The following is a 72,089-nucleotide window of genomic DNA, read 5'->3' as shown; positions in this document are numbered from 1 at the left end:
ATCAATACAAGTGGTTCTGCATAATCCTGTCATGCAATCAAATGTCTTATAATGTTTATTATAACATTATAGTAACATTAGGGTTAGATCTCCCACAAGATATGAATATGGGTAGTTTACACTTTCTCCAGAAAACAGAAGGTTAAGGCTTCATACTAGCCAGGACATCCATGACCGGCCTGATATACCAGATAGAAAGGGTACAAGAAATGTGAAGAAGTTGGAAAAGGCAAAACCAGAGACACAGGGGAAGGCAGTGTTTACACTCGAGGAGTGGGAAAAGAACCATTTCACTGTGATAAAGGTGGGAGCAAATGCAAATGAATTGAGGTGAAAATGGCAGGAATTTGAGTCACATCGAAGTAAAGGCATACATTTTCCATGTATAGTCTGCAGAAACAAAAAGGGTATATTCTTGGGAAAAGGACTTGAAAAAATCAATAAAGACTGAAATAGATGTGAGGAATAAGAGAAAATTTTAAGAGAGCCATCAGAAAGTATTGTGTGTGTGTGTGTGTGTGTTTAAATCTTGGTGAAAGTGGAACTATGAGTTTAGAGGCCGTTTCAGACACCATGGGATTTTCTCCACATGAATGTAGGATTCTGGGTTGGTGTTTCACCAATAAGTGTAGAAGAACCGGTCATGGTGGAGGTTGTCAGGACTAAGGAATTTGAAGGATTGCAGGAAAAAGTAAAAGACGGTGTAGCATCACCTGAATAGAGAGGAATGTGAGCCCTGTCTGAGACAGGCGATGGGTGACATTGGATGAATGATAGAATCAGGGCAAGAGGAACAGATCTCTGTGCTCAGAGAGCAGGATGATGATATTTGAGGTTTGTGTCGTGAAAGCAGGGTTCTCTTCTCCATGATGTTCTCAACAAAGAATGTTCTCTCCTTCACTCACTTTTTTCTGCCAATATTCATATTGTAAAGAGAGAGGATGCACTGAACCCCCTTATCTGTCATGAAGTACTTCATTCTCAAAATCTGAGCCGATGATAAAATGTTCACGGTCCCTTTATACAGAAGGACTAAAGATCACCATGGTAGCAGCATCTCCGAGCTCTGGATTATGAACAGTAATGAGAGTCATGTTGTTGGTTTTGGCTTAGTAGATACACCACTGCTAAAAGTAAATAAAATAGAGCAGAAAATGTATAGAGTTTCTTAAAATAAATCAACAACCCCGTTGACAAAGAGCCAAATGTGGTCGAGTGACAGAAGCAGCTGCCATGGTGGCTTTTCGTCTGGGGACCTGCTGACCCCTGGCGAGCTGTCCTTGCAGAGCACAGGGTCAGAAAGCGGGCAACGCCCAGGACTTGCCTAAAGTTGGGGACACAAGAGGAGACCCCCCTCACCTGAACCTCCTTCGCGGGTGGGCTAAACCGGAAATCAACTTGACCTCCACCCAAAAGATTGTAAGAGAAATTGCTCTCCAGCCTTTGCCCCAGAATTCGATGAAGGAGAGAAAGAAAATCTCTCTGGAGAATTTGTCCCAAGATGGCAATCACATGTGTTGACAGCTAAATTGTATGTTACCCGAGATGTTTCAAGCTGATAATTTAGTTGAAAATGGTCTCAGGTTGTGGTACTCCTGGGAACATAGTCACAGCTTTTCTCAGGAAAGCCACAGTCACTGTGAGCTTCAAAGAAGCCCCAAAGATGCAATTCCAAGAACTTAAAGGGGCCTGTAGCACACAAGGAAACAAGCTCCCATTAGACAGCCAACAGAAACAACATACTGCTGAATTTTTAGAAAATGAATAAAAACATTAATTACACATTTTGTTCTTTTCAGTTCTATAACAAGATTATCCTCATCGTCAACCTTGACAAGAGCTTCTTTGGACATTATGATCTGGGTGACACATGTCAGCAGCTGTGAAATGTTTCTGGTCACACACCATATTCAGGCACTATGTGTACTGGGCCCTGAGCATGCAAAGAGGCTGATTTATAGGTACTTTGTTGAGAAACCTATGCCCCAGGGAGCTAGCCCATAGTTGGGAAGAAAAATACACACGCTAAAATCAAAGTGAATTGAGTTTTTTAAACAAACATAAGCTATTCAATTAGAAAAAAATATGTAAACATACCATGTCTTCTAGGCTTACTCATAAAAATTAGGCCTCTTACTCCATCCTTCTTACATCTCTCTCCATAAATAAGGAGGGTAGAATTCCAGTTCTTTGGGGTATTTTAAGGGACTATATTATTTGTCCGGTCCCCACCTTGCATTTCTGGTATCTGTTCTTCAACGTGACACCACTTGATCAATGAGGCATGCTCAACCCCGATGGGTTTTGTTCTTTTTCTTTATCTCTTCCTCAAATCTGGTGCTAACCACCATCTAATACAAACTGCCACCTCTCACCATCACCATGCTTTTGCCTGAAAAATGACAAGCTCCTTTACCCAGCATTCTTGAAAGCAGTGGGAGCATCTTTGATCATCATTTACTATTACAGTTTAGGTTTCCAGGAGCTAGACTTCCCGAGAGATACTTTTCATGGCATTGGACTAACTGAGTGGCACTGCAATATGACAATCCAACACAAGATTCCAGTACTCATTACCCAACTACACCCCCAAATTAGGGTAGTGTGCACAGGAAAATGTGCAGCAGGTCAGAATGCCCTTGATGGTGGTGAAGCTCAGAGCACAGTAAGAGAACAGTTCTCTAAATCTCAGAAGAAGAGAAGCTTCGCCTTAGGTCATACATGGGGCACGTGGACTGTTTACTCAGGAATTCCTTAAATAGACTCATTTTCACTAGCAACATGAGGTTGAAAGGATTGCCTTTATTTTGTCAATTTTGGTCCATGTGAGGAAAGTAACTTGGGCACCAGATGGCTCTGTGGCAGGGTAAGATTGCTCTGTCAAAACTCCAGGATCAGGTCTTTCCTTGCTTCTAAGGGTGGTATGTGCATACGGCCATCTGAGGGCCAGAGCTAGAACACAAATTTTCAATGTCCACAGCAGCTAGCCTTGGTGGGCTTTTAGAGTGAATAAAAGCTCAAAGCCAAGCCCTAGTTTCTGTTAGTCAACAATATACTCTGTCACTTCCTAGCTGGCATCACTTTCTGATTTTGGTTTGTGAGCCATGGTCCCGAAGCTGAAATTTAGCCCATTGTCGCTATCAAGGGGCAAGCACAGCCTCATGGTCATGACTTATAAAAGCCAGCTCAGTGTCTACTGATTAACAAATGCAATAGTATGACCTAGTAGAAAGCTCATTTCTTTAATATCACCCTCCTTCTGCCTGGCAGTACCATTCCCTTAATTATTAAGCTCTCAGGATAGTGAGGTTCTAGTCATGTCAATAACCATGGGATCAAAGCCTTGTGTCTGTTGGCCCCAGAGACAGTGTTGGTGAAACTAAAACTAACATCTCGTCCTTACATGGTTTCAGTTCTAGGTCCCAGAAAAGCTGCAAAACTTGACATTAGGACGGGCCGGCCGCAATGATCAGCTACCCCCTACCCTGGTACTGAACAGTCAGCAGCGACCACGACCCTGACCATGACCCAAATTCCCTTAGTCACTATAATTAATAGTTTTCTTTTATAGATCCCATCCCTTGGAAGGCATTGGGGAGCCAGGACTTTGAGCACTAGCTCACCTGTCTCCAGTCATGGGCTATTTTCTAAAAATAAACCCTTACGTTCTCTGTTGCAATCTCCTGTTCCTGTCTTATTAGGCTTCGACACACGCAGGCAAGTGGACCCCTTTGCTTTGGTAACTAGAGCCTGCTAAAATGGATTTCAAGCAGAAAGTGAGTGGTAGTGAATCCTTGGGGAGAGATTTCTTGTATCTGAATGGCAACAAGTAACCTTTACTAACAGGAAGGACAAAGTTGACTGTGTGAAAGTGAGTATAACACAAGAGATGCCATCCTGGGCATCAGTAGGTTTTGGAATATTGCACACAGCCCTAAAATAATTAAAAGATGTCTCAGGAATGGCTACAAAGACTAAATAGCCATAAAAGAGGTGAAATCCCCACCCTCTCCATCCCACACATCCCTCTTCAGCCCTGTCTTCCTGTCAGCTTCATCTGTGCAAGGTTTGTTTGAATAAAAGATCTCATCGATTACTAGAAAAAAAAATTGAAAACCACTGTTGTATTTAATCAACTAAAGTGATCTCTTATTATAAATTATTTGGATAATCACTGGTGTGCAGACCTCATTTTATGCATAAATGATGAGTTTGGAAAGGTTTGTTTGAAACCATAACAACAAAACACAATAGCATTGTTGTTCTCGTTCCTGAGTTGCCAAAGACAACAGACTGTGCCTGGTGGGAACATGCTGTATGCATATGTGCGAACGCCTCATACTACATGACTACGATAATGGAGTCTGTACATGAAATAATGCATAATAGCAAATTATGCACTGTTTCTAAATGTGTCAGCAATTCCGGTAGGGTTTGATGGAGCTACCCAGTTGTGTCTTCTGGGATGTATGATGGAGATCAGTGATACACTTAGATTTTGTAATTTTCACCTCTTAGTTCTATCAAAGACAGGGATAAATTTTTAGGTAGCCTCAGAGTGAGTTTAACATATGAGCACAATCTCTTGCAATTGAGAATGAGGCATACCACATGAGAAGTTTTCTGAATCCTTCCCAAGCTGTTGTCCAGATTTTGTGGGTTCTGGGAAGACATGCGCTCCAAAATCAATTTGATGTTCTTGATTGCTAATGTTTGCTTTACAGTCTTAACACTAAACATGTGTATACACACGTGGCCACTTAGCAGCCTAATGTCTCTGCATGTGTGCAGAGTGTCGAACATCCCTTCATTCACCTAAGGCAATCTCTTCTGGGAGATGGCTCTTTCATCTTCCCAAATCAGAGATGAAGGCATTTGAATGAATAGGCTGTAGGACTGGACATAAGACACCCCTTTTCAAAGTTCCCCATGTTGAAGATCTTTTGAGGACAGGAGGAATACAATCTTCAGCTTGCAGTAACACATGGTAATGAAGAAAGTCTGTCAAAGGCTGCAAGGCATCTCTCACATCTGATTAGTTTCATTGGTTAATTACTACAATAAGATTTGAGCAACAATGGTACACCTATGTGCAATACCCCAGAGCAAATATTTTATATTAAAATGGCATTATTCTATAAACTGTTTCCCATTTGAAAGGAAGATTGAATTTTTAGAAACTTTAATTGAAAACAGTTCAAGTGCACTGACACATCTCTCTTTTTTTTAATTTATTTATTAAATTTAATGCAGTGACATTGATAAATCAGGGTACATATGTTGAGAGAAAACATCTCTAGATTATTTTGACATTTGATTGTGCTGTATACCCCTCCCCCAAAGTTAAATTGTCTTCTGTCATCTTCTATCTGGTTTTCTTTGTGCCCTTCCCCTCCCCCAACCCCTCTCTCCTTCTTCACCCCATTCCCCCTCCCCCCACCCCTGTTGCCATCACGAATTCTTGTTCATGTCTCTGAGTCTCATTTTTATGTCCCTTCTATGTATGGATTCATGTAGTTCTTAGTTTTTTTTCTGATTTACTTATTTCACTGGTATAATGTTATCAAGGTCCTTCCATGTTATTGTAAAGGATCCGATGTCATCATTTCTTATGGCTGAGTAGTATTCCATAGTATATATATATACCAAAGCTTTTTAATCCACTCGTCCTCTGATGGACACTTGGGTTGTTTCCAGATTTTCGCTATTGTGAACAATGCTGCCACAAACATGGGGGTGCATTTCTCCTTTTGGAGCCGTTCTATGGTGTCCTTGGGGTATATTCCTAAAAGTGGGATAGCTGGGTCAAAAGGCAGTTAGATTTTCAGTTTTTTGAGGAATTTCCATACTGTTTTCCACAGAGGCTGCACCAGTCTGCATTCCCACCCTCTGCAAGAGGGTTCCCTTTTCTCAACATCCTCCCCAGCACTTATTCTGTGTTGTTTTGTTGATGAGCGCCATTCTGACTGGTGTGAGGTGATACCTCATTGTGGTTTTAATTTGCATTTCTCTAATGATTAGTGATGTTGAGCATTTTATCATATGCCTGTTGGCCATCTGTATGTCCTCTTTGAGGAAGTGTTTATTCATCTCTTTTGCCCATTTTTGGATTGGATTGTTTGTCTTACTGGTGTTGAGATTTACGAATTCTTTATAAATTTTGGTTATTAACCCCTTATTAGATGTATTGTCAAATATGTTCTCCCATTGTGTAGTTTGTCTTTTTATTCTGTTCTTGTTGTCTTTAGCTGTGCAAAAGCTTTTTAGTTTGATATAGTCCCATTTGTTTATCCTGTCTTTTATTTCACTTCCCCATGAAGATAAATCATCAAATATATTGCTCCGAGAGATGTCGGAGAGCTTACTGCCTATGTTTTCTTCTAAGATGCTTATGGTTTCACGGCCTACATTTAAGTCTTTTATCCATTTTGAGTTTATTTTTGTGAGTGGTGTAAGCTGGTGATCTAGTTTCATTTTTTTGCAGGTAGCTGTCCAATTTTCCCAACACCATTTGTTAAAGAGGCTGTCTTTACTCCATTGTATTTCCTTGCCTCCTTTGTCAAATATCAGTTGTCCATAGAACTGTGGGTCTATTTCTGGGTTCTCTGTTCTGTTCCATTGATCTATATGCCTGTTCTTATGCCAGGACCAGGCTGTTTTGAGTACAACGGCCTTGTAGTATAGCTTGATATCAGGAAGTGTGATACCTCCCACTTTATTCTTCTTTTTTAAGATTGCTGAGGCTATTCGTGTTCTCTTTTGGTTCCATATAAATTTTTGGAATATGTGTTCTATATCTTTGAAGTATGTCATTGGTATTTTCATTGGTATTGCACTGAATTTATAGATTGCTTTGGGTAATATAGACATTTTAATGATGTTTATTCTTCCTAACCATGAGCACGGTATATGCTTCCACTTGTTTGTATCTTCCTTGATTTCTTTTATCAATGCTTTGTAATTTTCCGAGTACAAGTCTTTAGTGTCCTTGGTTATGTTTATTCCTAGGTACTTTATTTTTTTGGTTGTAATTGTGAAGGGGATTGTTTCCTTAATTTCTCTTTCTGACTGTTCATTGTTGGTGTATAAAAATGCCTCTGATTTCTGAGTATTGATTTTATATCCTGCCACTTTGCTGAATTCATTTATCAGGTCCAGTAGCTTTTTGACTGAGACTTTAGGGTTTTCTATATACAATATCATATCATCTGCGAATAATGATAGTTTTACCTCTTCTTTTCCCACTTGAATTCTTTTTATTTCTTCTTCTTGTCTGATAGCTGTGGCTAGGACTTCCAGGACCATGTTAAATAAGAGTGGTGAAAGGGGGCACTCCTGCCTTGTTCCTGATCTTAACGGTATTGCTTTTAATTTTTGCCCATTGAGTATGATGTTGGCTGTGGGTTTCTCATAGATGGCTTTTATCATGTTGAGGTATGTTCCCTGTATTCCCACTTTGCTGAGAGTTTTGATCATGAATGGGTGCTGGATTTTATCAAATGCTTTTTCTGCATCTATTGAAATTATCATATGGTTTTTCTCCTTCTTTTTGTTTATGTGATGAATCACATTGATTGATTTACAAATATTGTACCATCCTTGCCTCCTCAGAATAAATCCCACTTGATCATGGTGTATGATTTTTTCCATATATTGTTGGATCCGGTTTGCTAATATTTTGTTGAGGATTTTAGCATCTATATTCATCAGCGATATTGGCCTATAATTTTCTTTCTTTGTGTTGTCTTTGCCTGGTTTTGGAATCAGAATTATGCTCGCCTCATAAAAGGAGCTTGGAAGTCTTCCTTCCTCTTGAATTTTTTGAAATAGTTTGAGAAGGATAGGAGTTAGTTCTTCTTTGAATTTTGGTAGAATTCTGTTGTGAAGCCATCGGGCCCTGGACTTTTCTTTGTTGGGAGTTTTTTGATAACTGTTTCGATCTCCTTTGTTGTAATTGGTCTGTTTAGGTTTTCTGATTCTTCCAGATTGATTTTTGGAAGATTGTATGTTTCAAGGAATTTGTCCATTTCATCTAGGTTGTCTAGTTTTTTGGCATACAGTTCTTCATAGTATTTTCTTATAATATTTTGTATTTCTGTTATGTCAGTTGTTATTTCTCCTCTATCATTTCTAATTTTATTTTATTTATTTATTTTTTTAATAATTTGATTTTTTTAATGGGGTGACATAAATAAATCAGGATACATATATTCAAAGATAACAAGTCCAGGTTATCTTGTCGTTCAATTATGTTGCATACCCACCACCCAAAGTCAGATTGTTCTCTGTCACCTTCTATCTTGTTTTCTTTGTGCCCCTTCCCACCCCCTTTCCCTCTCCCATTCCCCCCTCCCCCCGTAACCACCACACTCTTATCAATGTCTCTTAGTTTCACTATTACGTCCCACCTACATATGGAATAATACAGTTCCTGGTTTTTTCTGATTTACTTATTTCGCTTTGTATCATGTTATCTAGATCCCACCATTTTGCTGTAAATGTTCCAATGTCATCATTTCTTATGGCTGAGTAGTATTCCATAGTGTATATGTGCCACATCTTCTTTATCCAGTCATCTATTGATGGGCTTTTTGGTTGTTTCCATGTCCTGGCCACTGTGAACAATGCTGCAATAAACATGGGGTTGCATGTGTCTTTACTTATCAATGTTTCTGAGTTTTGGGGGGTATATACCCAGTAGAGGGATTGTTGGGTCATAAGGTTGTTCTATTTTCAGTGTTTTGAAAAACCACCATACTTTCTTCCATAATGGTTGTACTACTTTACATTCCCACCAACAGTGTATGAGGGTTCCTTTTTCTCCACAGCCTCTCCAACATTTGCTATTACCTGTCTTGCTAATAAGAGCTAATCGAACAGGTGTGAGGTGGTATCTCATTGCAGTTTTGATTTGCATTTCTCTAATAGCTAAAGAAGATGAGCATCTTTTCATATATCTGTTGGCCATTTGTATTTCTTCCTGGGAGAAGTGTCTATTCATATCCTCTTCCCATTTTTTTATTGGATTGTTTGTTTGTTTGTTGTTGAGTTTTATGAGTTCTTTGTATATTTTGGATATTAGGCCCTTATCTGAGCTGTTGTTTGAAAATATCATTTCCCATTTAGTTGGCTTTCTGTTTATTTTGTTATCAGTTTCTCTTGCTGAGCAAAAACTTCTTAGTCTGATGTAGTCCCATTCATTAATTTTTGCCTTCACTTCTCTTGCCTGTGTAGTCAAATTCATAAAATGCTCTTTAAAACCCAGGTCTATGAGTTGAGTACCTATGTCTTCTTCTATGTACTTAATTGTTTCAGGTCTTATGTTTAGATCTTTGATCCATTTTGAGTTAATTTTTCTATAGGGGGAGAGACTGTAGTCCAGTTTCATTCTTTTGCATGTGGCTTTCCAGTTTTCCCAGCACCATTTATTGAAGAGGCTTTCTTTTCTCCATTGTGTGTTGTTGGCCCCTTTATCAAAAATTATTTGACTATATATATGTAGTTTTATTTCTGGACTTTCTATTCTGTTCCATTGGTCTGAGTGTCTACTTTTCTGCCAATACCATGCTGTTTTGATTGTCATGGCCCTATAATATAGTTTGAAGGCAGGTATTGTAATGCCCCCAGCTTCATTCTTTTTCTTTAGGATTGCTTTGGCTATTCAGGGTTTTTTATACTTCCATATAAATCTGATGATTTTTTGCTCTATTTCTTTAAAAAACGTCATTGGAAGTTTGATGGGAATTGCATTAAATTTGTATATTGCTTTGGGTAATATAGCCATCTTGATTATATTTATTCTTCCTAGCCAAGAACAAGGTATATTCTTCCATCTCATTATATCTTTTTCAATTTCCCTTAACAATGGTTTATAGTTTTCATTATATAAGTCCTTTAAATTCTTTGTTATGTTTATTCCTAAGTATTTTATTTTTTTTGTTGCAATCGTGAAGGGGATTATTCTTTTGAGTTCATTCTCTGTTCTTTCATTGTTGGCATATAGAAAAGCTATTGACTTCTGTATGTTAATTTTGTATCCTGCGACCTTACTGTATTGGCTTATTGTTTCTAGTAGTCTTTTTGTGGATTCTTTGGGGTTTTCGATGTATAGGATCATATCATCTGCAAAAAGTGCTACCTTTAATTCTTCTTTTCCAATATGGATGCCTTTTATTTCTTTGTCTTGTCTGATTGCTCTGGCTAGAACCTCTAGTACCACATTAAATAAGAGTGGAGAGAGTAGACAACCCTGTCTTGTTCCTGATTTAAGGGGGAAAGCCTTCAGTTTAGTGCCATTTAATATGATGTTAGCTAATGGTTTATCATATAGGGCCTTTATCATGTTGAAATATTTTCCTTCTATACCCATTTTGTTGAGAGTCTTAAACATAAAATTGTGTTGTATTTTATCGAAAGCCTTTTCTGAGTCTATTGATAAGATCATGTGGTTTTTGTTCTTTGTTTTGTTGATATGGTGTATTACGTTAACCGTTTTACGTATGTTGAACCATCCTTGAGATTCTGGGATGAATCCCACTTGATCATGATGTATTATTTTTTTAATGTTGTTGTATTTGATTTGTTAGTATTTTGTTTAGTATTTTAGCCTCTGTATTCATTAGAGATATTGGTCTGTAGTTTTCTTTTTTTGTGCCATCCTTGCCAGGTTTTGGTATGAGGGTTATGTTGGCCTCATAAAATGTGTTTGGAAGTATTGCTTCTTCTTCAATTTTTTGGAAGACTTTCAGTAGAATAGTAACCAAGTCTTCTTTGAATGTTTGATAAAATTCGCTGGTATAGACGTCAGGGCCTGGACTTTTATTTTTGGGGAGGTTTTTAATGGTTTTTTCTATTTCTTCTCTACTGATAGGTCTGTTTAGGCTTTCTGCTTCTTCTAGACTCAGTCTAGGAAGGTTGTATTGTTCTAGGAATTTATCCATTTCTTCTAGGTTGTTGAATTTAGTGGCATAAAGTTTTTCATAGTATTCTATAATAATTCTTTGTATATCTACGGTGTCCATGGTGATTTCTCCTCTTTCATTTTGGATTTTGTTTATATGCATGCTTTCTCTTTTTTCCTTGGTAAGTCTTGCCAAGGGTTTGTCAATTTTGTTGATCTTTTCAAAGAACCAGCTCCTTGTTCTATTAATTTTTTCTATATTTTTTCTGTTCTCTAATATATTTACTTCTGCTCTAATTTTTATTATCTCCTTTCTTCAGCTGGTTTTTGGTTGTCTTTGTTCTTCTTTTTCTAGTTCCTTAAGGTGGGAAGTTAAGTGGTTCACTTGGGCTCTCTCTTGTTTGTTCATAAATGCCTGAAGTGATATGAACTTTCCTCTTATTACTGCTTTTGCTGCATCCCATAGATTCTGATATGTCGTATTGTCATTTTCATTAGTCTGTATATATCTTTTCATCTCTGCACTTATTTCTTCTTTGACCCATTCATTTTTTAAAAGTATGTTGTTTAGTTTCCACATTTTTGTGGGATTTTTTTTCATCTTTTTTGCAGTTGAATTCTAGTTTCAAGGCTTTATGATCAGGAAATATGCTTGGTACAACTTCAATTTGTCTGAATTTGCTAATGTTGTTTTTGTGGCCCAACATATGGACAATTCTTGAGAATGATCCATGTACACTGGAGAAAAATGTATACTCAGTCACTTTGGGATGAAATGTCCTGTAGATATGTATCATATCCAGGTGCTCTAGTGTTTTGTTTAATGCCACTATGTCTTTGTTGATTCTCTGTTTGGATGACCGATCTAGAGCCGTCAGCGGGGTATTGAGGTCTCCAAGTATGATTGTGTTTTTGTCAGTTTTCGTTTTAAGATCAATAAGTAGCTGTCTTATATATTTTGGTGCTCCTTGGTTTGGTGCATATATATTAAGAATTGTTATGTCTTCTTGATTCAGTGTCCCCTTAGCCATTATGAAATGGCTATTTTTGTCTCTGAGTACTTTTGCTGTCTTGTAGTCAGCATTATCCGATATGAGTATTGCTACGCCTGCTTTTTTGTGGATGTTATTTGCTTGGAGTATTGTTTTTCAGCCTTTCACTTTGAATTTGTTTTTATCCTTGTTACTTAGATGAGTTTCTTGTAGGCAGCATACAGTTGGATTTTCTTTTTTAATCCATCTGCTACTCTGTGCCTTTTTATTGGTGAGTTTAATCCGTTTACATTTAGTGTAATTATTGATACTTGTGAGTTCCCTATTGCTATTTTATATCTTGCTTTCTGTTAGTTTCGTGTCTTGTTTGATCCTTCTCTTTCGTTTTTCTATCTTTTGTTTTTGTTTGGTTGTATTCCATACATCTTGCCTCTGTTGCTATCTTTTTGATCTCATGTGCTTCTGTGGTGGTTTTTTCAATGGTGGTTACCTTTGAGTAATGAAAAGGGTCCCTACCCTGTTCATTGTAGCAAACTATTTTGTGAGTACTTTTGCACTCCATCGTCCTTTGCTACTGTTAATCTCCATCTTCTCCTCCCCTTTCTTTTTGTTGTCACAGTTTAAATTTGGTTTTATTGTGTTCTTCTTTGAGCTTTTACTTGTGGCTCTGTTTTTTTTTGTTCTTTGTATCTGATTGGAGAACCCCCTTTAGTAATTCCTGGAGTGGGGGTTTTCTGATGATAAATTCCCTCATCTTTTCTGTATCTGTGAATGTTTTTATTTCTCCTTCATATTGAAGGATAGCTTTGGTATAGTATTCGTGGCTGAAAGTTCCTCTCTTTCAGGACTTTAAATATTGTGGTCCACTCTCTTCTAGCTTGTAGAGTTTCTGCTGAGAAATCTGATGATAATCTAATGGGCCTTCCTTTATATGTTGTATTCTTCTTTTCCCTGGCTGCCTTGAGAATTTTTTCTTTGCTGTTGGTTTGTGTCAATTTCATTATGATATGCCTTGGAGTATGTTTGTTGGGGTTAAGAAAACTCGGAGTTCTGTTTGCTTCTTGAACTTGAGGCTTTAGTTCTTTCCACAGGCTTGGGAAGTTCTCATCTATTATTTGTTTGAGTATGTTCTCCATTCCATTTTCTCTCTCTTCTCCCTCTGATATACCTATTATTCTTATGTTATTCTTTTTGATGGAGTCAGATAATTCTTGTAGGGCTATCTCATTTTTTTTAATTTTTGAGTCTCTTTCATCTTCTCTCTGTTGTGCCTCAAGTTGCTTGTCTTCTATTTCACTAATCCTCTCTTCTATCTGACCTGTTCTATTAGCTAAGCTTGTTACTTCGTTTTTCAGCTCGTGAATTGAGTTTTTCATCTCTGTTTGATTTGTTTTTATAGTTTCAATTTCCTTGGACATATATTCTTTGTGTTCATTGAGTTGTTTTCTGAGCTCCCTAAATTGCCTTTCTATGTTTTCTTGTATATCTCGGAGGATTTTTAGGATTTCTATCTTGAATTCGCTGTCATTTAGCTCCAATGTTTCCAATATATTAAATTTTTTCTCCATAGATTTTTCCTCATCTAGCTGTGTTACCTCTCTTTCTTTTGTATCCATGATATTCGATTTTCTCTTCCTTAATGGCATCTGAGGGTGGTTTTGTTGATAGTATTGAGATTTAATAAAGAATAAAATGTTAAAAATAATTTAAAAATAATAAAAAAATAAGAAATCGAAGAGTTGTTTTTTTTAAAAAAATTAATAATGAAATAAAGAAAAATAAAATAAAATAAAAATTTTTTAAAAAGGAAATTATTCCTCCCCTCCTTTTTTCCTTTCCTTTCCTCTCCCATCTTTCTTGAGAAAATCTTGAGGTGAACTGTGAATTATAACAAACAATGCCTGTGATGGAGGGCCTGAATTGGGGAGAAGTAATAAAGGGGCAAAAAAAAAAAAAAAAAAAAAAAAAGAAAAAAGAAAAAAAAAGCTTATGGACCCACAAAAATAAGGAAAAAATTTGTGTCAAGAATAAAATGATTTGCTTTTAGGTGTTGGTTGTCTAAGAGTTATGATGAGAGGAATAAGAGGAAAACGGAAAAATGGGGGGACAAATTAAAAAATTACTATTGTATTTAGTGGAACAAGAACTAGATAATATGGAGAGCCAGGGATGGGAGCACTGCTAGTGAGTTAAAAAGGTGAAGTAAAAACCCCCAAAATGCCACAAACATAAGTTTGAGTCCCAGATAAGATCATTTGTTTGTTATTGAGGTTTGAATGAGAGGAGATGTAAAGGAGAAAGGAAGAAACTAATATAGAGGGAGAAAAGAAAGAGAGAGAGAGAAGAGGGAACCACTAAAAGAAAAAAAAAGAAAGGAGAGAGAGAGAGAGAGAGTTAAGGGTTTTGGAGTGCAACCCTCATTGAGCGAAAGGAAGAGACGAGAAAAGATAATGGGAGATGTAACACTTATGGGTAGTGTAGTTAAAGGAGAGGAGAGAGTAAGACCGGCAGAGAGTTAATCAGCCAAATTGGAGGAGGAAAAAAAGTATCAAGAATGAAGATAAGAGAAACAAATGAACAAATATAATAAAATGGGATAGGTTATAAAGTCTGCAGATTATTCTTCATTTTGAGAGGTTATCTTCTTGCTTTTTCTTTTCTCTCCCTCTTCCTGGTAGGTGACTCTGTACCCCAGGTTCTGCCCCTTTGGCACGCTCAGGTAGAGGTTTGCAGTTGATAAGTCTCTATGGCAATGTCATGTATTGTGCTGTAGTCTCGTTGGCAGTCGAGGCTCATTAGCATTTATAGGTTCCGACAGTGAGAGAGTCCATGTTCCTGGAGCTTTTCTCCTAGTCTTTCCTTCCTCAATTAGTAGCCTGATAATCCAGCTATGGGGTTGCTGCTGCCTCTGCCTGGATAGTAAGAGGCTCAAAGAGCTGGCAACTTCCCACTCTATTTCCACTCAGCACAAGGCTCTGGGTAAGGCTCAGTCATTCAGAGCTGCTAGCATAATCAGGCGGGATTTCCACCCACTCAAAAACCTCTGGCTCTGCCACTCTGTCCAGTAACACAGGCGGGCGCCCACTTCCAGGGCGCTTGGAGGAAACTCTCACTCACTGTCTGCGACCAGGATATCCGGCCAGCAGTCTCACGCTCTGAGTGAAACCCCCAACCGCAGGAAAAAGTTGCAGCGTTGGAATTGAGTCTCGCTCCGTCCCTTGCGCGGCTTTTGCAAGGCGCTGGGGCGGCCCCGAGATTCCGCTTTGGCCCACACAAAGGCCCCTGTCTCTGCCCCTCTGTGCGATAACGTGGGCAGGCACTGCCGAGGCACTTGGAGGAATCTCTCATTCACTATCTGCGTGCACAAACCAGGATATGAGGCCGTCTGCGTCTCCCTCTGAGTGAAACCCCCGCCCGCATGGAAAATCTCCACCATTGGAATTAGTTCTCACTCCCTCCTGTGCGTGGCTTTCCCAGGGCGCTGGGGCTGCCCAGAGACTCTGCCCTCGGCCCACAGAAAGGCCTCTGACCCTGTCTCTCCGTGGCGCAACACGGGCACCCACTCCTGGGGCTTAGGGAGAAATCTCTCGCTCACTAACTGCGTGCACGCCGACCAGGAGACCGGGTAAAATGGCCGCTCTGCTTGTCTTTCTTTGTTTGGGTTTGGCGCGAGTGTTAGCTTGTATTGCCCGGGTTGCCACAGGATCAGATTTTCCTCGGCTTGGATCTCCGTGCCACAGCCTGGTCTGGCCGTTTGTGCCACGGCCTGGATCTGTTCACCCCCTTTGCCCGCCTCAGTTTCTATATTCAAAGTTACCAGAGAAAGCCACCCTGTTTAGGTTAGTGAGGAAGGCGGAGCATTTCTTACTCCCTATTTCCTTCGGGGTTTGGTTATATATTTAGCCAATTTTTCACTCAACCATACCTTTGGGTGTATTGCGAAGCATCTGGAGGCTCCAAGTATAGGTTTTTCTGCTTCTGGTTGAAGATCTTGTTGAGTTTTGGGGGAGATTTATCGGTATTGCTTCCTACCCCGCCATTACTCTGACATCATCCCCCTGAAACTCTAATTTTATTTATTAGAGTCCTCTCTCTCTTTTTCTTGGTGAGTCTAGTTAAAGGTTCATCAATCTTGTTTACCTTTTCAAAGAACCAGCTCCTAGTTTCATTGATCTTCTGTATTGTTTCTTTAGTCTCTATGTCATTTATTTCTGCTCTGATCTTTATTATTTCCTTCCTTCTGCTACATTTGGGCTTTACTTGCCATTCTTTTTCTAATTCTTTTAGATGCAGGGTTAAGTTGTTTATTTGAGCTTTTTCTAGCTTCTGAAAGTGTGCCTGTAGTGCTATGAACTTCCCTCTCAGCACTGCTTTCGCTGTGTCCCATAAATTTTGAGTTGTTGTATGCTCATTGTCATTCGTTTCTAGGAATTTTTTTTATTTCTTCTTTGATCTCATTCTTAATCCATTCATTATTTAACAACCTGCTATTTAGTTTCCATGTGCTTGAGAATTTTTGAGCTTTTCTGCTGTGATTCATTTCTAGTTTCATGCCGTTGTGATCAGAGAAAGTGCTTGATACGATTTCAGTCTTCTTAAATTTGTTGAGAGCACTTTTGTGCCCTAACATGTGGTCTGTCCTAGATAATGTACCATGAGCACTTGAAAAGAATGTATATTCTGCTGCTTTAGGGTGAAAGTTTCTGAAGATATATCTATTAAATCGAGTTGGTCTAGTGTTTCCAATAAGTCTGCTGTTTCTTTGTTAATTTTCTTTCTTGAGGATCTATCTAGTGATGTTAGTGGGGTATTGAAATCCCCTACTATTATAGTATTGCTGTTGATCTCGCCCTTTAAATCCATCAAAGTCTGCTTTATATATTTAGGTGCTCCTATATTAGGTGCATAGATATTTATAATAGTTATATCTTCCTGTTGGATTACTCCCTTTATCATTATGTAGTGGCCTTCTTTATCTCTTACTATATCCTTTGTTTTAAAGTCCAATTTGTCTGATATAAGTATTGCTACCCCAGCTTTTTTTTCATTTCCATTTGCATGAAACGTTTTTTTCCATCCTTTTACCTTCAATCTGTGTGTGTCTTTTGTTCTAAGGTGTGTCTCTTGTAGACAACATATGTATGGGTCCTGTTTTCTTATCCACGCAGCTACCTTGTGTCTTTTGATTGGATCATTTAATCCATTTACATTTAAGGTTATTATTGATATGAGTTGTTTATTGCCATTTTCTTCTTTAAAGGTGTATTCCTTTTTTTTTTTCTGTATTCTTTTCCCACTTTGATCTGTTTACAACAGGCCCCTTAATAGTTTCCTGCAGCATTGGTTTGGTCGTAATGAATTCCTTGAGTTGTTTTTGTCTGGGAAGCTTTTTATTTCTCCTTCAATTTTAAACAATAGCCTTGCTGGATAAAGTAGTCTTGGTTGTAGGTTCTTGTTCTGCATTACTTTGAATATTTCTTGCCATTCCCTTCTGGCCTCAAGTGTTTCTGTTGAGAAGTCAGATGTCATCCTTATGGGGGCTCCTTTGTAGGTGATAACTTTTTTTCTCTTGCAGCTTTTAATATTTTCTCTTTATCGCTTAGCTTTGGTATTTTAATTATGATGTGTCTTGTGTAGGTTTCTTTGGGGTTCTCTTTAATGGAGTCCTCTGTGCTTCTTGCATTTGTGAGAGTTTCTCTTGCATTAATTTAGGGAATTTTTCAGCTATGATATGATTGAACAAAGTCCCTATCCCTTGTTCTTTTTCTTCTTCTTCAGGAACTTCTATGATGAGGATGTTATTTCTCTTCATGTTGTCACAGAGCTCTCTAAGAGTTTCCTCTGACTTTTTGAGTCTCTTTTCTCTTTTCTTCTCTGCTTTCATGCCTTCATTCCAGTTGTCCTCTAACTCTCTGATTTGATCCTCTGCTCTATCTATCCTGTTTTTAATTCCTTCCATTGTGGTCTTCATTTCTGATATTGTATTTGTCGTCTCCAACTGATTCTTTTTTATACTTGCTATTTCTTTATTTAGGTTTTCAAACTGCCCCTCCATTGTTGTTCTAAGATCCCTAAGCATCCTTACAATCATTATTTTGAACTCCGCATCTGGAAGTTTGATTATTTCCATATCACTCAGTTCAGCTCTCCAAGGCATCTCTTGTGGTTTCATTTGGATTGCACTCCTTTGTCTTCTCATCCTCTTTTTTTTTTGTAGAGTTGGTTGAGTCTAGGCTTGGTGTTGTCTGCCTCCAGTTTTCAGTTGTATTATTTCTAGGTCTTCTTGGGTTGGTATCAGCTGTTATCTGTAATCCACTTTTGGATTTGGGCAGCTTTGAAGTCTTGATTTGTTTGTTTTCTTAACAGGTGATAGTCTTGTTTACTGATCTCAGCAGGGGGTTTCCTTGAAACTGTATCCAGGAATGCGGTGGGTGTAACCTGAGACTCTGAAGGCCTCTTTAGCCAGCTAGACTCACTGGGGGCAGGGTGTTTTCTCAGCTTCAGTAGGGGGAGGTGTATCTCAGATCTCCATGGAGACCTGAGTTACTGCCCCTCCTCCCCATTTCTTGTTTTCAGCTGTGTCTTGTTGTGCTGATTGGAGCTGGAGAGATGTCCGGAGGTCTCTGATCTGGAAGCATTTCAGCTCTGTTTTGTGAAAGGTTCAGTCCCTCCCCCAGCTATGGCCGCCTCCAGCACGGATGAGTCAGCCCTTTTAGCTCCTCTCCTGCATTCCTTATCCCCTCACAGTCTGTACCTCTCCCTGTCCTCTCCACCTGGGAGATAAGCTGGTCCTTTCAACGCACCTCGTTCCCTGGTCGCCAGGCAAGTGGCTGTGAGCAGTAGTTTCTGCTCCCCTCCCTCCGAGATCCTCTCTGGGCTCTCAGCCCCACCCCACCCCCTCCGTTCCGGCAAGCAGAGGAAGTTCCGGGGCTCCGTACCAGGACTCCTGTGATTTCCTCTTTGCTCCTTGGTTTTTGAGAGCCGTTCTTGCAGTTCAGAGTTGGTTTTTCATGCTGATTTTTCCTAAATTGATTTGTATTCCAGTTTGGTGGTGAGAGCTGGGCGTCTGTGCATCCGGCTACTCCGCTGCCATCTTTTTTCTCCGACACATCTCTTTTCATCTCTCTGACTTCTCTGTTGGCCAACGCTACTAGGCACTTCCTATTATGAGGATAGTAGACAGATATTGATCTGTACATGATCAATTAGGGTTATTTTTCTTTTTTTTAAGAACAAACATAAGTTGTTTTATTATAGAATTAGAAATAAAAGTAAATGGCCTTATTTTACTCCTCTGTCACCTTTGATGATGAAACCAATTTCAGACTCCTGGTGATACAGGAAGCTATGATACTTGTATAAAGTTTTTATCACACTCCGTGTCAAATGTTTACCTAAGAAATCAAAGAATGTGTTCCTAGAATGTCACTCTGTCTCACTGGAAGAAAAATGAAACCTAGACTTACTTGATTTTAATTCGTTTTGTAAGCTTCCCAGAGAAGTTTAAAAATTAGTGTGGATTTTATATACTGAAGGATGTTCAAGGACTCCTATGTCACTTTTCTAACCTCCATAAAAGTCATTTTTCTTGGTTTCTCTCTATTACCAAAAGATATGTCTAACTGATTTTCTCTCTCATTCTTTGATTTTTCTCAAGTGCAAACATATATCTATTCTACTTCTTTGACTGTTCATAAAAAACCTGAAGTTCATTCTCTCTTCAATGTAAGTGAATTGAACTTATTTCAGCATTCCTAATGGGTTTATCTGTTAACTGGGTACAGGAGTCCTCACAGTTAGGTTCTAAATAAATTTGGCTCTGGCCAGTTGGCTCTGTGATAGAGTGTTAGCCTGCCATGTGGAAGTTCTGGGTTCAACTCCTGGTCAGGGCACATTAATTTTTCTCAATTTAAGCAACCATTTGTTCCTCTACCCCTCCCCCTTCTCTCTCTCTCTCTCTCTCTCTCTCTCTCTCTCTCACTCTCTCTCTCTTTCTTCTCCTCCCACAGCCATGGCTCCAACAGTTTCAGCAAGTTGGCCCTGGGCACTGAGGATGGCTCCATGGCCTCACCTCAGGTGCTAAAATAGCTCGGTGGCCGAGCAACAGAGCAACAGCTCCATATGGGCAGAGCATCGTCTGGTTGGGGAGCTTGCTGGGTAGATCACAGTTGGGGCACATGTGGGAGTCTGTCTCTGCCTCCCCACCTCTCACTTAATTAAAAAAAATTGATAACCAGTGAATCTAATTTTATTACTATCTCTGAGGTCAGTTATATGACAGTGTGCATACCTCTGAAGAAATGTTAAGGGACGACGCTGTACAGTACATTTATATTGTCCCCATGTACACAACCTAAGACTTAGTTGAAAAGTCAGACTAGTCAGACAACTTGAAGAATTATCTTTTTCAGATCCCACATTGTTAATTAGATCAAGCTAAGCAAGGAAACGTGTGAACCTCTACACTGTGTTTTTAAAACTTATTCATTTGTTCATTTACCATTTTTTGAACTGAGGATCACAAGTGCCAGAAACTGGACAGGATCCTGGGAATATTGGGCAGTGTTTCCTACTCCCTTGGAGGATAAAATCCTGGCTCCACCCTGTGTACTACTCAGTATTATTTAACCTTTCTGCCTCCCTTTCCTACCCACAATGTGTGAAACAATGGTATCTACAACATCGTATGGGTAGCAGAAAAGATTCAATGACAATACCTATTAAATGTTTTAAATCAATGCTGGGCTGAGCATTTTACCTCTTAGTAGTGGTAGTATTAGCAGTATCATCTAAGAAATAGATATTAATTATAAATGCTGTATATATTATAAAGGAAAAGTGTGGCGGCTAAGAAAGCACATAATAGGATGATGCCACAGATAACAATTAGTCAACGATAATTTGTCTAAATAGGAGCAGTACAAGTGAGACTATTGTATATCTAACATCTTTAATAAAAAGGTGCATAACACTAAACTTTATAAATGAAAAGATTGCATTGGTGAGTATCTCTTCATTCATATTGTTCTTGAGAGTCTTCTTTAATTTTTCTCAATTTAACTTTTTTTTTTATAAAATATCAAAAAGGAAGTCATTATAAACTTCAGCAGGTTGGGGAAAAAATGACCACATTTCAAAATAAAAAGTAGACAAAGGAATGTTTGAGAAACGATTAGATGGGTTCTTCACAGCCATAGTCTCAATAGCGACAATAAATTAGCCATGAAAATTCCAGTCTCATTCCCACCACTCCTGATAACTCCACTTCTCTCACATGCAATTACACCAGAGAAACCAGTGACCTCGTTGTGTGGCGGCGTTCCTACTAAACTATATGTGAAAATATGTTTGTGTATTGATAAGCTGCAAGGCATTAAATCCCACAAAGCATGTCACCACTTCTTATACAGTAAACACTCAAAGAACACATGAGTGTAAAGTAGGAAATAATTCACATTCAAATTACTGCACTACTAATTAAATTAACTCCTATTGTTAAGATGACTTGTTAGCGCCAACATGAGCTATTCCAGCCTGGGGTGCCACACTAGCAAAGCTAACCACCGTGTCTGCAAATGCGCTGGTGACCTCCGTGTCTGCAAATGTGCTGCTTGACCAGAAACACAGTGCTTCCGGTTAGCCAGTCCACAAATGCCAAACCAGCTCTGGGTCTTCTTAACCCAAACATTACGTAACTCCAGACAATCAGACCTTTTCTTTCCTTTTCTTGTTATTTATTCTTTATTCTATAACAATATCCTGCCTTCTTCCCACTTTGCAGTTCTCCAAGTGGAGATTGTCTACTTCACGGAGTGTTTAAAAATAAAATGTTTGTCTGTCTCACCTAAACTGTCTTCCTTAATTATTTCTCATGGTGTTTTGGGAAAGCTCACAATCTGAGAACTTTTGGAGAGCCAGCATGCCATTGCCCCGACGTAACATGGGTTTTGACTTACATTCCCAAACAAGATCTGAAAGTCAAAGATTTAAAGCCTCTTATCCATTATACATCATTTCCACTCTGTTTACATATTTCCAAATCTCTAATGGGAATGAGGTTTCCACCATCAGAGTAATCCCACATATGAGCCTAAGTGATCTAGAAAAGGCCAAGAAACCATGGAGATATGTCTGACATTCCAAGTTATTTTGAAGAATGGCATATTCAAGTAAGGTTGAATTTGAGGTCTGTCTCCGTAATCTATGTTAAGTTATTGCATATACTAATGAATTTCCAAAAGAAAGTACCAAAAAAATTCATTAACTATACGTTGCAAAGCTTAGGTAATAAAGATGCCAGCCCTGTTGTGAGGATACTCTACATGCGGAGGTTAGATTAGCCAGTCAGAGTTCATTCATTCCAAGGCTCAACAGCATTATCAACATAACCTTTTGTTTGTTATGCATCCCTGCCCTAAAAAGCACCTTAAGATCCCAGAGAAACATAATTATTAAACCGATTCTGTCGTGGTTCTAACTATATTCTTCTGAGACTCATATTAGAATTGTCCACAATCACTATTGTGAATACAGTTGCTATTCTTTAATTTAAGTGACTGCATAGGAATTGGTTGCATTGTACCTGGGACCATGCTTATCTAAGAATATATGCAAATTGCAAATATTCAACAAAACTTTTAAAAACTATTTGTTGATGAATAGAAATAACAACAGCTAACCCTCACTGACCAGCATATGTAAAACACAGTCGCTGCAGTGAATGTTTAATCCTTAAGAAACTAGAAACTGGCATTAAACACTTTAACTTAATACATCAAAACTCACCAACAAGGACTGATGGGATGGAAAGTTAACTCAGTTTTCTGGAAACAAGATGCGGTAGCGGTTAAGTTTATGGATTTGGGAATTGGATAACAGTAGTATTATGGCTGTGTGATCTTGAACAAGTTAACAGGTTCATTAACTGTAGATTAGAACAATTAGTATCTACACCAAAAGGTTGTTAAGAAGTTATCTATACGCAGTAAGTACTTTATGAGATGCCTATGTAGCCTGTCGTTAATTTTCGGTCAGGTTCTTGGCTCTTAACTATTCCAGTTGTACAATGACTTCGTGATGAAATAGTTTCTGTGCAGGCCATTTCTTATAGTTATAATTATCAGAAAAGATATACAAGTTAGTAAACAGTACCCAAAAGGGGATGGCATATGTTGAATATTTGATCATAGAAAGTGTGATTACACATCAGATGCATTGTGGGTGAATCCTATACAAGATATAGGATGAAAAGATATACAAGTTAGTAAATAGTACCCAAAAGGGGATGGCATATGTTGAATATTTGATCATAGAAAGTGTGATTACACATCAGATACATTGTGGGTGAATCCTATTCAGCTTATTATTAATCCAAATCCAACCTCAGAGTGCAACTCTCATGATATTTATTTATACCTGCTCTGTCTCCTCGCTCTATTCAGTTTTCTCATTGTTCATTTCTAGACTGTGCAACCTCTCTGTACCCTCCTGGAAACCTGCTATACCACCTGCCATGTTACTGTACAGAATACATAATAGGTTAAATCTAGAGTCTTCATCAAATATACATATATGTACATTTAGCGGTGCTATTCTTAACAACGGCTCTCCAGATCTATGCAGTATGAAAGAAAACTGATGTCTATGAAAAGTTTATCTATAAAGCCGTTCATTCTGGGTTATGCTGACAAAGTGGAAGGGATTTTAAAAATACACCCAGCTTGAGCAGGGCAGCAGTGGGAGCAGGAAGAAAATGTAATTTCTAAGGTGCATATTCTTTGGTAAATTTACCCCACAGTTGAGATGTGACTGATCTTCTGGAACATTCTATATTAAGAGATCTATGCTATTCCGGTTTTTCATTCTTATTCCCACTGTGTGGGCTAAATTTACACCTGCCTGTTGAAATGGAACAGAGTTTCACGTTCTCTAAGAAATATAAGTCACACAACCATGAAGTGAATCAAAATTAGTAATTGCTTAATTTTTCAAATTGTTATTTAGAATTATGTACAGAGTGATCAGAAAATTCAGTCTCTCATCTGTTCCTAGAACTTGATGTCTGGATAATCCAGAGGTAAGATATTTATCTCTAAAACTCCATGTTCAATTAAGGTCTCCAAGAGAATATAAAGATAGAAAAACACGGTTTTTTTTCTGTTATCAATATTTACTTGAGTAAAGTAAAATTAATCATATGAGTAACTTCCTAGTATCATTTATAAAATCTTGAGAAATGTTATTTTATCGAATATAAATGTTTTATATCCAGAATTAGGTACTCTTCTTTAAAAAAATACAATTAATTTATATTGGAGTGCAGCAACATAAAGACAAGTCCAAAGTGCATTTTCTAAAATGAATGTTTCAAATGTATATTGTAAAAATTTACATTTCTGTTCTCTTTCTAATTTTTTAATTCATTCTGACACAAGCTCCTTTTTACTAATGAATAAATTTTCATTTTACTCTTTGTTATCTAGAAATAATATTCAGATAAGTCTTTATAAATCCTACAGTATAATATTGTAGAGACAGTAATGAAAAGTAAAATACATTCACCAACCTATAATAAATGTTTTTATGTAAATGACAAAGCCCAGAAATTATTCTGCATATGAAATAAGGGAAAATAAAAGTTAAAGTTAGGAGAGCATTAAATATAAACTTTCATATGATAATGATACTCTTACTTGTATATGACAAGAGATAAATGTAAATTTAAAAATATCAAATCAGCCTGATCACGTTGTGGCACAGTGGATAGAACATCGGACTGGGATGCAGTGAACCCAGCTTCCGGCCCCAAGGTCGCCAGCTTGAGTGTGGGCTCATCCGACTTGAGCATGGGCTTACCAACTTGAGCACGGGGTTGCTGGCTTGAGTGTGGGATCATAGACATGACCCCGTGGTTGCTGGCTTGAGCCCAAGGTCGCTGGCTTGAGCAAGGGTTCACTGGCTCAGCTGAAGCCCCCTGGTCAAGGCACATATGAGAAAGCAATCAATGAACAACTACAGTGCTGCAATGAAGAACTGATGCTTCTCATCTCTCTCCCTTCCTGTCTGCCTGTCCCTCTTTCTGTCTTTCTCTCTGTCTCTCATTAAAATAAAAATGGCAAATCAAAATGCCATGTTATTGACTTCAAAGTGAAAAAAATATATGAGATACCTATCTCATGTTGTCAATAAAAGTATTAACATGTTAATAAAATTAAATATATATAAAATATTTATCAAATTCTTACCAAATCAGTAAGACTATCTCTCTTTCTAGTTTATTTCCTATTCATTGGATCAGATGTCACCTTCCATTCATATCCCTGCCTCAGGCCAACTGGTACTTAGCAGCTTGTGACTTCTTCCATGTCACCTCCTCCACTATCTGACCACCCTTCTCTCCCTCAATCACTCTTCTACTTCTGCTGTGGCATCCACAGCGTTTTGTTCCTCCCTCCATAAAATGTGAGGAGAAAAACCGCCACTCCTCTGCAGCTCAAAACTGTGCCCACAGAACCTAGAATAATGTCTGCACATGTTAAACACAAGGACAGGGACCCAGGTGAGTGAGTGTGTCTCCCGCTTCTAGAATACAGCATCACCACCTCCTGTCGCTTCTCATCCTCACTGGTCCTCCTGTCTAGAACTGCTGCAGGCTTTCAACTGGACCTGACAGCAAACTGCAATGTGGAGAAGGCAGTCCTGCCGCAACCTCAAAATTTATTTTAAAGAGTAATGTTGACATTAATTTCAAATGCAGTTCCATTACCCTCCAAATATTTGCCTTATAGCTCACTAAAATATACAGCTTTTAATTCTTTAATTTTTTTTTTCTGAGAAAAGTTTATATGGCTGACACCAAGAAAAATAGGCTGGTGTTACTTATTCATATTTTTTACTTAATATTGGTTCTCTTAAATCTCATTTTAGTGTTAAATGATTTCCCCAAAATAAAATAGAAATCTTGCCATTCCTGGTAATGAGTGATTTTATTACATTAGTCTTCCTTTCCAGATGCCATGGTTTTATGTAGTGCAAATGATCCTCTCATTACCAAACGATATGAGAAAGAAAGTGCTTCAGGGAGGTATATGCTATAAGCCTGTACATTAAGTAGCTATAAAAAAGCAAAGCTTTGTAAACTAGCCAGCAAAGTATCTGAACTCAGCAGTGTGGACCGGGGAACACAAACACTGAGCTCCACATCTGACCAGATGTGGACATTCCTAATGGATAAGTTCAGTTAACCAATAAAACATTTTCAACTTAAAGCTTAAAGTGGTGATTATAATGCTAGTGTTCTTGCCTGGGAAGTATAACTGAGGCGGACAGATATGCAAAAAAAAAAAAAAAAAAAAAGAAAAGAAAATTATCTTGCAAACCAAATATAGTATATATTTACCAGACTAACTCTTCATTTAGCTTGGTTTCAGAATTCCACAACTTACAGTATGCATGATAGAAAAGAACTACATAAAGATAACCACTGATTATATTTTATTATCCCTCCAAACCTAATCTGAACCATCGTTTAATTGCTGTCAGTCTAAATATGAGGGTAGAAGAGGCATTTATCATAAAACGAGTTATCAAGACGATGGCCCAAATATTTACTCCCTTCTGACTTGACATTTATACTTTTAACTATGAATGTCAACTTAGCATCTCTCTACACAACTCTGCTTGCAGAATCCCCTGTTCATGCTACCATTACCACAGACAGATACAAACTCAAAAACGGAATCCCCTCTGACAATCACGCCCCAATCATTCTCTTTCTTTATCTCACTTTTTACATATATGTTTTCTTTTCTATGTCTGCTCACCTGAGAGGACATCCTCGGTGGATCTCTGAACGAGAGAATGAACTTCCGGTTTCCAATGTTTTTTTCACTTAGATGAGGTACATGGTTAACCTGAACCTGAAAGCCATGATATCCCCTTCTTTTCCCCTGGACTGATCAACACTCACTGAGACAGTCAGGATCCCATGACCCAATTTGACCCTTTCAGACTTTTTGCCCCAGAGACACAATGTGGACACGTTCTTCCCTGAGAAATCAGCTTGCCTCCCCCTGACAGTACCAGCCCTGTGCCAGCCCAGCTCCCGCCGTGCCTTGCCGTGATCTAAAAGTTGAGTCATGGCAAGCCTATTGACAATCACTGTCAACATACTTTTTCTTTTAATCCAAATGATTTTGTTCATATTTACGGGTTTTTAATAATGTGCTTTATGGGATCCATTGGGTACTGTTGGCCTTTGTTCTGAGGAAGTTTCCACAGACCCATTGGGTAGTGTGGCAGAAAACAAGTACAAACCTGCAAACAATTTTTTTTAGATAATAAAAATGGGAGTGCACATTGTATACTAAAATGCCTTTTTATTTCCTATGGAGGCTTGACTGACTGCATCACAATAAAGTAAGCAGGTAACTGATTTTATTTTCTTCATAGATCATTAGGGTTTTGCGATCACAAACTTAAAGTTATTTTATTCTCTCCCCTTGAAATGAAATGAAAACTATCAATCTATAAAGCAACTTAAACATTAAATTTAGTTTATTACCATCGCATAGTCTCAAAATGACATTCTAAATGCTATGTCTACCAAAATTCAGGTTGCTTTTAAGACGTTATGTTACTTGACATTTTGCATACAAACCTACCAAGTTCTTCAAACTTTCAACATTCCCCTTACATTTACAAAAGGTATATATTCTTAATGTTTGTTTGCATATAAATGTTAGACATTTTTATTCTGGGCAGATAAAAAGCCAGTTAGCTTTCTATCAGAAATGGAAATTCTTTTTGAATCAGAAAAGCTTGAGTAAATGTATAAATATTTATAAACTAGTAATTAATTTACTTAGAGTTCTATTGTATACTTTGTAATCAGTATTTCTTCTTTTGTAGTAGTAATTTCAGATACTTTTTTAAATTCACAAAATCTCTATCAACGTTTTGGGAAAAGGTTAATTGAGAGAAGAATATCTATTCATAATAATATTCACTTGAGTCAAGAAGTTTTGAAGAAAAATGACAATAAATAATGTACTTTGAAGCAGAACACTCTAGAATGTCGATGTTGCATTTGATCTCAATAGAAATTGGGGCTGTTCAGTGATTTCCCTAAGTTGAAGTATAGCTCAAAATCTTAAGGAGTCTATTGCTTGACTAGTCTGACATACATAAAAAGAATTATTTTTTTGTCATTTTTTAGGAATGAGGAAAGGGTAGAGAAGGAAATCTAAAAAAGAATTTCAATTTCTAGTGGCCAGATCAGATGTGTGGCTGGAAACATACAGGTGCATTGTAGTTTGAAGACCAGTTGATGTGTGATGTTTATATAAACCATTTATGATTTTGATTATTTGTTAAAATAATGCAACATTGCTACAATAACATAGAACATACATACAGCATAGCACGTAGGTAGGTTTATAGTAATGAGTGTGTGAAACACAGTTTATTCTTATATCATTATTTATTCATTATTATATTATTTTCCATATGAACAACTGTAAACCTACTTTTGACCCCTTCTCCTGTATATGACTGCTGCAACTGATTTGCTAAGTTTGTTTTTCTTTGACAATTTGTATGGGAAAAGGTATATATCTCTCTCTGAAACAAAATCCCATAGTATACTATATATTTTCCTCTGATAGAGTTTTACAAATATTTTCCAAGTCCTTGTTTATTCCTTGGAGGTATCATGGAGAGATGAGAGCAATCCTGAAGGAAAAGGATCACTAGAAGAGACTGTATGGAAAACATCTTTGAAAACGTGTGTAAATTTGGAACCGAATGAGTGAAGTTGGGTTGGCAATTCTAAGGGTTGCTAAGTACATCTTAATAACAATGTTGGGGAAAAAAAACCCTGCTATTTCCCTTCAAAAATAAACAACCAAACAAACAAAACAAATTACATTGATAGGACTTGGTACCATTGGTCTTCCTTCCCAGATCCTACACCATGTAAGGATGAGTTGTTGGGGTTTCATCTATGTTCTTAGTGAAGAGAATTAAGAAATCCTCTGAGATGACATCAGCGTAATGGCCCGGGAGGAAGCGATAACTGATAAATCTCCCCCCAAACTCAATAAGATCTTCAACCAGAAACAGAAAAACCTATCCTTGGAGCCTCCAGATGTTTCGCAATACACCCGAAGGTATGGTCAAGTGAAAAATTGGCTAAATATATAATCAAACCCTGAAGGAAATAGGGAGTAAGAAATGCTCTGCTTTCCTCACTAACCTTAACAGTGCAGCTTTCACTGGGAACTGAGAATATAGAAACAGGTGGGTAAAGGGGGTGAATAGATCCAGGCCGCGGCACAAACAGCCGAACCAGGCTGTAGCATGGAGATCCAAGCCGAGGAAAAACTGTGCCTGTGGCAATCCAATCAATACAAGCTAAGACTCACACCAAACCCAGACAAAGAAAGACAAGTGGGGTAGCCATTTCCCCCCGATCTCCTGGTCAGTGCACGCAGATAGTGGGCGAGAGATTCCTCCGACTGCCTCAGCAATGGGCGCTCATGTTACCCCACAGAGAGGCAGAGTCAGGGGCCTTTGTGTGGGCCAAAAGCGGAATCTCCGGACCACCCCAGAACCCTGAGGGAGCTGCGCATGGGAGGGAGTGAGAGCCAATTCCAACACTGCAACTTTTCCATGCGGGAGGCGTTTCAATCAGAGGGTGAGGCGCCTGGCCTGATATCCTGGTCAGTGCGCACAGAGAGGGCAAGAGATTCCTCTCAGCACCTCAGGAGTGGGAGCCCGTGTTATGCCACAGAGGGGCAGAGTCAGGGGCCTTTGTGTGGGCCAAAAGCGGAATCTCGAGCCGCCCCAGCGCCCTGAGGGAGTCGCGCATGGGGAGGTAGCCAATTCCAATGCTGCAACTTTTCCGTGCGGGAGGGGGTTTCACTCAGAGGGTGAGACTTCCGGCCTGATATGCTGGTCTGCGCGCGCAGATAGTGAGCGAGAGTTTCCTCCAAGCGCCCCAGGAGTGGGTGCCCACTGGTGTTACCAGACAGAGTGGCAGAGCCAGAGGTCTTTGAGTGGGCAGAAGCCCCACCTGATTATGCTAGCATCTCTGACTGACTGAGACTTACCCAGAGCCCTGTGCTGAGTGGGAATAGAGTGGGGAGTTGCCAGCTCTTTGAGCCTCTAACTATCCAGGCAGAGGCAGCAGCAACCCCATAGCTGGATTAATAGGCTACTAATTGAGGAAAGAAAGACTAGGAGAGAGGCTCCAGGAACAAAGACTCTCTCACTGTTGGAGCCTATAAATGCTAATGAGCCTCGACTCCTAATGAGACTGAAGCACAATATATGATATTGTCATAGAGACTTATCAACTGCAAACCTCTACCTGAGCGTGCCAAAGGGGCAGAACCCAGGGTACAGAATCACCAACCAGGAAGAGGGAGAGAAAAGAAAAAGCAAGAAGATAACCTCTCAAAATCAAGAATAATCCGCAGACTTTATAACCTATCCCATTTTATTATATTTGTTCGTTTCTTTCTCTTATCTTCATTCTTGATACTTTTTTCTTTTTTTCCTCCTCCAATTTCGTCATTTAACTCTCTGTCGGTCTTACTCTCTCCTCTCCTTGAAATACACTACCCATAAGTGTTACATCTCCCATTATCTTTTCTTTACTCTTCCTTTCTCTCTATGAGGGTTGCACTCCAAAACCCTTAACTCTCTCTCTCTCTCTCTCTTCTCTTTTTTCTTTTTTCTTATTTTAGTGGTACCCTCTTTTTTTCTCTCTCTCTCTCTTCTTTTCTCCCTCTATATTAGTTTCTTCCTTTCTCCTTTACGCTCCTCTCATTCAAACCTCAATAACGAACAAATTATCTTATCTGGGACTCAAATTTATGTTTGTGGATTTTGGGGTTTTTACTTCACCTTTTTAACTCACTAGCAGTGCTCCCATCCCTGGCTCTCCATTTAATCTAGTTCTTGTTCCACTAAATACAATAGTAATTTTTTAATTTGTCCCCCCATTTTCCTGTTTTCCTCTTATTCCTCTCATCATAACTCTTAGTCAACCAACACCTAAAAGCAAATCATTTTATTCTAGACCCAAATTTTTTCCTTATGTGCTTTTTGGGGGTCCATACCCCCTTTTTATTCTGTTTTTTTTTTTTGCCCCATTATTACTTCTCCCCAATTCAGGCCCTCCAGTACAAGCATTGTTTGTTATATTTAGTACAATATAACTCACAGTTCACCACAAGATTTTCTCAAGAAAGAGGGGAGAGGAGAGGAGAGGAAAAAAGGAGGGGAGGAATAATTTCCTTTTTTAAAATTTTTTTTATTTTATTTTATTTTTCCTTAATTAATTACTTTTCTAAAAAAACTATTTGATTTTTTATTTTGTTAACTTTTTATTCTTTATTAAATCTCATTAATACTATCAACAAAACCACCCTCAGATGCCATTAAGGAAAAGAAAATTGAATATCATGGATACAAAAGAAAGAGAGGTAACACAGCTAGATGAGGAAAAATCTATGGAGAAAAAATTTAATATATTGGAAACCTTGGAGTTAAACGACATAGAATTTAAAATAGAAATCCTAAAAATACTCACAGATATATAAGAAAACACAGAAATGCAATTTAGGGAGCTAAGAAAACAACTCAATGAACACAAAAAATATATTTCCAAGGAAATTGAAACTATAAAAACAAATCAAACAGAGATGAAAAACTCAATACATGAGCTAAAAAATGAGGTAACAAGCTTAGCTAATAGAACAGGCCAGATAGAGGGTAGGATTAGTGAAATAGAAGACAAGCAACTTGAGGCACAACAGAGAAAAGAAGAAAGAGACTCAAAAATTAAAAAAAATGACATAGCCCTACAGGAATTATCTGACTCCATCAAAAAGAATAACATAAGAATAATAGGTATATCAGAGGGAGAAGAGAGAGAAAATGGAATGGAGAACATACTCAAACAAATAATAGATGAGAACTTCCCAAGCCTGTGGAAAGAACTAAAGCCTCAAATTCAAGAAGCAAACAGAACTCCGAGTTTTCTTAACCCCAACAAACCTACTCCAAGCACATCATAATGAAATTGGCACAAACCAACGGCAAAGAAAAAATTCTCAAGGCAGCCAGGGAAAAGAAGAATACAACATGTAAAGGAAGGCACAAGATTATTATCTGATTTCTCAACAGAAACTCTACAAGCTAGAGGATAGTGGACCCCAATATTTAAAGTCCTGAAAGAGAGGAACTTTCAGCCATGAATATTATACCCATCAAAGCTATCCTTCAAATATGAAGGAGAAATAAAAACATTCACAGATACAGAAAATATGAGAGAATTTATCATCAGAAAACCCCCACTCCAGGAATTACTAAAGAAGGTTCTCCAATCAGATACAAAGAACAAAAAAAACAAAGCCACAAGTAAAAGCTCAAAGAAGAACACAATAAAACCAAATTTAAACTGTGACAACAACAAAAAGAAAGGGGGAGGAGAGAAAGGAGATTAACAGTAGCAAAGGACAATGGAGTGCAAAAGTACTCACAAAATAGTGTGCTACAATGAACAGGATAGGAACCCTTTTCATTACTTAAAGGTAACCACCATTGAAAAAACCACCACAGAAGCACAAGATTTAAAAAAGATAGCAACAGAGGAAAGATGTATGGAATACAACCAAATAAAAACAAAAGATAGAAAAACGAAAGAGAAGGATCAAACAAGACACAAAACTAACAGAAAGCAAGATATAAAATGGCAATAGGGAAGTCACAAGTGTCAATAATTACACTAAATGTAAACAGATTAAACTCACCAATAAAAAGGCACAAAGTAGCAGAATGGATTTAAAAAGAAAATCCAACTGTATGCTGCCTACAAGAAACTCATCTAAGTAACAAGGATAAAAACAATTTCAAAGTGAAAGGAGGGAAAACGATACTCCAAGCAAATAAACCAAAAAAAAGCAGGCGTAGCAATACTCATATCTGATAATGTTGATTACAAGACAGCAAAAGTACTCAGAGACAAAAATGGCCATTTCATAATGGCTAAGGGGACACTGAATCAAGAAGACATAACAATTCTTAATATATATGCACCAAACCAAGGAGCACCAAAATATATAAGACAGCTACTTATTGACCTTAAAACAAAAACTGACAAAAATACAATCATACTTGGAGACTTCAATACACTGCTGACGGCTCTAGATCAGTCATCCAAACAGAGAATCAACAAAGATATAGTGGCCTTAAACAAAACACTAGAGCACCTGGATAAGATAGGCATCTACAGGACATATCATCCTAAAGTGACTGAGTATACATTTTTCTCCAGTGTACATGGATCATTCTCAAGAATGGACCATATGTTGGGCCACAAAAAAAACAACATGAGCAAATTCAGAAAAATTGAAGTTGTACCAAGCATATTTTCTGATCATAAAGCCTTGAAACTAGAACTCAACTACAAAAAAGAGGGAAAAAATCCCACAAAAATGTGGAAACTAAACAACATACTTTTAAAAAATGAATGGGTCAAAGAAGAAATAAGTGCAGATATCAAAAGATATATACAGACTAATGAAAATGACAATAGAACATATCAGAATCTATGGGATACAGCAAAAGCAGTGATAAGAGGGAAGTTCATATCACTTCAGGCATATATGAACAAACAAGAGAGAGCCCAAGTGAACCACTTAACTTCACACCTTAAGGAACTAGAAAAAGAAGAACAAAGACAACCCAAAATCAGCTGAAGAAAGGAGATAATAAAAATCAGAGCAGAAATAAATGAAATAGAGAACAGAAAAACTATAGAAAAAATTAATAGAACAAGGAGCTGGTTCTTTGAAAAGATCAACAAAATTGGCAAACCCTTGGCAAGACTTACCAAGAAAAAAAGAGAAAGAACTCATATAAACAAAATCCAAAATGAAAGAGGGGAAATCACCACGGACACCGTAGATATACAAAGAATTATTGTAGAATACTATGAAAAACTTTATGCCACTAAATTCAACAACCTAGAAGAAATGGATAAAGTCTTAGAACAATATAACCTTCCTAGACTGAGTCAAGAAGAAGCCAAAAGTCTAAACAGACCTATTAGTAGAGAAGAAATAGAAAGAACCATTAAAAACCTCCCCCAAAATAAAAGTCCAGGCCCAATCGGCTATACCAGCAAATTTTATCAAACATTCATAGAAGACTTGGTTCCTATTCTACTGAAAGTCTTCCAAAAAATTGAAGAAGAAGCAATACTACCAAACACATTTTCTGAGGCCAACATAACCCTCATACCAAAACCAGACAAGGATGGCACAGAAAAAGAAAACTACAGACCAATATCTCTAATGAATACAGATGCTAAAATACTAAACAAAATACTAGCAAATCAAATACAACAACATATTGAAAAAATAATACATCATGATCAAGTGGGATTCATCCCAGTATCTCAAGCATGGTTCAACATACGTAAAACGGTTAACATAATACACCATATCAACAAAACAAAGAACAAAAACCACATGATCTTATCAATAGACGCAGAAAAGGCTTTCGATAAAATACAACACAATTTTATGTTTAAGACTCTCAACAAAATGGGTATAGAAGGAAAATATCTCAACATGATAAAGGCCCTATATGATAAACCATCAGCTAACATCAAATTAAATGGCACAAAACTGAAGGCTTTCCCCCTTAAATCAGGAACAAGACAGGGTTGTCCACTCTCTCCACTCTTATTTAATGTGGTACTAGAGGTTCTAGCCAGAGCAATCAGACAAGACAAAGTAATAAAAGGCATTCATATCAGAAAAGAAGAAGTAAAGGTATCACTTTTTGCAGATGATATGATCCTATACATCGAAAACCCCAAAGAATCCACAAAAACACTACTAGAAACAATAAGCCAATACAGTAAGGTCGCAGGATACAAAATTAACATACAGAAGTCAATAGCCTTTCTATATGCCAACAATGAAACATTTGAGAAGGAAGTCAAAATAATAATCCCCTTCACGATTGCAACAAAAAAATAAAATACCTAGGAATAAACATAACAAAGAATGTAAAGGACTTATATAATGAAAACTATAAACCATTGTTAAGGGATATTGAAAAAGATATAATGAGATGGAAGAATATTCCTTGTTCTTGGTTAGGAAGAATAAATATAATCAAGATGGCCATATTACCCAAAGCAATATACAAATTTAATGCAATTCCCATCAAAATTCCAATGACATTTTTTAAAGAAATAGAGCAAAAAATCATCAGATTTATATGGAACTATAAAAAAACCCGAATAGCCAAAGCTATCCTAAAGAAAAAGAATGAAGCTGGGGGCATTACAATACCTGACTTCAAACTATATTATAGGGCCACGACAATCAAAACAGCATGGTATTGGCAGAAAAATAGACACTCAGACCAATGGAACAGAATAGAAAACCCAGAAATAAAACCACATATATATAGTCAAATAATTTTTGATAAAGGGGCCAACAACACACAATGGAGAAAAGAAAGCCTCTTCAGTAAATGATGCTGGGAAAACTGGAAAGCCACATGCAAAAGAATGAAACTGGACTACAGTTTTTCCCCCTATACTAAAATTAACTCAAAATGGATGAAAAATCTAAACATAAGACCTGAAACAATTAAGTACATAGAAGAAGACATAGGTACTAAACTCATGGACCTGGGTTTTAAAGAGCATTTTATGAATTTGACTCCACAGGCAAGAGAAGTGAAGGCAAAAATTAATGAATGGACTCCATCAGACTAAGAAGTTTTTGCTCAGCAAGAGAAACTGATAACAAAATAAACAGAAAGCCAACTAAATGGGAAATGATATTTTCAAACAGCAACTCAGATAAGGGCCTAATATCCAAAATATACAAAGAACTCATAAAACTCAACAACAAACAAACAAACAATCCAATAAAAAAATGGGAAGAGGACATGAACAGACACTTCTCCCAGGAAGAAATACAAATGGCCAACAGATATATGAAAAGATGCTCATCTTCATTAGTTATTAGAGAAATGCAAATCAAAACTGCAATGAGATACCACCTCACACCTGTTAGATTAGCTATTATCAACAAGACAGGTAATAGCAAATATTGGGGAGGCTGTGGAGAAAAAGGAACCCTCATACACTGTTGGTGGGAATGTAAAGTAGTACAACCATTATGGAAGAAAGTATGGTGGTTCCTCAAAAAACTGAAAATAGAACTACCTTATGACCCAGCAATCCCTCTACTGGGTATATACCCCCCAAAACTCGGAAACATTGATAAGTAAAGACACATGCAGCCCCATGTTCATTGCAGCATTGTTCACAGTGGCCAGGACATGGAAACAACCAAAAAGCCCGTCAATAGATGACTGGATAAAGAAGATGTGGCACATATACACTATGGAATACTACTCAGCCATACGAAATGATGACATCAGATCCTTTACAGCAAAATGGTGGGATCTTGATAACATTATACGAAGTGAAATAAGTAAATCAGAAAAAACCAGGAACTGCATTATTCCATACGTAGGTGGGACATAAAAGTGAAACTAAGAGACATTGATAAGAGTGTGGTGGTTATGGGGGGAGGGGGGAGAGGGAAAGGGAAAGGGGGAGGGGGAGGGGCACAAAGAAAACTAGATAGAAGGTGACAGAGGGCAATCTGACTTTGGGTGATGGGTATGCAACATAATTGAACGACAAGATAATCTGGACATGTTTGTTATCTTTGAATATATGTATACTGATTTATTGATGTCACCCCATTAAAAAAATAAAATTATAATAAAAAAAAAAAGCAATCCTCCATCGGTATTACTCTCCCTCGGAGTATATGTATGGGGAAGTGGGAGAGCAGAATTAGATATTTCGAAAGTAAATGTCTAAATGTAAAACAAGCATGGAAATCTATAGTAATTCTGGTATTATATTTGATGTAATTCTGGGAACCAGTACATTCATAAACATACAATACCAATGTTGTATGCTAAGGATTTATTGAAAGTTATTTAAGAGATCATTCTGGCATTTCTTCCACATCCCTATTTCCATGCACACTTAGTTTTCCAGTGAAGTAAAGAAAGCCAATGGTGTCTGGAAGAGTTTTCTGAGATCACAGGAATGAATAGTTGCACTTCTGCCCTGGAATTCATTTCTCCTGCCCACACTGCAGGAGGGTTTCAGGACTCCCCAAAATCCTATAGGAATTCTATCCATTTTGGAATTTTGTCAGGCCTTGAAATCAACCCTGGTCTGAGCTGTCCTCCAGGCTATGACCAATCAATCAGCAGAATCCCCAACAACTTCTATAGCACCTGGGAGACCCAGAGTGCCATACAATCATATAAGTGGTTTGGAAATGTGTTTTAATGAGGTGCTGGTCCTAAGAAAAAAGAAAAGCTTGATTCTAATTAAAGCTGAAGCCAAGATACTTTTTTTTTTTTTTTTTGCTGTTACATTTAAAGATAATTTGGGGAGGTTTTTTTAGTTATAAAAGCTGCATGACTCCACATTTAGACCAATTTCAGGGAGAATTTGCAATATTACTAATATGTACCCAAAACCAGTGATATGGACGTTTATGTTTAACTTTGTGAGGAGAGTGTTCACAAAAAGTTTTAGCGTTGGAAGAAACTCTCAGATTCCAAATTCATCAATTTACTGGATTTTGAGTTTTAAAAATCCGAACCACTGAGTTTTGCAATGGCTGAAGAGCTTATTTTAGGATGTTTCCCCCATTGGGGGGGGGGGCAGCTGAGCTGTGCAAATGTGCAAAAATATTTATTTGAATCTCTTACCCTGCTTCTAAATTTACCCTAGAAATGGTTTTCAGAAAATTTTATTATGCCAGAGCTGAAGGCGATTTCAAGATAATGAATTCAAAAGTTTGAAGCTCATTTCTAACTTTAGACGCTGCTCTGCCTGTAAAATATTTTCCCCTGGAACTAACAGCCTTCCTTTTCACACTGTGGTTCACTTTAGTCATTATTAAACTGCATCCCATTCTAGCCAGTGTGGGTCTTTAGTTAGAGCTCCCGTTTATCATGAGATACATTTTTGATTTTATTACTGAAAAAAAAAATGGGGGTAGAAGGATGAAGAAGAAACTCAAGACAGTATCTAATTATTGTACAGGTAATTTAGCCAAATCAATATCAGCCCCCTGCTAATTTTGTGACTCTGAGCTCCAAAGGAAATCTCTAGGCCAATTGTAACACTTTTCTAGGTACCACTACTAAAGGATCCAACATAAATGGACTGACGTGTACTTGTAAAGGTATTTATGCAACAATAGCCCAAGTCTCAATATGTAATTCATTACAAAACTGGAGCACACATGCTCTGCATTGAGTATTTACCCTTGTAAGCAGCAGACCCTGGGCCGGCCCATGGTGTTTTAAAACTTTCTATGACTCAGTTCTTCTACTCAAAAAGTTTAAAGTCTTGTAGAGAAGACAGGCTTACATGCAAATAATTATAATATTTTATCAAATTATTTATTATAAACCTAGCAGCTTCTGACAAGACATTATACATGCTAATAATGAGTATTAGGAAACACCTCTTGGAAGCAATAATGTGTTAACCATAAAATAAGTAGGATTTTCCAGGAAGACCAAAACAGGAAAACAGGTTCACCTGACAAGTGGGTGAGAAAAAGTCAGACGGTTTAGCCAGGTAATTTCTTATGGCTTTCTAATTCAATATATAGGGGGGAGCACAGTAAACAGCAGGTTCAGTTTTCAGGTGGTGGAGGACAAGTCATAGCAATAAACACACACTTTATTTTCTGAGCAATGGAAAGACGTTTAAAGATTGACAGCATAAAGACTGCCTCCTGCAGAAAGATCGGCACTGGAATGAGATCGCTCCACTGTTCTGTGAACTAATGAAGAGTCCATTGGGGTGGAAAGGATGACATGTGATTTTGACTTGTTAAGTTTGGCTTTACAAGTTTGAGGAATTCAACACAGTATGGTGCATGTAGGACAGATTTTTAATTATCTCTCAAGGACTGTTATCAAACACTTGTTAAACACCCTCCTCTGCTGGGTAGCAATGATAATTCATCTTACCAAGCAATGACATCTCATTCTATTCTGACAACTTTTTTTTTTTTAGTAAATTCTAGCTTACACCTTTGCTTAAGACAATTCAAAGCATCTTCTCAAAAAGCCTATGTTGAATGCCCTGCACACACAAGCTGTCACCTGCAAAAAAAGACCTAGGGTTGGGGAATACTTCTGCTACCTTGAAGACTGACTTTCTAAATTATAGTTGAGTACAATGTTATGCTTTGAGTTGACCTAGTGGAACGTAATAGTATGTTTACTGATGACTTCAGGATTTTCAGATACAGAATGAAAAATATATGCACTTAAAATGATACATTTTTAAAAATTAAATGAAGACATGGAATTTTTAAAAGACCATGTGGAGTTCTATAAATGAAGCTAAATTAACTAGAAATGTCAATGTCACTGAATATATTAGCTAAGGTGCATCAGTAGAACAAAGGTGACTAGTAAATAGAAAGTTTTTGACAGGAAATGCAGCGTACACACATACAGGAGGTACTAGGGACAGGAATGTCTGGACGCTGATGTATGAAAGAAAACACCTTATTGACCCATCTTCCTGAAGCACCACCACAGGTGGATGAGCAGGAGTTTACAGGCAAACCAGACATGCTAAGCACATCCCGGCCCTGGAGTGCAGATGCCAACCGGACATTAGAGAGCAGCTTCTGTGCTCACAGCAACGCACCTGGTGATGGGGTTTAGGTCATATTAACAGGACCAGCATTTGGGAAAACTGGACAATGAACAGAAGACAAACAGAGATGCACTGACAACCCATGTGTCTGTCCGAGACGTCTCCGACCACCAACCTCCTGAGAACAATGCCCACTGCTTTACTCCCACTGCCCAGTGCTCCTGCATGTTTCTCTTCTGGCCACACTGATCCATATGACACAATGTACCAATGCCAACTTGGAACTTTTCTACTCATCTTTTCAGTATACATAATCTCCAAAAAAAGAGATATCAAAATTATGCTTCCCTTTTCCTTTGTGTAATCCTATGTCTTACAAACAAGAATGTGCTAACAGGCAAAAGAGATTCCATAGAGTCTCACTTTATCCATCTCTGAGGGAGGCCATTCTACTTCTAGCTGAGTCACATTCCTCCTTTGGCATTCTATAACTCAAATATTGAGATATCAGGTTAACGACTGTTAACACGTTTTATGTAGATAATGGAGGAATGTGAGAGGAAAAAAAGAAAAAGAACTGGGTAAACTCACCCACACACATGCATTCACATCAAAGCAAAAAATACATGTAACTACAAAAACCTGTGTCCTACAAATGGCCACCGGGCCATAGCTGCTACTTAAAATAGTCTTCTTCCCTTTGGCCTTAGCAAGCACCTCATCTATGCATGATCCATTGCCTGGTGCATGTATCCACACCTTCATTCCTGAAGACCCTGTGTCAGGAACAGTCTCGTCTACCCTGTTGTTTTATTTTCCTACTGAAATTTGTCACAGGATATGGATGCACTAGGTCGGGTGCTCCTGAAATGTGTGACATGATGTGGATGCTTGCCAGACATACTTCTTCCTGCCACCAGGAAGGAGACTGGATGCATGAACAACTCATGTTACCCCCAATGGTCAGGATCATCTCGTCGGGAAAGTACGTTCCTTTCTGTCCATGGGTTCAGTGCCAGAATAAACCCAAAGTAGCAGTTCCAGCTTTTAATTCAGCAGACTCACTGCTTTGTCCCTTTGGAAACACAATCCTCCCTTGAAAACTAGGACCTGTAAACTGGCAAACCCCAAAGGTACAGACCCAGGAAGAAGAATTCTTATTAGGGAATCTTCAGGGGCAATTTGAGAGAAGCATGTCCTTGGCCACACAGGACAATATAAGTAGACTCATATAGTAATCATTCAGTAAGTAGCACAGGAGTTTCAAGTAATTGGGTAAATATGTGAAAAAATACAAGAATAATTATATGGGTTAAAGAATAGGTAATTTTGGGATATGGATAAATCATTATTTTTTCTCTTTTCCTACCCAGACAAACAAACAAATGAACAAACAAAACAAAAAAAGGAAAGAAGGAAGGAAGGAAGGAAGGAAGGAAGGAAGGAAGGAAGGAAGGAAGGAAGGAAGGAAGAAGGGAGGGAGGGAGGGAGGGAGGGAGGGAGGGAGGGAGGAAGGAAGGGAAAAACAAAACAAAAGAAAACAAAAAAATGAGAGTGTAACTTTTTAAAAAATGTAATCAAAATTTTAAGATAGCCTCACATGTTCTAAATAGTCTTTAGAGAAAACAAGAGAAGATCTTCATTAGTATTCTAATTTTTCTACTCTGCATGCTTTTCCCAAAGATTTCATTCTAACTATTATTTATGTTATAACATCAGAAAAGGTAGATTAAAAAAAATCCATAGCTCTGAAGGTAATTTGCTGTAATTTTTACAAAAGTGTGAATATTTACAAGAATGCAAAAGCCCATGAAATCTGTTATCTTTCATTTCTGTCTGGTACCATAAAATAACATTCCATACATATTGCTAATGGTAAGCACATGAATAACTCTACCCTAATATGGAGACTATTTGGTTATTCGTTCCCTCTGACTCATTCTAAGTATTAAGCTTTAGCAACCTTAAGAAATGATTCCTTCCACTCATTTTAAACCCAGTATATGAATACCATGGTATTCTGACTGTAATTCCTTTAAATGCATCATCTATAAGGTTGACAAGATAGACGCCAACAAAACACAAATGAATTAATAAAATAGGTTAAAAGAATACACGAAAATGTGATTAATAATAAAAGTAAATAGATCCTATTTACTAGCAATTGCCACGGTAAAACTAGAAAATATAATTTTTCTTTAGCAATAGCAAGCAGTGTTCTTTTATTCAGATATAAACTTCACAAGGACTAGATTAGGACAGATGGATAAAGTTATAAATGCTCAGGGAAATATTTTTTTAAAAAATTAATAAATGGATAGACAAACAATGTTCTTAGCTAGAAGTACTAATTGTTTTAGAATTATCTGATCTTGTGAAGTTAATTTATGAATTTAACATATTTCAAATTAAAATCCCAACAGAACTTTAAATAAGTATATAATTTTTTTCTAAAGTTTATTAAGAGATATGAGCAGACAAGAATATCAAGTTTTATTCTGAAGATAAATAAAACTATTAGGTTGGAGAAAAAAAGTGATGGAGTGAATATAGCTCACCTAATACTATGATCTACTTTAAAGCTTTAAAGTCAAATCATATTATGTCAATAGAGAAATAAAGGTCAATGAAGAAAAGTTGTGAGTTTATGAACAGACATAATTTTTTATTATTATTTTAGCTATAAATGACCAAATTTTGAAAATAGAGAATAAGTAAATTGTGAGAAGAGTCAAAATTAATATATCCTATTAGAAAATCCTGATACGTGATGTGAGAGGAAAGGACACATATTAAAGTAAATGTATATGTAAGGAGGGGATGAAATATTTAAAAAGTTATAAACTCAAATGAAGAACAAAGACGTTCTATTTCTTACCTTGCTGAAGAGGCAAAATTTATCTTGTTTTACGAAGCCAAGTGAAACAATAACTGATTGAAGAACATCTGATGTACTAGATTTTTCCACTCCCTTAAAATAAAAAAGAAACATGTTCATTAACTTGATAACAGCTTTGGGATTATGTATATGTGTGTAGGTATATATGAGGAGTATATAATTACATGTTATATTATGTATTATATTAACAAACTACTCAGGAAGAAGAAAGGAACAGAAACTGTCACTGCACAAATTTTAAAAGACAAAATATTAAATATTCAAATAATAAAAAAAATTTTTGGAAAAGATCTTCTGGTTTTAAATAAATATTAGACCATTTTTGAAAATCTCAAAAGTTTTTGAGGGAGCCTGACCTGTGGTGGCGCAGTGGATAAAGCATCGACCTGGAAATGCTGAGGTCACAGGTTCGAAACCCTGGGCTTGCCTGTCAAGGCACATATGGGAGTTGATGCTTCCAGCTCCTCCCCTCTGTCTCTCTCTCTCCTCTCTCTCTCTCCCTCTCTCTCTCCTCTCTAAAATGAATAAAATAAAATAAAATAAAAAGTTTTTGAGGGAAACATAGCTATGGCAAAGCTCTCTATGAGACATACTATCGGGATAATACTGAGCAGATGGCTTGATAAAGCTAGCCAAAGTCTAAGTGGAAATCTGTGTGGAGGTGAATTTTATGTACTGATTAGATGAGTTATGAGAGCTCAGTATTGTAATGCCAGGGGAAAAGCATTTCTAAATCAAGAACATGACATTTGAGAACCAGGTCGGTGTATGACCAAGTGCAATATGTTGCAATATCTCCACTCTTTATTCTATCAATCATAAGCATTGTGAATTTGTGAGCTATGGAACGCGTTGAGCACCACACAATATATCTTTAATTGTACAAAGGTGCACGCACTGCATCAACAGTTCTCTGTTAGGGTACCTATGGGGGACTTTTCATTCCACATCTTTTTCTTGTAGATGAATGAATGTCACCCCAGAAATTTTAACTTTGTTATTCTCTGACTCTTTCAGGCTTAATTTTCAGTGCTCATGTTTCAATACCAGATTTGACTGACTAAGCCTGAATATTTCTACCTGCTCAAGATGTTTCTAGAAGTCAACACTTAACCTTTTAAAAAAACATATAATTGAAATGGAACAGGCAAAACAAACAAACAAAAGAAGCAGATACAATAAGAATCCGTTGATTAGCAACAGACCTCAATGTTAACAGCTGGATGAAAAGGCATAAAAACCCACAGTAGTGACTGAAGGTGGAGTGATGCCAGGAAATTAATGAATATATATGTAAAATGTGTATAAAGACCTCAGATTGTAGAGAGAGAAAAAATTCAAATGATCCAGCTTACTAATCAATAGCTGAGATAAAAATACAACATTTGAATTAATAAGCTTTCACCGGATCTAAAACAAAGCAAAGCACACATTTGGAGATCATTTATATGCACGCAGGAAAGAGCCGTCAGAATGAGGCCCGATGCCCAGGACTGGAACGCGGGGAGACTTCTGAAGGTTCACCGAGCCTGCCTCCTGAAGGACGCAGCAGAAGCAGCTCCCTGCGGAGGTGCCTTCATGCGGGCGCTGAGGCTGCTTGTCCAGGTCGTTCCAACCAGGAAAGTGGCAGGAAGGACTGTGTCATTATGGGTTGTCGTGGTCATCCGTAAACCTCACGCTTGGAGACCGGGGTGGTTCGTTGGAAACATTACATTTTTAGTGAGTGAGGCCCATCAGAGTTTAACTTGACCCTAAACGAGGGCCTTGGGGGAATCCCAGAAGAAAGATGTACATGACAATTGACACCATTGATATAGTTTGACCATACCGGTGGGCACTGGTGGGTGCTGCCTGGCCCTCAGATGTCCACCTGCTTGTCTTACTACTGAGCACCGTGCTCGCTTCCCTCCAGTCCCACAGGCTCGGTATGCGCATGTCATCTGCACCCTTTTCCCGTCCTCCTGCAAGTGAGGAGAGCTGACCAGGCCTCTCAAAGCAAGGAACACGTGGGCTAGGGGTCACTTTCCCCAAGGTGTGGCTGTGAAAGGAAACTGCTCTTTCTTAGACAGCATTCATAATTTAAAAATGTTTACAGACATTTATAAAGATATTGTTGTTGACCTCGTTTCAAGTGTCCCACTCCATATAACACCCTCTACACACAACATCATGCCCCAGGCAAAGCCTTTTTCAACTGTTTTATGATTTTAATATGGGGAGAGTTTTTTACTGACTTTTTAATTGAAAATCCAAAGTGTGTGTGTGTGTGTGTGTGTGTGTGTGTGTGTATTTGCTGCATTCCAGTGAATTAAATGAGTTTTTAAACACTGACCACTCTTGACAGTAATCTCTCAGGAACTTTAGAATGTAATTTGTTCAAGTGGAATAAATAATTGCTAAGTGTGGTCACCAAACCTGCCCCGGGCACCAAAAGAGAGAAGGTTCTTGATTTAAAATATGCATCATGTTATCAAAACCACCATATAAACCTTTATTTCAGGGATTGGGCATGGTGATGGGGCCAACTTGGACTTGGTGAACATGTTAAGGACACTACTCTTTTATGGATTCTTGCTTTATTGGCCAAGAGTTTGCTTAAAGGCTTTTAATCACTGTAAAAAAAAATAGAGGACTGGATGAAGAAGATGGGGCACAAATACACCATGGTATACTATTCAGCTAGGAGAAATGATGACATCGGATCACTTACAGTGGAATGGTGGAGTCTTGGTAGCATTGTGTGGGGTGAAATAAGCGAATCAGAAAAAAACAGGAACTGCAGGATTCCATACATTAGTGGGACATAAAAACGAGACTAAGAGGCATGGACAGGAGTGTGGTGGTTACGGGGGGTGGGGGGAGGGAAGGAGGGAGAGGGGGAGGAGGAGGGGTACAGAGAGAACTGGATGGAGGGTGGCGGAGGACGATCTCTCTTCGGGTGATGGGTATGCAACAGAACTAAATGACAAGATAACCTGGAAATGTTTTCTTTGTATGTACCCTGATTTAATGATGTCACCCCATTAAAATAAAAATTTATTTATAAAAAAAAAACAAAAAACAAAAAAAAAACCCTTCATTGAAGACCCTGGGCTCACAAATATAAACAAATACAGGTGGATATCCTTGGCCACTATCGACCTAAAGCACCCAGGGAAAAACTTTAGAATGCTTTAACACATATTGAGAATTGAACGTCTATTTATTCTTTCCAAACAAAATGGGGAAGTTGTCACCTTTCCCTTCAGACACAGCAGATCCCTCATTGCCTAGTGACCCATTCTCCGCGCAGGACGCCGACCCTCCCATTTGTCGCTCTGGCTGGCACAGCATACCTGCTGGGGACTCCGCATGGCTCCCCTCTCTTCTAATTACAGTCAGATTATCAAACATGCAGCCAGTGGTCCACTCCTTATTACAACTAGGAATTTGAAATAAAATCACAATCCCTGCTCCCAGAATTTTAAAGCCAGTAGAAGTGGAAAACATATGTATGCAAATAGGTATGATCAATTAGAAAATAAGATCAAAGACATTTATGGAAACTGGACAAAAAAGGTACAATCAAAACAGAGATGAGAAAGATATGCCAAAAGCAGTAAAAGCATAATGAAACATATGGAGACAGAAAGATTAAAGATAGACACGGAGAATCATAATGATGTTGGTTGAGAACAGTGGTTGAGGGAAAGCAATCAGTACCAGTATGTCCATGAGAGTGCTCTGGGGTTAAATCATGGAAGGCCTCGAGTACTATGATGAGGTTTTCTCTGCGGGAAAAGATAGGCAAAGATTTTCAAGCAAGGAATAGACACGCCCAAATTTATGATTTAGGAAGAATATCTCGAAAACAGTGGTAATTAACTTAAACAAAACACACACACATGCGCGCACACACACACACATTCACATACAAAATAATTACTATAAAAATATTTTATACCAATTTTGGTACAGCTAAAATGAAGGTCCACACTAAGTTACTAGTAGAAGAAGAGGAATGTATGAGATAAATGTGAGAAATATTTGAAAGGCAAATCCCAAGATAGAAACCCAGAACAGTTTAAAAGCCTTCGCCGTCCCATAAAGCATTCTCTGTGACTTATGGGAAAGCCCATGTGGGCAGAGAGGTATGTTTTGCTATGATGATTTCATGTTGTGGAGAAGAGCACCTAGCACATAGTAGATAATCAATAAAAAGTTGTGGAATCAATTAATCTAAACTATCTTGATATCAATGAAGTTTTAAAACTAAATAATATCTAAGTCTCCTTTAGAATCAAAATTGTGTTCATTGTAACCTGATATTCTAGTTGTCAAATAATTAAAGAAAAAGTAACCATTGTCAGAAAGTAAATACAGTGTGCTATTTTAAGCACTATACTGCCAAAGGTGGGTGCTTTGTCTATTTTTTTATTGTTTAGTCTGCCAAAAACTTGCACCCCATTTGGTGAGCCAAGTAAAGCATTTTTACTTAAAGTAGTTTATAAAGTAAAATTTTAAGGATGAACTCTATTAGTAAGGACTTGAAGAAACATATCATGAGTTTCATGAGGCAGACAGTTCTTTCAAGTCAGGGTGTTCATGACAGCTCAACTGTCTACTCCCAAATATTTCAAGATACATTTCCCTAACAGTGGTCATGAGAAGACTCTCTTCCCAAATTAAAACCTAAAGAAACTCCTACCAATGAAACTGTTTTCTGCTACTTTAATTATCATTTTATTAAAGCCTTTACCTAAAACCTTGAGTGGTTATAAGAAATTTAAGAGATATAGAAAATGTCAAGAGAGTTATTAAAATATTTCAAAACTTAATCTCTTGGGTTACTTTGGAGGGCAGAAAAAAGTAACATATGAGAACCCAACTTCCATGCCCCCCAACAAAAATCACCACTTGGACACATATTCATGAACAAAATCAGCTCTGGGAGACCTCTAGAGTCCACTTCGGAAGGTTGAGCAACACCATGGAACAAAAAACAAACTGGAAATTATTACACAAGGAGAGAAAAAGACAACTTCATGTTGCATGCATCATCCCATTGCCCAGGCCAGCACTGTTTTGCACTGAGAAGAAGCTCCCCGACTAGAAGGTGTTCCTCTCACCAGGACGAGAAGAGCAGGGTGAGCGACCAGCCTCTCCACCCTTAGCAGGCCTCTGCACAAGGTGCCCACTTTGGTTTTGCCCCACACAAATGGGCAAAGCTCAGACGTACTGGGTCAGAGCGCATTAAGAGAAGCAGAAGCTATTATTAGCAGACATGCAGCAGGAATAGTCCGAGTTCACAGTGCCTTGCTCTGCAGGCAAGCTCGTAGGGTTCCGCCATTACAAAGCCAACAGCTAGCTCTTGGTACCATGGACCCCTGTACATCTCACCAGCCTCTCCCCCGCAGGTATGTGCCATGATTGACACCAGCTGAATCTCTCTCCACCCCCATTTCTGGTGGGGAGCCTCCCTTGCAACTGGCTCAGGCTTCTGCAGCTGTTCAAGTGCAAGACACCAGCCAGGGCCACCCAGCTGATCCCCTCCATCTTGTCCATGTGGAGGGCTAGCTCCCCTTCCAGCTGCATGCCTGATGCCTGTCATCAGCCTCCACTGCAGCACATGCTCACGGGGGGAGAATCCAGCCATGAGTGAGCACATCAGTAGCCGTGGTCCCGCAACTACTTGCAGATAAGATCAGACTCCACATTCTATCACTGTCTGGCACCTTGTCCGGTACCAACCCATAGCCAGCTCCTCTGGCTGTGCACCTGTATGCTCCTGGCCCAACCATCCACAGCATGCAAGCCAGAGGAGAATGCACAGCCACAGGAGGGCACAATGACACCTGGGGCCCCCGTGGTTGCCTGTGACCCAGAGAGGGCCCTGGCCCTTTTTCTTTTCCCTGGATCCTATCGCTCCAACTGTGTCTTCAATTGACCCTTGATCCAATCCAAGGGGACAAAAGAGAACAAAATGAAGGAGGAATGGAGACAGCCTATGGTATTTATAAGATATCATCAGGAAATATATTGTACGTACCACTGGGGTCCCAGCAGAAGAAAGGAGTAAGAGATACAAAGCTGATTTAAAGAAACAGTGGCTAACAACTTCCCAAACCTGGGGAGAGATGTGCACATCCAGTCTAGAAAACTCTTCTGCGAGACATGCAGAACTCAGCTTTCCAAAATATAAAGAGAGAGTTTAAAAGCAATGAGAGAAAAAAAAAATCTCTCAGAGAAGAGAACACCCATTAGGCTACCAGTGGAATTCATATACACGTAAGTTAATAAGAAAGTAGATGTTAAATATATAGTATCACCACATAAAAGAAATGGTAATTATGTGACCTGAAGAAGTGCTAGCTAATGCTATGGCGGTCATTAGTTTTCAATATATAAATGTATCAACTCAATATATTACACCTTAAAGTTATGACAATGTTATGTGTCAACTATTAATACATCTCAATAAAGCAGGGAGGGGGAATGTGCTTTTCTATCCAGAAATATTACGGTATTTTTTATCTTCATTTTTTTTATGTTTTATGATCAATTTCCCTAAAAGTTGTTTAGTAAGATGTTAAAAGTAAAATCTACATTGCCAAAATAAATAATACATAAATAAATAAATACATAAAAATACATAAATACTCTCTTTTGCTTGATCTTCACTCTTGGGGAAATCAACATAAAAATAAAATAAATATTTTATTTATTTTACATAAAAAATAAAAGCAACATGAAAAATAAAGTAATAGCATATCATACAATCTGATAGTCTTGCCATTAGAAACTAATGGACACAGTGGCTGCTCCCCAGGCCATTTATGGATTTTGGGTTATGTAGTCCATCAGAACACGGGGCAGTGGCTCAGGAAGCCTCAGGAGAGGTGCACCTTCCCAAAGCTATTATCTCCCTATGGTTGGGGCTGTAATCGTAAGGTCTGCTCCTCTCTGCCTCCAGCCATATAACCAAATACTCACCATCTTGTGTCAGGCACTACAGGTGCTAAGGATATACACACATTATATACATATATATGTATATACACACACACATATATATATGTATATGTATGTGGATACGTGTGTATATGTGTGTGTGTATCATATATTTGCCCTTCTTTACTCCTCTTCTCCCCGCCTTAAGGATAGTTGTTCAAGCAGTAGAATTCCTGCCTTCAAAGGATTTTAGAGTTATTCAGGTCAAGGTCCTTTCTTCCAAAGACTCTTCCAAGGAACTATGAACCCTGGAGAACATACAGCTCACAGTCAGCATGATTTCAGCCTTTCTCACAGCTAGTGTTATTACAATGAAAAGGTAGTCTCTGAGGGTAGTCCATACTAAATGGAATACCTGATTCCACAGAAGTTCTGCTGCTTTCTGGAGCTACAGAGAGTAAAGCAACATTTTAAAGGACTAAATAAACTAGAGCAAATAAAAAACAAAACAAATGGAAATAATCTGAAATTACTTTAGCATAATTCCAGAACAGGAATGACTTTCAGTCCTGTATGTAGAATCACTTATGAAATTATATCATGCAGGAGATCACTAGGGTGCCAGTAGCTTCAAAGTTTCCAGCTTGGGTCCAAGCTGTTTTATACTGACAAAAAGAAATTTTAACTGTGTGTATCTTATAAAATTATTCAATAGTCATAATAACCATCATTAACTAAAATACAAAATATATATGTTTAATATAATTTTAATATATATCCTGATACATGTACAGTGGTACCTTGAGATATGAGCAGACAAACATACAAATTTTTTAAGATACGAGATGTGACTCGGTCCATATTTTTGTTTGAGATCCGAGCAAAATTTTGAGATACGAGTTGTGATTTGGGAAGCTACCACTAGTTGGCACACGGGTCCAGTATCGGCAGAACAATACCAGCTTCTTGTTCTCATTCTTTCTCACATTAATCAAGTTGAATCTCATGCGCTCTACTCATTCTTGCATCATTTTTGCATTTTTTTACTAACTTTTTTTGTGTGCTATCATGGGGCCAAAGAAAGTGAGTGTAAAGGACAGTGGTGAGAAGAAGAAGAGAATGATGTCGATAGAAGTAAAGCAAGAAATAATAGAAAAACATGAGTGTGGTGTACAAGTGATTGAACTGGCAAGGCTGTACAACTGCAACACATCTACAATTTGTGCCATCCTTAAACAAAAGGATGCCATCAAAAGCGCAAATCCAGTGAAAAGAACTACAATTCTGTCCCAATTAAGGAAGAATATCCATGAAGAAATGGAAAAGCTTCTGCTGGTGTGGGTGAAGGAGAATGTAATATGCAAAAAGGCATGTATTATTTATGGCAACTTGAGAAGAAAGAACCATCAACCTCATAAGAGGCAGCAGAAGATACGTTTAAGGCAAGTCACGACTGGTTTGAAAATTTCAAGAAGAGATCTGGCATCTACTCGGTGGTGAGGCATGGTGAAGCTGCGAGTGCTGACGTTAAGTCAGCTGAGGAGTACATCACACGTTTTGCTGTGCTTATAACAAAGGAAGGCTAAATCCCCCAACAAGTGTTCAACTGTGACGAAACAGGATTGTTTTGGGGAAAAATGCCCCAGAGGACTTTCACCACCGCAATGGAGAAAACGTTGCCAGGCCATAAACCCATGAAGGACCGTCTGACCCTTGCACTGTGTGCAAATGCTACTGGTGACTGTAAAATAAAGCCACTGCTAGTGTATTAGCCTGAAAACCCTCAAGCCTTTAAGACTGACAAGATTCTTAAAGAAAAACTGCAGGTTATGTGGCGCACCAATGCTAGTTCATGGCTTATGCGGCAGTTTTTTATTGAATGGGTAAATCTCGTTTTTGGTCCTGCAGTGAAGAAATATCTTCAAGAAAATAAACTCTCGATGAAAGCATTACTAATCCTTGAAAATGCTCCAGCCCACCCACCTGGTCTTGAAGATGAGTTCAAATTCATGAAAGTCCTCTACCTCCCACCCAACACGACCTCAATCTTACAACCTATGGATCAGCAGGTCATTTCCAACTTTAAAAAGCTTAACACAAAGCACTTGTTCCACTGCTGCTTTGAGGTGACTGAGAGTAAAATCTAACCCTTCGAGAGTTTTGGAAAGATCACTACAACATCGTGATATGTTTACACATTATTGACTTGGCATGGCAAGAGGTTACAAGAAGAACCTTGAACTGATCATGGAAAAAGTTATGGCCTGATGTTGTTGCAGACTGAGACTTCAAAGAATTCGAACCAGAGACCGAGACCAAGGTAGAAGTTTTAGAGGAGATTGTGTCCCTTGGAAAGTCAATGGGTCTGGAGTTAGATGAGGGTGATATAAACGAGCTTGTTGAGGAACATGAGGAGGAACTCTCAACTGAGGAGTTGAAGGAGCTACAGATGATGCAACTTACAGATCTTCTGCAGGAGATTAATAGTGAGGAGGAGGTAGAGTCAGAGGAAGTGATTTCTACAAGTGAAATTAAAGACATGCTGGCAATGTGGGAGAAGCTTTCAAGTTTCATTGAATAGAAACACCCAGAAAAAGTTTCAACTGGTCGTGCCTCAGCACTTTTTAATGACACTTGTTTGTCACATTTCTGTAACATTTTAAAAGGCAGGCAAAAGCAAACCTCTTTGGATAGATTTTTATTCAAAAGTCCTGCAAGTGAAAGTGCCAAAAGTGCAGCCAAAAAGGCAAAAACAGGTGATGATTAAATGAAAAATACGTAATGTTAAGTTTAAAGTTAAGAAAGTGCATTTTATTACAATTAAGTTTTTGTGGTTTCATTTTAAGTAAAGAAAATGCAGTTTTAGCTTCTGTAAAGTAAAAAAATGCAGTTTTAGTTTACATTTAGTGTTAAGAAAGTGCAGTTTTAGTTTATGTGTCTACAGTGCCTGCATCCCTCCCTCCCTCCCTCCTCCTCCGCCATTCACCTCTGTTAGCCGCACTTGTCTGTCTCCAAGGTACTAAATAACACTTTTTTCTTTTATTTCATATATTTTGTTATGCATTGGTAAAGTATACATGTGTGTTTCTTAATTAAAAACATGTCTTTTTTCATAATTTAGGATGGTTTGGGGATGTTTCACAGGGATGGAACGAATTAAATCTATTTCAGTTATTTTGAATGGGAGAAATTTGTTTGATATACTAGTTGACTGGCTTATGAGCTTGGTTACAGAACAAATTAAACTCGTATCTCAAGGTACCACTGTATTACTATATATCGGATACACATTAGTGTGTGTGTGTGTGTGTGTGTGTGTGTGTCTAGATAAAATGCAGACTTAAAAGGAAGAGTGTCATAAGCAATAGAAGAAACAACATGTATTAAATTGAGTGTGTATTTCTTGTAAGTAAATTGTAGAGAATTTTGTTCCGCTGACAGCCTGCTTCGCAATGTTTCTGGACTCTCTCAAAGGAAGCCTTAGAAAACCCTGCAATCGTGTTGATATGCAGCGAACAACTGCATAGATTTTTATTTGCTGTTGTTCCCAAGATACAAATTGACAAGTGTCCTGATTGAGAAGAAACCTAGTATGTCTTTCGGTAACGGCCTTCAGATGTGCACACGGTGCTGACCTCAGGAAAGGGTGCCAAATGGTATGACAACAGAAAAAGACCAGAGAGACAAACAGGCAATGCTTATAATAGGTTTTGAAATCTAATGAAAGATAGCATTTGCATTGGCTGTAACCACCATCCAGTCATTCTAAACACACATCTCACAACCTTATCTACAAATGGCAACCCGCTCATTTTTGACTATGACATCATCCTGTAGTTATGTTACATGTCTGGTTTCAGCAAAAGAGATGCCTGGATCTAGCTTTGAAGTCAGAAAATTTCCTGAGCCCTATAGATTATGTGCTGCAATCTGGCAAAGGTCTGGAATATTTATATTTTCCCAATATCCTAAGACAGCTAACCACCGAACCCCCTCTTATTTGGGCTCCCCAGCGTCATTTCTGGTATTTCACCAGCACATCACCAGCTACCAGCAATCTGGTTTCCTTTTCCTTCCAATGTCTTCTGCACTTCAGCACTTGGTTTGTTTGCGATCCACGGGCTGACTGATCGCCACATGTTAACTGATACAGTGAGTCCCCCTCTCAGGAAGGAGAATTGAATTCAGGAAGTTTGGGCTGACAAGGGGCAGGAGCAAAGCATTTCGGATGGCATATACTCCGTGGGCCAGGGATCTTGGTGGGTGCGTCTACAGATTTGCGTGTGCGTGGAAGTAAGAACTGTTTGTGCAAGATGTTTACTTGGCATATAGAGGAAACAGAATTCTAAAAAAAAAAAAAAAAAAAAGGGGAGTAAATGTTTCAGACATTTGCAAATATTTGGGTTTTGATTTAACCTTTCAACACACTCTCTAAAGGCAAAACTTAGTTGAGCCAGACTTGTTTTACACACATTTTAAGTCATAAAAAAAAACCCCAAAACTGAAGACTACCAGTTTCCCATTAAGACTAGGAAAATAAACTTCATTGATGAAATGCTTAACTAAATTTGGACCAAGTTTGATGAAAACCTTCCAAATGTTTGTGAAGCTTTTTACAATCGTCCTTACATGTGGGATCAGTAATAAATCCAGATACCAGGGGCAGCTTTTCAAATAGATCTCAAGAATAATAAGACCCGTCGGTGTTCCATTTGAATCATCGCCTGTATGCAGTCCCTCCCCACATTTACCACCAGCTCCTCGCATGCTTGTGGTTACTCCCCAGGCTCCTACTGCTGCTGAATGCACCCCCGCCCAGTGGACCATCTCTCTATTGGAAGCACTCAGAGTTTCCTGTGAAATGACTTTGAAAGAATTAAAGTAGCTCAAGGATATTTTTTGCCTGTTGCTAGTATACTACTTTTGTTCCCACATGATCATTTTTTTTTAACCAGGTATAGGAATAGAAAAAATACTGAATTTAGAAGAAAAAAACATTGTAGACTCTAAAGATTATTTATAAATAATAATGATTATCAATAACTATGCCATAGAAAGTGTCCAATAAGAGACTCAGGTTTTCAGTATTAAGTTTTATAAATGTAATATGAGATCCGCAGGACCTCAAGGACAGATGAGTTAGAAATGCCCCCACCCCTCATGGAATGGATGGTTTGTAGCTGTCTGGTACACTGGTGAGAAAGGCTCTGAGAATAAATGAGTCCAGGGCCAGGAGCAGAGCCCCCAACTCACCGTGGATGAATGTCATGGGCATGGGCTCACAGTACTCATGGCAATGGTCCCATGCAGTGGCCATCTCTGCCCAGGATAATGTTTCCAGCCCTCACAGCCTACAATTCACTCACTCCTCCCTTCTAAAGTACTTCTATCACTCAAGGAAATAAGTCTATTCCTATTTACACAGCTGTGGAAATTGCTGTCAAAGTACATTTTGAGAGTTATAAAGTACTCTGTGTGCCCCTTCTTAAATGGACTTTTAGTGATAATGTTTATACTCGAATAGAAGAGTGAACTGGTTATAAAAAAAAATAAAATAAAATAACAGAGGAATAAAAGGCTTTGCCAGTACATGTGCTCAGATATTACTTCCAATTTCCATAATAAAAGAGAAGTTTCTTCCACAACAATTTAAACATGGCCCTGCTAAGCAAAACCACTTTCATCTTGCTATAGCAGGTAGCTTTGCCTAAGCAAGGAAAGTGGAATAAGGTTATTAAAAACAACTCATTTAAAAAACTTCTGCGTCATTTATGAAAATCTTTTTTTTTTAATTTATTCATTTTAGAGAGGATAGAGAGAGGGAAAGAGAGAGAGAGAGAGAGAGAGAGAGAGAGAGAGAGGAGAGAGAGAAGGGGGGAGGAGCTGGAAGCATCAACTCCCATATGTGCCTTGACCAAGCAAGCCCAGTGTTTCAAACCCACGACCTAAGCATTTCCAGGTCGACGCTTTATCCACTGCGCCACCACAGGTCAGGCAAATTTTATGTTATGTATACTTTACCACATTTTTTATTTATTCATTTTTTTATTTTATTTTTTTTTAGAGAGGAGGAGAGACAGAGGGAGAGAGAGAGAGGAGAGACAGAGAGAGAGAAGAGGGGGAGGAGCTGGAAGCATCAACTCCCATATGTGCCTTGACCAGGCAAGCCCAGGGTTTCGAACCGGCGACCTCAGCATTTCCAGGTCGACGCTTTATCCACTGCGCCACCACAGGTCAGTCATTTATGAAAATCTTAATCTTGACTAATATGTGGATATTTCTTAAAAGGAAAATGATTTTGGCAGACTCCTAATCATATGGAGTTCTCAAAGGGTTTTCGCTTTTGAAAGGACTGATATAAGAAGAAAATATTCATTCCATGAAAATAATCACAACATTAATTCTGATACTAATAAAATAGTAACACTTTATAGTAAGAGCTCATATTTGCTACTCCCTTTGTGTTATAGTGCTAAATAGTTCATGTGTATGAATTTAATCCTCACAATAGTCCCAATACATTTTATTATTACAACTTAAGATGAAGAGTGAGTGCATAATTTCTCTGCCATCATTCAGCTGGTTGAGTTCATGATTCAAACATAAGAATCTAAACCCCATGGTGTCCTCAAGTGGAAAGACAACACAAAGTCACAGCAAGAGAAAAGTATCATATTTACATGTGACAAGATGTTTTATAGATCAGCATTGGTAAAAAAAAACAACAACCATACAAACAAACAAACAAAAAACCCACAAATTTTTGAAATTTGTCAATCTTGGTTTATTCCTTCATTCAAGGATTTCTTTTGTTGAATGTCCACATGTTATAAACTCTAAGACAGGTGCTACAAATACAGTGTGGAAAAAAGATACGAGATCCCATATTGTACAGAATCCACAGTCTAGTGTACATAGATGTTAAACTGAGACCCGTGTACATAAGGAACATTATAGCAACTATAATGTGTAGACTTATGGTGAAGTAAACTAACACATAGTGAAAATAGTTGTTCCTAAACTACACAGAAATGACAGTTTAATCACCTTATGTTACTGCAGAAAAGAATGTATAAAAGTCATAAGAGCTTTCATAGGCACAGTTGACTAACGTCTAATTGCAAGACAGGTCAGGAGGCTTGGCAGAAGTCACTGGGTTCCATGGAATGGAGCCTAAGTGAAAGGCAAGCAGAGATGTAGACAGCAGATGGGTGGTCTGGGCTGTTGGCCGCCCGTCCTCAGTCAATGCCCAAACCACGTGATGCCCATCTGATAAGGCAAAGATGGTGCCAGGGCTGCTAACTTCTTCATCTTCTACTCCATTAACTCCTGTTGTGAATAATAACAGTGACACGACCACATTGCAATCCTTGGTTTATTTAGCTCTCCTGGACTGCCTTCAGGTGGGGCGCTTCCTAGTTACACATAATTCAGTCACAAACAGCAATTTAGGTAATACGCTTTGAAGGGCATTAAACAAACATTCCTCTATTGAGAGTTTTGCAATCTTAGTTGTGATATTGTGGTACTACTAACACATTGCAAACATTTAATTTATCTGTGTCACTCACATGAATACAAACGTCCATGCAATCTTCCTGCCAATGGAAAACCTCCCTGTTCTCATTAATGAACACCCTGTTATAGCGTGGGCCCTAAAAGTGATGGTAATACAAACGTGCCTCAGTGCACATCGACCTTTATCTTTGAAACAGAATTTGAGTTAGAAAAATACATATAGCAAGGATGAATTTTTTGACACATGTTGAATAGACCATCAATTCGCTTGCTTTCTGAGCTCTTCTATCACAATCACTCATGACATGCCATTCCTTGGCACCTTTCTCAGAGACCCACGGCTAACTGTTGCCAAAGAGGCTTAGGAAACTCTCTCTTTTCCTTTGGGAAAATGGGAGGTCAGCTGAGCAGTTGCTTTCGTAAAAGGGTTAACGTAGGTTAGTTCCCTAGTTAACCTCGTGAGGGAGTACATACCTCCAAGCAAAGAATGCTGAATGTCAGTTGACCAAAGCATGCAGAAAGAAAAAGCATCCATCCGACCAGAAAGCACGCTGTCCCCATGATTATAACCCCAGCCTCTGACCTGTCGAGGCCGAGGAGCAGCAGCCTCGCTTCTTAAGAACTCAGTCTGCATGAATAGAATTCTAAAGCTGGCTGAGCAGAGTCTGAATCTCCACTCAAGCCCACCAAGACAACCCCATACCTCTGCCAAGTCTCCAAATCCCAAGCAGACCTAGGAGATGAGTAGCAATATAAATTGAAGCTCCTTCGTGGTTAAGCTCTTCCCTTTATGGATTAAATTTTTACCACTGGCGAAGAACATTCTTTCTTAGAAACATACCCATGTTACAAAGGTTAAGTCCCATTTCTCCTTCATTCGTTCTCTGAGGTTTCTCCTTAATACTCACCACACTCTCCAAACGTGAATTTAGTGATTTTGTCACGTGGGTAAATTTGGGCTGCAGGAACACTAGGGGGCTCTTTGGCCTTGTGTTTACCTTTAAGATAAAAGCTATGGACAGCCTGTCACACAGCTTCTTCCTGAACATTTTGGCTCATTTATTTCACGGATTCCATATTCCCTGAGAAATTGTTCTTTCCAAGGTCAATTTTAAGGTTACACAAATATTAGTGCATCTAGCACTATGTTCCACGTGCTTCCTTTGATTTCTTTCACTTGCAAAATCCGAAGATAGTGTCCTGAGTTCTTTCGAGGAATGTCGCTCTGTACTTCTTACAAGCCAATTTTCCTTTTAGGTGTATTTGTCCACGTGCCAAGGTGAACGGACCTTAAAGATGCACTCAGGAAACTGCAACCGATGAGAGCATAATCCCAGATTTGTTGTATTCCTAGTAAACGCTAATGTGAGGACCGGAAGCTCTAAATCATCCAGCCTCTCATTTTCTACCTTTTCCATTACATGCACACACACAGAATAATTGTAATTGCTTATGAACACAGAAGATTATAGAAAATTTACCATTCAGTTTTAATTCTACCAGAACCCATGAAGTTGGGTTTGTTGGACATCTAACTTGCATTTTGGGCAAATACACACAGATATTTTCAGTTAACAATATAAATAGATCACCTTATTTACCAAAAAAAGTATATTTTTCTTACCAAAAGCTAGTTCATGCTTATTTTAAAATATTGTTGTAAGATTTTGGCACCTTGAAGATTCTAAAAGTATATTATATACTGAATAATATTTAACAATTCTAAACCATGAAGCATGCTACTTGTAACAGTGGAAACTTTATTTTTTTAAGTCAAAAGCTTTGACACTAGAAGACTATAACTATCTACAAGGAGATGGCAAAAGTAAGTATACAGTTGTATGTGTGTACACGAAATGTTTATTCTTGTATTAGTACTTATTCATAATTGTATCATTTTCCATATGAACAACTGCAAACCTACTTTTGCCTCACCCTGAACATACGTACATGTATAGATATATGTACATAGAATATATAACTGTACATGCATATATAAAAGTATCTCCATATACATGTCTATCTGTATGATTAAAGCACACATTTCCATAATGTTCATTTGTACTTTAATAAACATGTATATCTCATGAGATGAACTTATTTTAAATGTTTGAGTACAATACTTATTTCATCACATATTTTACACACAGAGTTAGATGACCTAGTTTCATGACTTTATACTACTGATTGATGCCCCCTCAGTGTTTCTGAGTCTCACATACTAGTGCTACATTCTGAAACATTGTCACAGCTCTCGCCTTTGGATTAAAACGGTGTCTGCCTTACATGTTTGTCAGAGGCCTCACGTTAGATACTACTCGGGAAAGAAATCAGTATATTATCATGTTCAAAACAACCTTAAAAAATTCTGTCAGTCACAAATAACATTTAGCAAACATTTCCTATCTAATTGTCAAATTATGCTTAGTTCCACTTTTTCTCCTTATTACTTGAATCACTCTTTCACAACAGCAATTTCTAAAGCATTGAAATACTTGTGAAACAGCACATTATCATGTATTTCATAGCTCACTACATCAGCATACACATTTTATACAAAAGAACAAAATGCAGTTATTAATGCCAGTAAATAAATTGTACGTGCTTTGAAGATCTTAAAGGACAATGAAAGAAAACTTACAGTAAGCACGATTGATTCATCAACTCACGTAAATTATTTTGATGGACCCTGAGGAAGAGACAGCTTCAGGGTCTGCCTGGGCCTGCCCCCGGTACAGGGCTGGTGTTTCCCAGATAAAAGTGCTCTCTGACCATCCATCTCTTCCTTTCCCTACATCCGCTCAGCAGAAGACAGGCCTGGGCCGTCCGGAAGGCAGAACAGCTCATGTCATTCATCCATGAGCACAGGCGTCTGGGATAGGCAGTCAGGCCAGGCTGTGCCCGTGCACCGTGAACTAGTAGGAAGACAGTGCCTCTGCGACAGGCAGCAGTGAGCGGGAGCCAGCCTTCCCGCCCTTTCCCCCCAGGACTCTGGGCTTTCCCCGTCCCCTCTTGCATGAAATCTGCTATGTCATGCCTGAGCATAAAAACGAGGAGCAAATGGATCAGTTTGTTTACCTTCCCTCCACTTCTCTCCCCAGTCAACCATTCAAGTTAGTTCCATGCCCAACGCCCAATCAGCCTCGCCTCTTTTTGCTTTTCTTTGTATTTCTGTTGCAAAAGAAAGTATTAAATGTTAAGATCCTTCCATGAGTGCATACCGTTTGGAGTTTTTAACGAGACCAGGAGTGAGGAAATTCAGACTTATAATTCCTTCAGGAAGCACAAACTGGCTGTTCTCAGACAATCTGTATGGACCAGAACAGCTCCTGGGTAAACAGGCTTCGGCTTGGAGACTCACTTATTTATAATTTAGAAGACACCAGAACAAACCCTTGTGTTCAAATAGTAGTCACAGCTTTTGTTTAAACCATCACCAGCCACAAAACACTGTTCACCCTCTGAAATATTTAGAATGTGACCCATTTCAGAGATAAGGTCAAGGTCGAGGGCTATTATGACGGAAGGAGCTACTTACTGGTATTAGGTAATTTCATCTGGCGTGGCGATTAGTGTGCTTACCTACATCTGTCACTGCTTGAACAAATCTCAAAAACAGAGAGCCAACCTGGGGGCCTTGCCTGAATAGAAATCATTCCTCACTTGTGTTCCGGTCATGGGCTTAAAGCCTCACAAAGTATCTGCCATCTTTGATGAGATCCACAGAATAAGTGATTTCGCAGGTTCCTTCCTTCCTCCTCCAATCAGCTGGTTATTTTGGAGGATTGTATCCTGCATGGAAGTCTATTTCAATACTTCCTATTGTGGATGCGGCCTGGTGCACATGGTGCTCGCTAGACCTGCTTTGCGTCGCGTTGTCCAGCCCAGTAGCTGTGAGGGGATAGTGTTCTGCTCAGCCCCCCATGGTCTCTCTGACACTGTGAACCATGACCTGGTCACTCAGGGGGGAGCACATGAAGAGGAGGTCCTCATGAACTTGTGAAGCCTTTTCTGAGCCTTCTGAGTGTATCCCCCCTCTTGCTTTTCTGCACTCACACACTACAACAGCACTTATGCCCCATCAGAACACGTTTCCATGAGAAGATCTGCTTAACTCATTATGCCATGATTTATAAAGCTTGGTGGGTTGCCGTTCCCAGGTGCATTTGAATTTTAACCCCATACATGGAGCCTTAAATCAAAGAAACGACTCTTGTAATTAACTTGAATAATTTAAGGTCTCTGGGAGCAGGTGAGAGCTGAATTGAAGCAGTGAGGAAGCAGGCTTCTCTTTACCCCTGAAACCATATGCTTGGAGATGCTTACTCCAGCTCTGCGATAAGGACCACTCAGGGTTCATTCTCACCTCTTCCTATCTGCCTTATGGACCAACAGCGATCTGCACCTAGATGCTCCAAAGAGGCGATGATGGGATTAAAAATTTTTATGGAATGGTCAAGTCAGAGCAAACAGAGCTGGCTCCCAAATTTGAATCTGTGACTGATGCCTTGGAGTTTTAAAATTCCCATGATTCACCTCAAAAATATCCTAGATGTTTTTATACTTATTCTCCAATTTCCCCCATTAATAAGAAAGAGAAAGACATGAAACTAAAGGTGAATATCCATTCCCAGGGAGGCCACCTACTGGGTCTGTTTTCTGGTTAAATGACTAATTTGAGTAACACAGAAGGGGAGCTTTTAAAATCGGACCTGGTGGAGAGTTGCAAAGTCTAGGCACCCACTTGTTGTTCTTTTCATGTGTCTGTCTCTGAGACGTCTGGACGAAGAAAGGACAGGGGCCTCCCCACCCACCGACCACTACCCTGCTGTGCCCCATCTACAAGCCTTCTGGACCACTGTGCTCCTATGGGTCCGACAGCCCAGCACTGTGAGAGGCAACAGCATTGTCTATGGCAAAAAGCAACAAAGCACGACATGGTAAGAAGAGGCCTTGGGGACAAACCCATGCCTGTCGGATGCCTCCACTCCAGAGGCAGACCTGGGATCTAGTTTCTACAGAAGGAAACTGAGTCATCTAATTAAGAAAAGCCCAGGATCGTCAGGACAGCGATGGTATCTAGTGCAAGGACTTTCGAATCAACAGCCCCTCCTGACCAAACAAGCCATCACCAGCCACTGGCTCCAGGACCAGGAGTTCTCCATGAACCAGCTGGGATGCAGCCTTCTGCATTATAAAATGGTGATCGTCTGGCTTTATCTACCTTTGCGGATGACTGTGAAAATTAAATAGAGTACTATTTGGAAACGTCCTGACATATTTTATATGTTTACCATTACTGTGGTTGCTGGTATTATTTTACAATCCTGATCTCCAAAGTTTAAAAAAAAGAAAAGTCAAAGTCCGCTCATCAACTGTTATGAAAGAGATAAAGAGAGAGCAAACTATCTCTTTTTTCTGTCGTCCCAAGGGTAAACATAATGCTGTGTCATTAGTTCAAGTTTAAGCTAAGACTGCTCCAAATTTCTACACATTTGAATGTTGAAACCATACTTGACTTTGGCATCAGGTGATGTCATTTAATACGTTCATACGGCCCTGCATGCTGTTAAGCAGGCACTGTGTATTATTTTATGATATTTGAGTTGGACTCACACTTTCTGGGTGCTCGTATTTGTGTTTTGGTTTTTTTTTTACAGATTCTTGTGAAAAGCTAGAGGAACCTGTTTCCAATTTCATGACCGTTTATCACTAATCCAGAACGACTTCAGCAATACCTACAGACGTGCATGCCGGAGGCTCTAAGAACTGGACCCATCCAGTATTTGCCCAGAAACTCTGCTAACCCGGTGTCATGCTTGTTCAGATGAGGGTGACAGTCTGTGGGAGAGCAGACAGTGTTATACTGAGTGACAGAATGGAAAAAAGTCTTCAGTTAGTGAATGCCACAGAAGATACAGGGGCAGTGATGGTGGTGCTTTTCAGGGATCGCTGGATCACTTCCTTTCTCTTCAAGTGTCTAATATTCTTGTTTTATAATCATCCTCAGCTGTAGTTTTCATTCATGAACAGATTTAATAGAAAGTGAGCCAAACCACCGTTTTCACTTGGGATAGTTCTCTTAATCAGACATAAAGTGCACTTTTCCTGGAAAATCTTCAAACAAATCTGAAAAATATTGCAGCTGTGAAGTAATTAAGGTACTTGGAGGTTCTCAAGCAGTCTGCATGAACATAATCACTAGTGTCACCATGCTAGTAGGCTCCATGCACTTAATGCTTAAGAGCAGCTGGAAGCATCCCGAGAGGTCCCTCCTTAGAAACAAACGTGGGGGACCTGAAATGGAAACTTTCTTATTTTAATAATAATTTTCATCCAGTCATTCAGAGATATTTGAGGGAAGCCTATATAAAGGAGGCTTTAGTTAAAGCACCTCATTTAAAATTTCACTGTAATAACTTCATTTTAAACGCATTCTTCATTAATGTTGTTTTGAAAGTCATTTTACCTTTAAATTCTTAAGGTCTGTGATAAGATACCTTTAGCAATTTAGCTTTCTAAATGTAAGAAAGGATTTGTAGAAATGTATTGATAGTAGCATTACGTGAACTGGCTCATTTGGTAAGAATCAAATGGAACTTTAGAAAAGAGTTGAAAAAAGCTACAGTGCATATATTCATTGGAAATTATATACCTAATAAAAAGTTTGTATAGAGTCGTCAGACAGCTAAAAATACACTATCAGAACAATTGAAACACAATTTACAAATTTTACATGATATTAGGATAAACATTTGCATTACAAAATTTAGAAGTGCCACATTCAAATACTAGTCCTATGGTAGAACTATAACCTGACAATCTAATCCCCCCCCCCCCCCCCAGTAGGGAATTCTCTTGGGCAAATTATTTTACTCTGGAATCCCAATGTATCTCTAAATGGTAATTAGATGGGTAGCTAACCCCCTTCCAGTGCTTTTTAATCTGAAATAATCTAAGTTCCTGACCATAGTGCTTAATAAATATTTCAGTGATGATGCAGATGACAGATAATGATAGCTCTGAGAAAAACTCAGCAACTAAAAGAAATATATTTCAACATGTACACGCATACAGACACGTGTACAAAGACACAGACACATGTGCGTGCGCGCGCGTGCACACACACACGTAAGCACATCTATTCACCCAAAGGATGGGGAGTAGAATAAAGCAGTAAGTAGCACTGAAATAATCTATTAAAGAAGCAGTTATTGGCCCTGGCCAGTTGGCTTAGTGGTAGAGCATCAGCCCAGCATGTGGAAGTCCTGGGTTCGATTCCTGGCCAGGGCACGCAGGAGAAGCGCCCATCTGCTTCTCCACCCTTCCCCTCTCCTTCCTCTTTGTCTCTCTCTTCCCCTCCCACAACCAAGGCTCCATTGGAGCAAAGTTGGCCCCGGGCACTGAGGATGGCTCCATGGCTTCCGCCTCAGGCACTAGAATGGCTTCTGTTACAGTGGAATAATGGCCAAGATGGGCAGAGCATTGCCCCTAGTGGGCATGCTGGGTGGGTCCTGGTGGGGCACATGTGGGAGTCTGTCTGTCTGCCTCCCCTCTTCTCAGCATTTGATCATTTGAATGGCATTTCATTTGAACCTCACATTCATCATAATTAGAAGCTGGAGCTCTGGAGACAATTGCCCTGGCTTTAACTCTGAGCCCTGCCACTTTCTTCTTGTAAAACTCGGACATGTATGACATTCCTTGTGCCTCGGTTGTCCCATCTGTGAAATGGGGACAGTAACAGTATCCCTGTTGAGAGAATTAAACAAATAAATATTGACATGGCGCAGACTAGTTAGATGGCCTCCATCCTCTTCTTTCTTCCTAGACTCTCGAGACTGCACCTCCTCGTGTCCCTTCCATTTAGGCTGGGGGGAGCATAGTCGTGTCACTTTGGAGATTTTGTCGGTCTTGCCATAAAACATTTGGCGGAGTCTGTTCTCGGTGGGTTCACTGGCCTTTTAGGGCAGAGCTGGAAAGGGCCAGCATCTTTAATCACCAGGTGCCTTCTATAAACACCTCAGCCTCCGCCGCGGTGATCCAACAGTGGCTTCGTCAGCACAGGCCGTGGTCCCCCTGAGTAATGTCTCAGCACACTGAGCAGCCAATCCTCGCGAGGACGCAGGGTGAGTTCCTGAACTGCTAGCCATTCAAATACTGTTGGGCCTCCGGGTATCCAAATGTCAGAAAATATATTGACAATGGAACTGATGCTCCACATATCCAAAATAAGATTACTTAATTCTGAAAATAAAATCTGACCTTACATAAAACTAAGCATGGAAAACGTGTTCTGTGTTAACCTAGCATCTCAGTAGAGGATGATGTTTATTCAAACAAGTCCCAACCATATTTAGAGAGGTAAGCTCACAAGCCAGTATTGTTAGATAAATTATTGTATTGCCTCCAGACATTTCAGCTGCGAGGAGGATTAGCCTCAAGTCAGCAGCTTGCCGGGTTTCACTTTACCCCTCGACATTCCTACCAATTTGCTCACTCATTTCTCTTTCTTTAGGTAGAAGGAATATGGTTTCCATGTATTTTTGTAAGCAATGAAAATGGCATTGCATGAGTGCCGGCTAGATAGATGGGACAATATATCAAACTATTGGAAGTTTTGCTTGTTAGTATCATATTTCTAGAATACACATTATGGCGAGCACCAGCTACCTAAAAACGAAAATAATTACTCCAACTTGGTATCATCCAACATCTTCCAAAGCACAATACAAATTTTAAATAACCAGCTCGAGCAGAAACTTTCAGCTAGGACAGGGCTATACAAATGCTTATATTTTTTTCATATGGAAAGAAATTATCTATATTACAGTCATTTTGCTGTTCATTGCCGAGGATTATGTGAAGCAGGCTGCACTGAAATTTTTATTTCCTTTAGTAAACCAAGCTTGGATTTTTTTTTTCCTACAGAAGCTGCATATAGATTCAGCACATCCGCTGAACCCGGCTACAGACACTTTTTAACCAGAGCCAATAACGGTGGACCTCTCTTAATCGCTCATGAAGTACATGGCATGTGTTAACACAAGACACACAGAAGGAGTCAAGGAAATCGCCCACAGCTGTCCTTGACCTTTAGAAGCAGATATCCATGTTTCCATATCCTTTCCCAAAGTGTGTGTGTGGGGGGGTGCCATGGAAACCTTCTAGCCTTCATGTGTTTTTATTCTTTCACACGGAAGCATCCAAACCAGTAACAGAATCTCCTAGTGAGGTTCAGGTAGTCGCCAACTTCCTCACTTAAAGGGATCCCTCCTTGTGCTGTAAGTATTTCCACTGGAGTTTAGGTCATTTTCTCCCAGCTGAATATGTTGGAAGTGCTCAGACACACAGGGAAAATGATCCTGGGTAATTCTACTTCAAAACCTCCACATTAAGCAATTTTTAATGACATCCCATTACCTCAATATGGTTGTTTTTTTCTGATTCTAAGACAAATGGTAATAACAATGATGTTTGAAAAAATAAAAAGGAAAAAAGACCTCAAGACCAGAACTGAACTTCCTTTACCTTTCTATCAAATACGGTATATATCTGCATACTGTACACAGCTTCAAGTATCATTCATAAACTTTGCTCCCTGATTGAGCAGGAATGTCTCTCATCTGAGGGCAGTATGCTGGCCACAAAAAAACAAAAACACAACAATGAAAGACTGAGCCCTGACCTTCATGGAGCTGACAAGTGAATTAAGAGAAAAAAAAAACAGATGAGAAAACTTAGTGATTATTAATATGATGGATTAGTAATATTGCTTAATGAGAGTTATCTAAACACACACACATACATGTATTTTACCATGTGGGAAGAAGGAATGAGGCCAGATAACAGTATGACCCTTGAGATCTCGGGATTCTAACTGGAGAACAGGAAGGTATTGTCACTAGAGGCGGCGAGCAGCGCCAAAGCAAGGAGACAGAGACGGGGACGGTGTGTCTCACCCCGAGATAGTGAGGTGGCGAGAGCTAACCACGAGGACAGATGTATAACGGGGAGGCAAGAAGGGCCTCTTACACGACACACGAGCATTCAAATTTAGACAAAATGAGATTTCCCTGAACAATTCTTATCTACCCTGCTTTTATATGGAACAAACAAATAAATAAATAGAAATACTCTACATTTCTCTGGATATAATTCATTTAGGAAAGGGCAGGGTAAACAGAATCAGTATTCTATATGGTGGAATGACTCAAGGGTGAAGTATAGGATCAGCTCTAAGGGAAATAACACCCATTCTGAAAGTAGTGAAAAGAGACAAACTGGTATTCTTTTTTTAAACTTCCTTTGTACTAAACTTTCCATTTCCTCCGTCCTTAGATTTCATCCTTGACGACACTGCCCACTAGGCAGGTCTTTCTCCTAAGTTTCGGTGATGGCCTGCACCCATGTGGACCTCCTTCCCGCAGAGCTGGTGAGCTGCAGTCCGTGGCATGGGCATCTTGGTCTGCTCCATCGTTGGCAGACGCGGCAGCCACCTTTCCCACTGCTGGGCTTCAGAGAAGGCGCTGAGCGAGCCCAAAAGTAGGGACAAGGGACCTTGGTTGGCAGCCAGGCGGCTGCACACACACAACCCCCAAACGCTCGAGAGCCACAGCTTAAAGAATCCCTGACCACAATATCAAGGGGCAGCACCGCCAGGCGACCACGGCGGCGTGGAGGAGCTTAGGAAACAGGTATCATTGCATCAGTCCCGGGAGGAGAGCAGCGCACAGTCCTCTCTTTGTTTCTCGGGACTGAGGACAGCAGGAAAGGATCATCTGGGTACATTTCTTTTAACTCTTTATAAATGGGCTGCGGCTGTGGTGCTTCTTTCTAAGTGACACCTAATGTTAGGACTGCCGTTGGTGGACTGGGCTTGCTTTAGAATCTAAAGGAGCCGAAGGGTGCCTGGTCCTGGTACTGGCCCAAGTCCTCCTCTGGACTCCGAAGTGTGCAAGGCAATTGGCCCCTGGAACCCCTGCCTACATAGCCAGTGCCCTAACTTCAGTCTCTGTAAAATGAAGCAGCCTGGGGTGCAGACGGCATTCGTACATTCACTTGACTACTATTTCTAGATGCTTATCCTAGTGTGGCTTTATTGTATAATAATAAGGAAGGACATTAAAACTAATTATGGTCCTCCTTTAACGTGGTCTCTGGGAAAGGCTCTAAAGCAGGGGTCCCCAAACTTTTTACACAGGGGGCCAGTTCACTGTCCCTCAGACCGTTGGAGGGCTGTACTATAAAAAAAAAACTATGAACAAATCCCTATGCACACTGCACATATCTTATTTTAAAGTAAAAAAACAAAATTGGAACAAATACAATATTGAAAATAAAGAACAAGTAAATTTAAATCAACAAACTGACCAGTATTTCCATGGGAACTATGCTCCTCTCACTGACCACCAATGAAAGAGGTGCCCCTTCCAGAAGTGCAGCGGGGGCCAGATAAATGGCCTCAGGGGGCCACATGCGCCCGTGGGCCGTAGTTTGGGGACCCCTGCTCTAAAGCGCCCTTTCACATGTCAGACTAATAAGACTTCCCACGCCCAGTTCATTTCCAGTTGCTCCGCAGCCTCCGCCAAGCAGCCCAGTCAAAAACCCTGATGCTTAGTCGTTGTGACAGTCCCTGGAACAGGAGGGGAGGCGGCCCAGCTGCAGAAACCACAACGCCAGCTGATAAAAGAAGTTATGCGCTCAGCAAGCTTTCAGAAAATAAATCTGGAACAGAAGATGTAGCAGCCCACAAATATTATTTCTTTTTATCCCGTTATACAGGGTGTCAGTTCTTTGAGAATGTTCAAGAGTTTTACCAAAGATGATTTGTGAAATAGGTATTGTTACATCAGTTTGGGGGGGGGGGCGCATGCCTTTCAAATATACGTAAAAACAGAGTTCTGGAAGGGATAGGAAGCGTGCAGAGATTGGCTTTTGTTTTCTACACATGAGCCCATGAGCTGGGTGCCCTGGTTCCGTGCCCTTTTCTATATTCTGTAGCTGCAGGAGAAAACAAAACCACACACACACAGAGCTATCTACACCCTGGGCGGTCTGAACTATTGTCCATACATGACAGTGCCTATGTTTTAGGTGCATCCTGGCCCTCAAAGAGGCAGTTCCTGCAGCCGACTATTTCGAGCATCATGGAGACAGCTGGTATACCTTCAGATGGCTTCATTCCCATGGATAGAGGAATGTTACTTCTACCGCTGTTGATGACAGACGGACTTTTGTTTCTCTTGGTGATACAAACGCATGCCAAAATTCAAATTCTAAAGTCAGAACATGGGACTGGGAAAAAATTGTTCGATTCCATGGAGCTAAGTCATTTTATTTTATGTATTAAAACACACACACACACACACACACACACACAAAATAACTGAGGTCATGCAAGCTGAGGGACTTGCACACAATCATGCACTTGTTACCTAAATTATACTTGACAAATAATCCTCCCGAAGTGTTCGGCCAGCATAGATCTCTTAGACCTTAATCCTAGGATTATTTCTCTGTGGCTGGATAATTACTGTCCATCACCCACTCCCCAGAGTAAACCTGACAATAGAAATGAATGTAATTATTCAAGTGTAATTCAATCAAATCTAAATCAATTTTTAACTGAAGGAAATGAAATAATTTCAGACATTTGGCCCCTGTCACTTAGCTTCTTTGCATGTTTTGTTACTTGCATGTCTCTTCTGACAATCAGTAGCACTACCAGAGATCATTCCCATGATCTGTGACATTTTAGGAAGGCATAAAATGCCTCACACACACACATATACACAAAGTTAAGGAACCCAAAATTACACACACACACACACACACACACACACACACACAGAAACTGCAACTTCAAGAATGTAATTTGATTTTCTTCCAATATGACAGGTATATTAATCTCCCTGAATAAAAATTAGAAGGAGGAGGAGGAGGAAACAGAGGAGAGAGAGGAAGGTATGGCCAAAAACAAACCTCGAGTTAAGACAGTTTGATTTTCACTAACTTACCAAAACGTATTGAGAAAAAAATGATCTGCTTTTAATATCAATTACTTAACCTGCACCTCAAAAAACTATCTGAGCCCACGTGCCTCACATTATATCCACTGTTTTGGAAATCCACCATGAACTAGAATATCTGGGAAGTTCTACATTAAAAATAATGAGTGATTATTATTAAAAAGCTTTCATCTTATTATTTTTGAGATTGGTTTCCTCTAATCTTTCTACTGCTTTGAGCACAGAAGATGCGAGACTTGTTACTTGCATGTCTGGTGATTTTTTTTAACTAAGAGTTTCCTCAAACTTATTTTTACCACAGAATGCTGCTCTTCTTCTTGTCATCATGAACCACGAGACACCAGTTGTGACAGAGAGTACATGGCCAATGCTAATGACGGAAATGACTGAAAACGCAATGCATTGAGAATGATACCACTCTCAAAGCTAGGACAGCTTAATTTTGTAAAGATTCTCAAGTCTCTAACTTTTCCCTAAATCCTCTAAGACATAAAGATAATTGTCAACTATCATTAACCAAATGTCTGACAGATGGAATCCCTAGCCCATATGCAACTTGAAAACAAAACACCTCCACTTCAATGATCAGGAAGAGATTAGAGAAAGTAAGTGAAAGTGTGTATTTATTAATATTTGAATTAAATCACTCTAAACAGAAGTCACTAAACATTTAATGTGCTACATGACAACATATCTTTAAGAAGATTTGCAAACATGGGTTTGATTTGAATATTAAATAACTGTACAAAAAGGAAAAGAACAAATAAATAAATAAATAAATAGCTGTACAGATTCGTATCCTAGTACAAAAATTTCTTATTAAGTCCCTTTTACTATTTTATTTAACTGCTAAGTTTCATAAGATTTATAAAGAGATCCTTATAAAGAGTTAGAGTTTCACACATATTATATGAGTTTCCAGATCAATAACTAATAAGGAAAATTCTGTGTGTGTGTGCATGTGTGTGTGCATGTGTGTGCGTCTAGTAAACAGCAAGTCTCGCATCTTCTGTGCTCAAAGCAGTAGAAAGATTAGAGGAAACCAATCTCAAAAATAATAAGATGAAATCTTTTTTAAAAACAAATATTTTTAACTTACACATTAGCTTAAAAGAAGACTATCCCTACAAAGGGCTGCTTATTCAGAACCTCCTTTGCTCTTGGCAGTAGGGAAGGAAAGATTCAAAGGAGGAAAAGGCAGATGTGACAGAAGACTGTCATGGCAAGCTTCAGAACAGAAAAATACCTACACAGTAAAGTGAAATACCATAGAACCATCCAAGACAATCAGGTGAGTGCACTGGTATGGAAATCGCCAGTCCTGCACAAGCACTGGTACTGGAAATGGGTGTTGAAGGGTGGGGTTCCGAATGGATAGGGGCTTCCAAGTGGAGAGCTATTAGAAAGGAATTCAAGAGAGACTATCACTCCAAGAAAGATGGAAGCACAAGATCTACAATCCAGGGAGCAAAAGTGGGTGTGTGTGGCAGGGGCAGTGGAACACAGGGGATGAGGCTGCAGACACAGGCTGAGGTCAGACGCCATAGAATCTTAAAGGCTATAGTTAGGAGCCACCTTAATCATCACTGCCTCTTCTGATACCACCACCACTTGCATGTTTCGGACATCTGGACACTCAGAGTTAAGTTGCTGTTACTTTCACAAATTTCTCCTTTATTCTTCTTTCCCTCCTGACATTATCCAACATCTAATATAGCTGGGATGGGATGAGTGTCACACCCTTTGTGTGCTTTTCATCAGCCATATCTTACTCAATATCACTCTAAATGGAGTATTGAAATTTTGCCCTCCCCTAAAACATTAGAAAATCAGAACTCTTCTTTAAGGAAACATGACAATTGTCATTAAACTTTGATCTGTCAATGTTAATATTTAATAGCTTATAGTAAAAAGAAAAAATAACAGATAACATCTTTTATTCTAGAGAAGTAAAATGTTCTATAACTATTACATTTAAATTTTAGAAGTCAGTTCTTGAGTTTTGGGAATGGAAAAGCTAGCTTATAGTTTATATTTTATCAATATTATTTAAGGAATG

This window comes from Saccopteryx bilineata, chromosome 1 (genome assembly GCF_036850765.1).
Source record: "Saccopteryx bilineata isolate mSacBil1 chromosome 1, mSacBil1_pri_phased_curated, whole genome shotgun sequence".
NCBI lineage: Eukaryota > Metazoa > Chordata > Mammalia > Chiroptera > Emballonuridae > Saccopteryx > Saccopteryx bilineata.
This window is presented reverse-complemented; position numbering follows the sequence as displayed.